The 72089-nt window shown below is 34.9% G+C and overlaps 1 protein-coding gene across 1 annotated transcript; it reads left to right on the top strand.

The window, feature by feature from the left end:
* Positions 1 to 13764: 13764 nt before the first annotated feature.
* LOC111505759 (core-binding factor subunit big brother) lies at positions 13765 to 63426 on the top strand. Its single transcript, XM_023160623.2, has 3 exons — positions 13765 to 14036; positions 22752 to 22940; positions 62586 to 63426. The coding sequence occupies exons 1-3, from the start codon at positions 13860 to 13862 to the stop codon at positions 62856 to 62858; spliced, it is 639 nt and encodes a 212-aa protein (XP_023016391.2). The 5' UTR covers positions 13765 to 13859; the 3' UTR covers positions 62859 to 63426.
* The last annotated feature ends 8663 nt before the right edge of the window (positions 63427 to 72089 follow it).

Raw genomic sequence — 72089 nt, 5'->3', positions numbered from 1 at the left:
TTAAAAAGTTGACTAGGATAATCGTAATGAGTTTGGAATAATATTAAACTGATAGTTGTCATTTCCCGTGTACCATATTAACTATTAACTTTAACTATTTGCTATTAACCATTAACCATTATTAACTATTTGCTAATTTAAGAATGGGTATAAGACAGCTGTTCCAAGTTTGTTAGAACAGAAACTGGGTGGAAAGATATACATTTCAACTTGATCATAATTTGGGGGTACAACATTTTCCAATCCGGGAATTGACGACTCCAGTGAAAATTCCTAATATTTACAAACGATTGGAAAGTATTGGTTGGACATAATATATGACGAGGAATACCCTTTAGAAACTGAAGCTATTTCTTAAAAATAACCCCAGAAATAACTGTTCAGGACATAATAATATACTTTAATTCCTCTGAATTTTATTGTTATGTGGTTAAGTGTCGCTTAGTGGGCCAAAATCTGCCCCCGTCTTCATAATATGAAATGCAAAATTATTACAAATCTGCAAAAAAAGAAAACATGCATCTCGTCGAAACTGCAAAAAAAAAACATTCTATAGTACTTTAATAGAGAAATCTGGAAATAAAAATAAAACCTCTTGGGAAATCATCAACAAGCTAAGAAATAAAACAAGTAACTCTTCTAACTTGAAAATTCTGCATGATAATAGTGAAATTACCAACCAACCAATTACCAAAATTATAGCTGACACATTTAACAATTTTTTTACTGAAGCTCCTAGGAGCGTAGCAAAATCCATCAATAAAATAGGTAAATTTTGCTTTGATGCCATTTACTGAAGATGAAATGTTACATAAAATGTCTACAGGTCCAGATGAAATTCTCTCTGCTTTAATAAAGGAATTTGGTAAAGATATAGTCGGTATTCTAACCAATTTAGTAAACCATTCGTTTGCATCGGACTTTTTCCAAACTGTCCAAACTGTCTTAAATCAGCAAAGGTAACTCCAGTGCATAAAAAAATGAGAAAAACCAACATTAACAATTACAGACCAGTATCAGGTCTCTCTTCGTTTGCAAAGGTGAACGGATATTGTATGCTAGACAGACTAACTCCCTTCATCAATAAGTACAGACTCATACCAGACCAGCATCACGGTTTTCGGAAAGGAAAATCCACAATAACTGCAACAGCTGACTTTTATAATAATGTATTGTCTGAGATCGACAAAAGAAACTCCTCTGTTGAAATTTTTTGCGACTTAAGTAGGGCTTTTGACTGATGTATTCCTCATAAGGCACTGCTACAAAAACTTTGGCTTTGCAGCCAAATGGTTCGAATCATATCTTTCCGATAGAAGTCAGTTTGTCCAAATTTGTTTCAAAGAAGTTGACGGATCTATTAGTAAGCACTACTCAGATGCCTCGCAATTGGAGCTGGGAGAGCCACGGGGTAGTGTTTTGGCCTCAATATTATTTTCTTCATTCATTGCTGACATAGTGGAATTTTTACCTGAGTATAACATCACGCTGTATGCTGATGACTCATCTTTTCTTGTCTCAGGAATGCAGTGAAATGAGTGAACAAGCTTGTAACCATCTTCTTGGTAAACTAGGATTATGGTTTTCAGCTAATCAACTATATTTCAATATAGAAAAAACTGAGTATCTAATCTTTCACACCAGACAAAGAATAATAAACAATCCACTCTCAATCAAACTGAATAATTAAATTATCTTAAAATCAACAACAAAATTCTTGGGAATGACCCTAGAGGACGATCTCAGCTGGAATGAGCATATTACAGCAACTATAAATAAATTAAATACAAAAATATATTAAATTCGATGTATGCGGAATGTGGTCGATATCGGCAGTCTGAGAATTTTCTACTTTGCTGAAATCAAGTCTATTCTACTGTATGGCATTTTACTATGGGGAAACTCTCCGGTTGCACAGCATCTATTTCTTATTCAGAAAAAAGCAGTATGAACTATAAAAAATGTATCACCCAGGAATTCCTGCAAACCATTGTTTGCCGAATTGAATATTCTTCCTCTGGCCTGTCTTTATATTATGGACGTTGCCTGCTACATTCATAAAATAAAAAACACTCTTTCCAGGCATTCGGACATGCATGTCTACCAAACCAGAAACAATCAGCTAATCTATCCAAATCATACCAATCTCGAAATAACATCAAATGGACCACTCTCAACAGGTGTAAGAATTTATAATAAATTATCCACTGGCATTAAAGTTTTGCTTTTAAGCAACTAATTTATATTGCTGTTCTTTTTTGTTATTTTGTAGTTACGTAGGTAGTCTTTACTATATTTATATACATGTACCTACTAAGACATTATATCCTGACATGTTTTACACCCTAATGGGTCCTTTGAATGAATAAACTGATTTGATTTGATTTGATAAAAAAAACACGTTTCTCCACTCAAATTTGTGAATGTTTCTATCAACTATCCTTTGATCTAGAATTGTTTCACAATAAAGACTCATTTCACTGCCCAGGACAGCACAGACTTCGACAGATCTTATCAAAATCATCTAGGAAAAAATGTATGCTATTCTGATTTTACTTGTGCGTTCAGCAGTAAAATTCCACTGCAAGATCTGTCTCAACAGAAGTAAATGGACGTCAATGGGACCGTGATCTCTTTTTATAGGGTCGTTCTTAAGCGCTTTCTATCTTTGAATTTAAATAAAAGAAAGTGTGAGTGGGATATCATAAAAATTTTTTATTCGTTTGAAAGACCTATTGATGCTATTGTGTGTGGTATATAACATCGTTCAAATTTCCGCCACAGCTTCTCTGGGTGGAGTGCATCTGAAACGTCCAATTTTCCATGGCTCTGGCGCATAAATCAGGCTGAATTTGACCGATGACATGGGTTATCATGGCTTTGAGGACCAGTGTGGTTTGTGGCTTATTAGCATACACCTGCGACTTAAGAAAACCCCACAAGAAAAACTCTAACGGAGCCAAATCACACGATCTCGGTGGCCAGTTTACACCATGACCATGCCCTCATATCGCTCGTGCAGAATATCCAATGTAAGATGAGCTGTGTAATACGTAGCGCAGTCCTGTTGAAAAAACATGTCGTTAGTTTAGATCAGTGGTTCTTAACTTTATAGTCATGCCGGACCATTCGACAAAATTTCTGTTAGACCATGAACCACCAAGTTGGTTAATCAGTTTGTAATTAATATAAAGTACCTTTACCTGGTTGTTCTAATTCATCTATAAATGAAATACACATAAAATGATTTAATGTCCTTTAATCATTAGGTAAAATCTGTAACTGTAACAAAAATTGCATTATAAATTAATGCGATTTTTGTGGTTGCATACTCTTCACTGAATTCTGAATCCTTGGTTCAGTGTTACTTAAACTTGAACGCATATCAGCAGTGGCATCCAACCGATTTCGGTGCTTGTTTTTAATAATCAGAAGCGCCGAAAACATAGATATGTCGAAGAAAATAAAGTTAGGTAACGATTAGCAATGTCTCGAAGTTTTAGTAAAGAAATTGTCTTTTGGCTCCAAAATTCTTCAAGATTAATTTCTGATTCGAATGTATCTTTTAAGTTGCTGTCGTGTAGCATATCAATTACTTCTTCTTGAACGTCATCAGGCACCTCAGGAACGTTTACAATAAATGAATTGCAGATCAGTTTTTGAATACCTTTATCCTCGCGGTCGGGAAAACAGCGATTGAATTCAATTTTTAAATTTTTTAAATGTAATATGTTCTTTTGAATTTCTTCTTTAATTTCAGCATTCTGTCCATCAATAATTTGATTAAGCTTATCAAAAAAAGAAAAGTTATTCCTTTCGACCTTGTTGATCCATAGCTCGATTTTAGTGATGAACGCACTGATTTTATCTTCATTAGTAAAAATATTGCTCATGCCTCGCAACTTCAAAATTCCCGACCCTTACTTATGAGAAGTAGAAGATTTAACTTGTTCAGTTGCGCAAAAAAATCGACCAAATAAGCAAAATGTATTTAAAATTTGGACTAGCAAAACTGATCAAACAACTCTTTGTTTTCCTTGTTAGTTAAAATATTTTTACTTCCTCTCTTAGTTCGTACAAACTCATCAACATGTTTCCTTTGGAAAGTCAAAGCACTTCCATGTGAAAAAGCAAAGTTTCATGTTCAGAGTTCATATCAGGACACAATTGTTTGAAGAGACGAGTATTGAGTGCATTCTTTTTTAATGAAATTTACTTATTTTATAGCTATTTTCATCGTCAAAGCAAAGCATTCTGGAAGCGTCTTGGCAGCTAGTGCTTGACGATGATCAACGCAGTGCGTCGTAATTGCAACCGCAAACGGATTTTTGGTTTTTATCAAAGCTGCACTGCATAGCAGGAGCACCGTCCGTACAAAACCCCGCAAGCCGTTCCCACATAAGTCCATGTTTCTCCATATATTGACTTATTGCATCCATAACATCTGCATCTTGCGACGTCGTTTCAAGTTCTTGAGAAAATAGTAACTCTCCTTCAAATATTTTAGCGGCGGGTCGCATTGTGTTGTGTCGACTCATCTAACATATTGATAAGGATGGCTCCGCGGACCGCTTGGGATGCTTCCAGTGGTCCGTGGACCACCGGTTGAGAATCACTGGTTTAGATCATCCAATTCAGGCCAGAAGAAGTTGCTAATTTTCGATCTATAGTGCTTGTCGTTGACAGTGATGGCCTGGACAACGTCGTTCTCAAAGAAATATGGCTCCATTACGCCGCCAGCCCAAAATCCACACCGAAGAGTGACTTTTTCGGGATGTATTGGACGCTCTTGGATCTCATATGGATTGGTATCGTTCCAAATTCAACAATTTTGTTTGTTCACGCACCTATTCATCCAGAAATGGGCCTCATCGCTGAAGATGAATTTTCAATGGAAAAGGTCAGTTGCCAATTGCTTCAGGGCCCATTCAGTGAACACACGTCGTTTTCTATGGTCGTTTATCTTCAGTTCCTGGGTCAGTTGAATTTTGTGCGGGTGCAGGCCCAAGTCACGACGCAAAATTCGCCAAGTCATGGTCTGAGAAAGGCCGAGTTATTGTGAGCGACGCGGACTTGACTGCTTCGGATTCTCCTGCACACTCTCACAGGCAGCGACGATGTTTTTGGTAGATCTTGCGTTTCGTAGACGTACGGGTGTTGGTCGACCGGTCACTTAGTAAATGGACTCAAATTTATCCGCCGCATTGAGAATAGTCCTCTCAGTATGACGATTTTGGCGACCGTAAAATGGGCGAAGCGCGCGATACGTTGCCCGAACACAACACCCATTTTGATAAAACAATTTTGTTATTTGCACCTGGTGTTGAATGCTATTTCCTGTTGGAAGATCCTAAAGAAACGGCAACAACTTTGAAAGAATAGAATCAAGTATTTAAGATCTAGGTACCTTTAAGTGTGTTTTGCCAAATAACGTCATTTTTATGACTCATCTCCTACCCTTTTGAAACTCCAAGTTTGCTTTAAATATGTGAGTAAATAATTGATTTAAACTACTGACAGTCAACATGGCTTCCTTGGGTCCTGATATTGTATCCCGTTTATTATTATGCAAATGCGCTCGATAACAGTCTCTTTTATTATGACATGAATATAATGATACGTCAGTGATACTGACAAGAGTTCTATAGAGAATTCGTGATTCCCCTCTTGAAAATCCGCCACGCTATTGGTCGCCAAAATTCATTGTATCCGTTAGATTACGCCAATGGTTGTAAGCCTGATATTTGATTATAAGGGAGGCTGCATAATAATACATTTCACATGTTTTTTATTTGAGGAAGGACGCTTTTCAATGTACTTACATCATCTGCTTCTAAACGACTGATTAATATACAGGGTGAGTCAAAATGCTTTCTTGTATTCGGCTGTCCTCTAGAAAAGTGAAAACATTTTCTGCATTTTCGCAGATATAATAATTCATTTCCAGAACTCGCAAAATAACTCAAACCCATTTCTATGTCAATATCATCGTCGTGTGGTTCGTGTAAAAAGTGGGTATAAGTCGAGTCAAATACGCTTATTGAATGAGTTTGATGTCCCTGCTTCAGGTGAGGGCCTCTTCATAGACGGGTTTAGTATTTAATACTTACTCTGGTTCCGTCAGTTAGTTTACTACCTAGTCGCCAGCGGAAAATCTTTCAGAATGACAAGAATATGCTTCAGGCTGTCCTGGCCGAAGGGAACGGGAGTTTCTTCCTCGGAATTCTTCTGGAGGTCGGGTATTGTTATCGGCGGTGGTAAGAGCCTTAATGGCAGAGGGGTGTTGTTCTGCACTTGGCAGTAGTTGAAAAGAACCCGCTGAATACGTAAATACCACTGGAGAAATTATACTACTATGGTTTCAGAGGGATATATTTGTCTCTCATTAAGACATATTTATTTAATCATTATATATCAAGCAGTAAACTGTAATAATTCAATATCTCAATATAAACTTTTAAAGCATGGGGTGCCCCAACGAACAGTTCTGGGGCTCCTGCTATTCATTTTATATTATCTTCTCAGGGTGTGACAACGATGAACTCTCAAGTTCATTCACAATGAATAATCTTAAATTGAATACAGATAAACCCCAAAATTTGCATTTTTCTGCGCGTATTGTAAATGATGACGTGAAAGAGTTAAAATTATTAGGAATAACTTTGGACAGTATCCTGACTTGGAACTATAATACTAATCAATAAATTATGTTCAACAATAGGGGAAAGTGCGGGAATCACCGACGCGGGGTGATCGTGGACGTGTATGTTTCACTATGTTAGAAAAAAATAAAGATATTCCGAGGGATGCAATCGTGAGTTCATCCCAGACGCAGTGCCGCGCAATAAGTGGCGAAGTGACGACGCGCTCGTTTTACAAGGTATTCATATATATTTTTTACTAAAATAGAACAGGTGTACATAGAAATATCACATTATTTTTTCTTATTAATGTATCATTTAACAATGTTTTTAGGGAGTAACCGCGTACACCACGCTATTCTAACCTCAAATAAAAATATTGGTTTGTGTTATTGTGTGTGTCGGCTAATGGCGGATGATTTTAGGGGGTTAATCCCGGCTATCTGCAATTACCACTACACACCGTATAGTTCATATAGTTTATTTTATATCCTTTTTTTATTATATATCCTTGTTTTCTGCCCTGTATCTATATCAAATTGTAAATAATGTATTTTAAAATATACTTATATTTAACTGACTGACACGAAATTATCAAAGAAAGACTGAGACTAAATACAAATTAGAAGACAGAAAAGGCTATTCAGGATATTGAAAGTAAAACATTTCATTTGGAAAAGCAGCTGCTATTTATTCTATTCCGAAAAGTAGTATACACTACTATCTCAAGAAAGAAGTTATACAGGTGCCAAAAACTGGCAGAAAGAGAGTTAGAGGACTATATTATGAAATGCGATAAATTATTTTATGGTTTAATTATAGAAATGGTACGAAAAATAGCATTCAAATTTGCAGAAGTGAATAATTCGAAGCACAATTTTGACAAAACATCTCAAATGGCAGGATTTGAGAAAAGGCACCCCAATATTTCACTACGTAAACCTGAGTCCACTTCTATCAATGGAATTACGGCTATTAATGAACCAGTGAAAGTGAAAATGTTCTTCAATAATTTAGAAATTTTACAAACCAAACATCACTTTGATCTTAATCGAATATATAATGTGGACGAGACAGGTATATCCAATGTCCACAGAAATTCAAGGATTTTAGCACCAAAAGGCCAGAAACAAGTCGGTATGGCAACAAGTGATGATAGTGGTACTATACTACGTAAGTTGTCTACGCTTGTAATGCTTCAGGAAAGTATGAATGCTCAGTTGTTACGTGGGGGCAATCCTGATATGATAGCAGCCGTAAGTGATTCAGGTTGGATCAACGAGAACTTATTTGTAGATTGGTTACACCACTTCATATCTTTTGCTAATCCAACAGTTGCAAATGGAGGCGATGGAAAGAAAAACGAGTATTATTGCCTAATTTTTGATGAAAGTATGAAGATCCACCTAATGAAGACTCTGAATAAAATGTTACAAATGTAATTTATGGGCCCACGAAAACTGTACGAGTGGTGGAAGTACATCAAGAGGCTTTGTTTGTGATTTCTGTTCTGATTAGACTATGCTCGTAATCACCCCACATACCATCCACAATTACTCCACGTGTTGTGGGGTAATGTTTTGTTTTTGTATTAATATTTTATTTTATATGGAATATTTATCTACGTTGATTATGAGAACCTAAGATTGATTTGTTATAGTTAACTTTTAGTAATAAATAGCATTCATAACCTTAACTGGTTTTGTTTAATTTCAGTTCTTCCTTAGATGTTCGCAATAACCTCACTCTCCCCTATTTATTTTGCGTCAATTAAGAGATGTAACTAGTCCCCATATTCTAAAAACAACTTATTTTTCTCTTTTTCACTCTTCCATTAGCAATGGTGTACTTCCATGGGAGCTGCGAATAATTTTATGATTCAAAAAAGAGCTATACCAATCATCAGTCACTCTTATTATAGAGAACATTGCCAAGATCTTTTCATAAAATTTTAGATAATGTCATTATCTACATTATACATATTTGCAGTTTTATTTGAAATTCACAGTCAAGTTCCTTGCTATGTGCCTACTTACATAACTATAAGACACGGAATGCCAATTCAGTTCGAACAAAACGATTTCGTTTAACAAAATCTCTCAAAAAAAAGCCTTCTCGAAACAACTACTTTTATAAAATCATTGAATTACGAGAAAGAAAGAATACCTGCTTTCGAAACAACTATAGTCCGTTCATAATTTGTTGATAGCTCACTGCAAGTTTGACCCTCATTAGAGAACTGAAATACAGAGAGGACAGCTAATATGATATAATAACAAAAACCAAACTAAAACTGGCAGTTTAAGATGTTTTCGACTAACCCACCTTGTATCTGAAGAAATACAATACAGCTATAAAACTTTTAATCCGATTATGTAGGTATTTTGAGTGGAAATGAGTGACCAGTGTCGTAGAGTATATGATTAAAACATTAGTTACTTTAAATAAATAAATATATTAATATTCTTAAACTGTAGGTACTGTAAACTGTATTTTTATTTTAAAAAAATTTCTTTATTTTATTCAAAAATAATAAGTTACTTGCAATTTGTAAAAGATACATTTATTTAATTAATACCTATTTTTAAATGATATAAACTACGATTACTTACAAAACTATTCAAATTCAAAATAAACAGGATCATCTTCGGAATCCGAGTCGTCTTGCAGGTTAATAATTAGCGGTTGTGTCTCTACAGTCGCATCAATTATATTGTCAAGATCCCACATTTTTTGTTCTTCTTCTATTGCATGTCTTACTGCATCTCGCCAATTTTGTTCTGTAATATGTTGTAAAGACTCATATAACAATTCACGTACAGCTTGTATTTTATATGACGTATTTTTTCTAGCCACATAGCTTTTCATTTGTGCCCAAATGAGTTCAATTGGATTTAATTCGCAGTGGTAGGGTGGAAGTCTAAGGAATGTGATGTTTCGTCTTTCCGCCATTTTGTCAACTACGTATTTCTTGAACTTAGATTTATGTTGCCGGGCAATTTTTAAAAGTTCTGCTTTAACCATTCCATCTTCGTAAGGCAGGGACTTATTCCGCAGCCAGTCAATGATATCCTGTTTCTTCCACGCAGTCGTTGGAAGTCTTTCAACTAGTCGTGAATGATAAGGTGCATTATCTAATACTATAATTGAGTTTGGTGGTATATGTTCAATCATCTGCTCAAAATACTCTTCGAAAACATCAGCTGTCATCTCCTCGTGATAGTCTTTTGTGCTTTTGGATTCAAATTCCAACAAACCATGCTTAGCAAATCCTTTTTCACTGCCAATGTGAGAAACTATTAATCTACTGCCTTTACCAGAGGGTGTGGAAATACCAGTAGACCAACCTTCCATAAAGGCTTGCCTGGAGCTTGATATATTTTCATCTGTCCAAATTTTTGTGAGAGTATGACTTGCGTTTACACACGTTTCGTCCTGATAGTAAATTGGCCTTCCTTCAGCCCGAAATTTTCGTATAGATCTTAGATACTTTCTTCTCTGACATATTATCTCTTCCCGGTCAATCAAAAGTGATTTTCGGTCTGATTTCTCCCACCGGAAATTTAATTCTTTTAAAACTTGCCACAATTTGGTTCGTCCGACATGAGGCAAATCCGGGTCGTCTCTAACTTCTTGTAAAATTTTGTTTAAGTTGGGTATTTCTTTTTTGTAAAAAAATTCGTGAATTTTCCTTCGAATACCATTTTTGGCAAATTCATCAATTTCAATAGGTTTTCTCCCCCTCTTTAAGTATTCGTTTGTATTTGGGTTAGCTATATCTTTTTTTTTTCTTTCTGATAGGAACCTATATATTGTTGACTCCCCTACGCCCGTCATGTTGGCACAACTCTTGATTATGTTCTGAACAGTGTTTGTGGGATTCTGAGAAACCAGAGCATCGTGAACGTTCAAAACAATAGTCTTCTCTCTTGGTGAATAGACAGACTTACTGACTGTACGCAACAGTACCGGTGTAAAACTTGATGATGTTGATGATGATGACGAAGCCATCGCAAGCAATCAAACAAAACAAGCAGGAACGAAAGGTAGGTACGTATATGTTTGTAGGAATATGAAAAAAAGTTACTCACGCACTGCACAAAATTCGAAAAATAAATATTAGAGACGTTAATTACTGCCGTAGACGCCGAAACACCAACGAGCTGTAAATTAAATGCGATTAAAAAATGTACTAAACCAAAAATTATTTTCGTTCGTAACAACTTCACCCTTTCAAGGCAAGTTTCGAATATAAACTGAAGCTTTATATTTAATGAATAAACACCTCAGGAACCTCCGCCTATGATTTTACGAGTTTTACGACCGTTTTATGACTTGGGCCCTCATTTTGTGCTATCGACAAATTATGAACGGACTATAGGTAGGTACTTTTATATGAACTTTGAATTAAACAAAAACACTCTTTTCTATTCAGTTTGTAAACTCCAAATATTTGTTATGTATAATTGAATCATATATCGTTCACAGGATTGATACATAATATCATATATTGAAGAGGTCCTAATATTTCACATAATAGAACACTCTCAACTTCAATGGCAGATATCGATGTTTCGGAAAAAAGACACTTATCTTAGTGCCTCTTCAGGACCAATCTGGGTAACATAACAAGATAAATGACTCAATCCATTTATAAAATTACGAACTGTCACGAATTAGTTAAATCTACTCATGTCATCGATTACAGTACGTAATGACATTCATTCGCTTATTTGATTCCATCCCAGCCATAGAAGTTTTGTTTGAATTCAAAGGAACGAAAAGTTATAGTTTCAAAATTGTAACTTGTTATTTCACTAAAACTGCCAGAAATAATACCTTTTTTGAAAGCCGCCTAACATTGGAAAGGCTTAATATTCATTGCATATATTTTGTTTCACGGAAAAAACGGTTTTGGCTTTCTATTTCTTTACATCCCAGAATGAAAGAATTGAACATGGGCTCAGAAGCTGTGATTGCCTGGAACAAACATCGCAGTAAAATATTTATTTTTCATTGAAGTGATGTGTATTACATTCAATATAATTTCAGATTCGTTCGAAATGACATGAGAAATCTTTTCCAAATTGGGTGGAATAGGCAAAATAGTTGAATTCGATGAAAGTAAATTTGGAAAAAGAAAATATAATAAAGGACGAATGGCAGAGCGTATGGTGGTATGGAGCGATATACCAAAAGAGTTTTCATGGTCCCAGTTCCTGACAGGACTACAAAAACACTCATAGAAATTATCTATAAAGGAAAATATCTAGCTTACATAGGTATACATTTTGTTGATCTTCCTACTGCTAGCTGATGTGCAATATATTTTCTTAATACCTATTTATAATGAATAAATATATATTTTAGGTGCCAACACATACTTCGCAAAGTTTTTAAGACCAAACCGGCAAATATTGAGGATTTAAAAGAACGAATAAGACAGGAGTGTAGGCTAATTTCCGGCGAAGTAGTCAGAAATGTTCAAAACGAGTTTCAGTTACCTTCACATGATGTGAAGGTATGATATTTGTCAAACCAAAAAAACTCTATTAATGTTTAACTTTTTTCGTCGATTTATATGTTCAATTAATTGTTTTTTACTCATTTTTACTGCCCTGAAGAAGCTTCCCACTAGAAGCGAAAGCTTGGCAAAGTAAAGCAGAGTTTTTTTTTTTTGATTGATGCAATTAATTTTCCTTCATTTTGAGTATTTCAATAATAAATTCTTCAAAAAGGATTTGAAGCTTTATATCTTCTATTAATTATCTGCGAGTGCTTTCGACAGTTGGTAGTACTGTCATCATCTGGCACTCCTCAATGGAGGAGTGCCAGATGATGATGATGATAGTTGACTGACATGACATATGTCAGTCAACTATCTGTCAATCCTTCCAAATTAATGTTTTGTGAAATTTCGACATGTGACATTATTCTTCCTTCAAAATAATTTAAAACTGTAACGTTTTTCACAAATATTTTATCCAATATTAGACATCCCTTAACCAGTTTTATAAATGTATTGTATCAATGTTCATCCATCATGTTGTGTCCAATATTTTACATAACCATCGTATGAAACATCCTCAAAAAGTTCATCCCTGATGATGGAAACAATTTATTAAATTTCCGAAAGCTTGGACAAACTTTAAAGAGTACTCTTTCATTTGCTGCTTAGCCCCATTATTTGTTGGTTCCATTCCTAACTAGTATATATATATATATATATATATATATATATATATATATATATATATATATATATTCCATTCCAAACAAGAATTGAAAAGTTCGAAAAATTTTTTCTTCAAATGAATATAATTCAGAAATGTGTTAATTTGATTTGTTATTCTACACGGTTGTCAAAAAAATAGTGTCCAAAAACAGGCTCCTACGGCTCCTCCATGAAGTTTGTCTACTCGTTCAAAAAACAGGATTTTCCAGACTTGTTACGTAATATAGGTACTATTTTCGGAATGTGCTTGTCAAAAAATGGTCAAAAAATTGAATAAGCGTGAAAACTTGCAAACCTATTGAAATTTTAATTTTATCTGCAGTTTATATTCTTGGGTAATACCTACACAAATATAAATCTACATTCAATTGCATCAACAAATCCATGAATACTTAAAAAATGAAGACCAACATTTTATCAAAGAACTCAAAATTGTATTACTACGTAAGGTACCCACCTACGCAGTCCATTTCTGAGAATTTTTGATTATGACTCTTTCATTTTTGTACTAAATTTATCATACATTTTCAACATATCTGCTTCAAAACTTGTATTTCTTTCAGTAGCTTTTTGAAATAAATAAATAAACGACTATAATAAATAAAGAGGTCGTGTTTAGATGTATGATAATGATAAAAAAATCTCTTTGAAGTGGAGGCCCACATGGACGCACTTTACTTCCAAAGAGATTACAAGATTATTTCAATATAACTCACTACTTAACTTTCATAGGCCCCAGCCCCTATTTGCTACTACTCTGGGGCCCACGATAATTCTATTACGAAATGGGGTGATATCCGGCAGCCTTATTGGCCTTCCGCCGGTTAAGCCACGCCCAGTTGGTTCCACCTCTACGTGACAGACTGCCACCCATTCATTCCAGCCAGATATGAATCAGTTCTAAATTGATAGTGAGTGAGGGAGTTGGTCGTAGTCCTATCGTCTGCTTTTACGTATTGGCGAACGAGTTTTTAGTGAATGAAATGCATTCCATGAACGAACACGCATCTGTTTTATCCGGGATGATGTCTTTCGAATCTATCAGTTTGTACGAGCAACCCAAACCTAGGTTTATCTTCAAAATGCCACGTGTTGTGCCAGATCAGAAGGCAAAATTCGAATCTGATGAGTTGTTCAGGAGGCTCAGCAGGGAGAGTGAGGTGAGAGAATAATATTTTTTTTTATTCAAGAAACACTATTGTGAGATTTTCACTACATAGTTTTACAAAAACGTAACACGTGTTTCGCTAAACAATAGGTTCTTCAGGTGTGTCATTACTAACTAAAATCTACAAATTCACTGCTTTATATATGTTTAACAACTTGAAGTACGTAAATTTCAGGGACCTGTGTTTCACCCAGCCAATAAATGTTAAATGTGTATCTGAATTTCGTAATGTTCTGAATTAAATGATATGATGGGCTCATGTATCTGTTTCAAACTTTTCTCTTCAAGTTTAACACTTCATATTCAGTATTGAATATTGAACGCACATCCCTGCAAATGTGTAATTGGCTCTTCCAATAAAAAAACTACTTCTGTCCTCTTTAATTCTTTTGGAGAAAGTTGTACATGTTTGGCCAATATAAAGTTATGGAAAAGAGCCACAAGTCAACTCATATACCTACTCCTAACCTGAAGTTTTGTCTTTATTTCTTTTAATAAACTTACCTAAACTGTTATTCATTCTCTAAGCCTTTTTCAAAAAACGAGCGATATTATTGATGGGTTCACCAAAAAGGACAATGTGATTTCATTGGTGGGTTCACCAAAAATGGCAGTGTTCCAAAGCGAACGTTTCTTGAAATTCCCAAAGAATTGGCTGTGTTTTCCAACATTGATATAGGTAAGATTTGTAACCTTCTACTGAGGAATCAATAACACGTCTAACTAACCAATGAACTAGAACACCGAATATGTGAATTATGCTTCTCGAAACGAATTGTTCAGTCCGCTCAGTTTGACCAATGTAGTTTTGTTGCAGTACCTCCTCACCGAAGTGAAAATTCGCTAGGATGAATATATATGCTATGATTCAATTATAAAGAAATAGTTTCAGTATTTTCCTGATGTTGCTAACAATTCGATTAACGAAACGCGCGTCAAGCAGTGACGGCTCGTGCATTGGAGAACAGGGCTAAACTCAAAGACTATATACACACAGAAAAACCCGCAGCCGCCGGAGCAGAGGCGCGAAAATTTTTATGTTGTTGCACGCTTTGCTCAATACTAAAGTGAGGGCATGGGCATGGCAATGCGTAAAAAGTGCATGAGGAACTATGGACTTTATTTTAGTTTGTAAACCATTTAAATGGTCGGCCATGACCGAAGCCCCATCATAGGTTTGCGCAATTAACTTTTGCCTAAAATTATATGTGTCACACGTAAGAATTAAAAAATTAAACGAATCTTCAGCTGATGTGCGCTCAGATGAAACATCTTGAAAACCCATAAAACGTTCTACCACATTACCATCCTTGACCATCTAAAAACGATTGGAAGTTGTGATGTAGGTACAGGTAATATCGGTAGTTTCATCAATTTCCCATGCAAAAAAAGAAACACTTTCAATCTCCTTGCATAATATATGCCACACTGTCAAGCTCATTTTGGGTGGTTTTTGAGGTGCCTGAAAAAAGCGCTACCGTTTAAAAAGTGCCAAATTGTGAATCATATTTGCCCCATAACATTAAAAGTTCCTTGTAATTGCCGCGATTAATTGAATCTTCGGTTTCATCGTCTCCGCGAAAAGCTAATTCTTGGGTACCCAAATAAATCGTAATATCCATAAGTCTTTTTAAATTTGACCGATTTTCCCTAACCTGATTATTGAAAGAAATTATGGCCTCTTTTTGAGCTGTATCTAAAGCAGTTGCTATATTTTGTTTGCTAAACAATTTTAATTTACAAAACGAAAATATATGCTCCTTAGATTATAGAATATATGCTCCTTAGATTATACGTTTGGTATACGGTTTGTACGGAAAATAAAATACAAAGCCAACAAAAAAGTTTTTCTCGTTTAATGGAGCCGGTTAACCAATCGCATTTATCGTATTAACTAATATTAAATCATCGATTTAGTCGATTATCTGACGCTTTAATTGAAATCAAATTTGGTTGAGGCCTTCCCAGAGTTTTAATAATGTAAAATTTATTATCAAAAGATAAAGACTTAAAATTATTTGTTAGCAACCAATCGACTATATCGTCAAATTTTTTAATTTAGTCCAACTTATCCATAATAAATGAAAAAAAACTTGCCGAAAAGTGAAAACCTGAAAACACCTTGAAATTGAAAGAAAACACTTCAAAAACACATTAAAAATATTACAATATTACCAAAAAGCACTGCTATAATACAATACTGCCTGTTTTATACACAAATATTATCAAGAAACACTAAAACGATTTACCGAAATATTTTTCAGTCCCGGTCCGTCGCGGCATCCCGTCCGAATAATTAAATAAAAAACAAACACAGTCGTACACTAACGGAAACCAACTGGAGGCTAGCCTTCTCTAACGCTATAATTTCTGCAACTGAAATTACAAATCGGGACGTATGTCGCTGGTTGGATCGGTCTCGTGAATCCTGTGTTTTTAAAAGCGGTCGGAGGCTTGGCTCCCTTGCAACGTATGGCATTTATTATTTCGGATTGATGGTTTATTCGTTATTCGTTCATGGGCGTTGCGTTTGAGTTTTGTTGATGCAGGATACAGCGTGGTACGTATACTACGTAGTGAGTGATATTGTTTTTTCGGGCATATTATGTATTTATATTGAAAATTAATGGTAAAGTAATGATACCCAAGCATTTTTAGAAAAAAATAATCATAATTATTTGTCAATATCTTTTAATTTATTGCGATGAATAGCCTCAAATTTTATGGGGAGGCTGAGCCTCCCTTGCCTCCTCTGGCGAGCCGCCGCTGGCGGTATGAACATATACCTACAACTTACCTAATTCTAAAACATCCTGTATAGTTTTCTTTCGTCCGAATTTGTGTCACAGAGTGCACTACTTCAAATTCGCCTTTTGAAATTTTGTGGAACTGTTGTTGAACCTGTTATATCAAGTTGTTCGTAACGTTTGATGAAATCAAATTTCACGGAAATCAAAAACCAGGCTAATAAGTGAATGACTAATACGGACATACTTGGAATGTTTTAAGACTTCTTCATCCGTTTGTCTGACATATGCGGCGTAGTTCGTTTATGAGACGTTGTATGATGGTGATTAATACTAAAAATACAAGATGAGTATACGGGGGCTGTTCAAAAAGTGATGTACCTAATGATAACAGTGAAAATGGAAGTCGTTTCTTCATAGCTTGCAATATCTTACGCTGTTCAACATAATATTTATGTCTTGGCGGTTGCATCTATATTTGCAATTAATTAGGTACTTTGAAGAGAAAAGTAGTGCTTTTTTATTGTGAAAATTAATTTTGAAAGTATCTTTCCAGGACTATGTCTCCCAATCGTGAATTTATCATTCATTTTCACTCCCTCGTGTTATTCTTCAAACGAGGGAGTAGAAAGAAGATACGAAATCGAATAAAAACGTTGACAAACTTCACTATAACTTTTCCACCAACTCAAATGCCTGAACTTATGGACAGCACATAACCTCTGTTTTGGCGTAAAAGAGCAAAGTGAGTAAAAATCACAACATACTGATGGAGCTGAAAACTCGAAGGAAACATTTCTGGTAGACTTTTTATGGTTATACAGTGCATCTCTTTAATGTCCCCCCCATTTTATTTTTTGAACGGGTCAACTCAAAAAATTGAAGTTTGGGATGATGAAATAAATTTTCTGATTAATTCGGGCGTTACTTGATGAAGATCCATAGTACCTATTTTCAAAAAGTACACCTTACGATTTGATCTCCACAAAGTTTATTTGAAAAACATATCACATGTTTCGCTAGCACAGTATAGCTTTATCAAGTGATTTGAATCATAATATAATAATTTCCTGAAGACAAACACATTAATATCGATATTTCTAAAAACATTCCTTTTTATCTGCCATATGGCAATTCCAACAACCCGATAAGGTTTCTTAAGTCATTTTTTGTTTATAAAAACGACAAAAAATGTCAGTACGATAATGAACATCATTGTTCAGTTAGAATATTTTCATTTAGTTTTCGATTTTACTAGTAGAATGGTACCACGTTTATATTTATTTACTCCCTGAAACTTGAAAATGGCGGTCCTGATCAAATCTAGTCCTATCATTATTTTTCGTATAAAACTACTTTAGATTTATGTATCGAAAAAAGAATCTGGTTCTCACCCACGGCATACGTTTTTAATTCTCAATATAGTATCTACCTATTTACTCAATTTCATAACAACGTGATTTTGCACGAATTTAATTTTTTTATGCCAAAACCGTACGTCAAATCAAAATTGAATATTTCAAAAATGATACCTAATTAATACAGTTTATCGTATGATTTTCACTATAAATGGTTTTACAAAAACCGCGACACGTGTTTCGCTACACAATAGCTCTCTCAAGCGTAAACTAAAAGAAGTAAACACATGTCGCGGTTTTGTAAAACCCTATATAGTGGAAGGCATACAATGAACTGTATTAATTAGTTTTAATATGGATTTTCATAAGTATCGGCCAGTTCTATTCAATTAAAAATGATACCGACTAGAGCACCCCGCGTGGCTCAAAAGTTGAAACCTTTAGGGTATATGTTCTTTGGAAGATTTTTTCAAATGGACCCCAAAAAGTCTCCTTTAAATATTGGCGTAGTATTAAAAACACCCTGTGTATAACAAGTAGAACATTGCATTTACATTGTAATACAACTTCGCAATCTACCAGTTTCTCGACAAAAAAATACAAGGGATTCCGTGTGTTTCCACAGAAAACACAGATTATCCACGAGGCTGAAATCTGGTGATTTCACTTGTCACTCCTTTTGATGATGTAAACTACGAAGACGCCCTCGGAGTCTTTGTAGTTCTATTCATACATTTTTGTACTTTGAATACATTTTTCAACTCTAAAATAATTATTTCAAATCAATATATAGATTCATGATATACCTTTTGATTATCCAAAACGGAAATGAAATTGTATTTAGCGTTTATAGAAGGTTCGTAATGGTTATCATAGTTTCAGTTACTTGGGCTAGTTTTGAGATACGCTGTAGAGAGATATACATTGGCAAGAACAAAGAATATGAAACTCAAATTCATGACAAATTTTCGCAGAACAATTGTTTATATTAAGTTCGTTATGGAATTACCCAGATGCATAACGCGTATATAACGTGTATTAATAAATTTAATAATTTCAGGAATCAAACTCGCAAAGCTATCGCTTATCCTGTTTTATTCAGTGTAGATTATCCAAGACATTAAACTACAGTAAATATCACGTTATTAAGACATTTATAGACAGAGTTATTATCACGAATATTATCATTTAGGAAACCACGTTTTTGTTTTTCCTACACCGTTACTAAATATAAAAGAATGATGTGGTTTTCAATATTTTACACTTCCGGTTAAGCAATAGGTTTCTAGATATTCTGTAAATTTGATAGCTTCATTATATCCTTTCCAAAATCTTACTTTCTGAAGTAACTCGGTATGATAACAAATATTCATCTTCAAAGAGTGTCACATTGAGAATGTTACAATGAAAATGAATTCACACACTTGTAATATTCTTTAATATTTGAAAGATGAGTTTTTATGTGACGGAATCGGCTGATACTTGATGAAACGTATCTGTTAAACAATCTGTTATAATCTATTTTTCCGTTTACCATTATACAGTGCATTTTTTAATGTGTTAATAATTGCCTGAATACATTGACATTTAACTAGGTACATAATATGAAATAATAAGCTTGAAATGGTCCTACAATATGGTTTCCCAATATTCCTGCCCAAACGTTAATTTTTTCTGGATATTGGGTATGTGTTTCCTGGAAAACGTGAGGGTTGGTGTCACTCCAATAACGGCAATTTTGTCTGTGAACATTGACGTTTAAAAAAAATGTACGTTCGTCAGTAAAACAAATATTATGTAGATAGGAAGGATGCCTTGCAATGGTTTCCGTCATGATTTCGCAGAATTATGTTCTTCGATCAAAGTCATCTTCAGTTTATTGGTGTACCTACCATTTTAATTTTGTATGGATGATACATATTCCTCTACAAAAGTCTCCACACAGTAGATGGAGACAACTCACAAACATTTGCGACGGAATAAGTAGACTGTTCAGGATTTACTACCATCTCACTAATCATTGGCACTTACTGTTCTTCCGGAATGGACGGATAACCTGGGGGCTTTTTGTTATGTATATTACCGGTAGTTGTGAATTTGGATACAAGACCTTCACGAGACTTTTCGGTCTCGTGAAAGTTACGCGTCGCACCGTAAATAAAAATCGCTTCAATTTTTTCTTCCAATGGACGGGAATTGACCATTTTAGAGATTGATCTCGTTATAGTAAAATCGAAAACTAAATGAGAATATTCTAACTGAACAAAGATGTTCATTGTCGTACTGACATTTTTTGACGTTTTTATAAACAAAAAAGGTAAATTTTCGTTATGTGGACACCCGGCGATTTAAAAAAAAAATTGGACTGTACTTACGTATTTTGATGCGTAGATTACGAATCCGGAAGAAGAAAGCGGCGCTCTCCATTATTTACAAAGTTACGGCCCTTCAAAGTTCTGAAAAGGGCAACTTTTCAGCCTTCTTTTTCACAAAATAAACTATTTAAAAACACAAGCATTTATTCACTAGGTCACCTTTACACCTTATTTCTCCTTCTTTAACACTTTTCACTTCAATAATCAACATTTTTCTTATAAAAATGTTAAAAAATGTACGGAGCTGCTTTTTGGTTACATATCACTGTATTTTACGTTTTTAAGATTAATGATATGGTTGGTACGACTGATGCAGTCCATATTCCTGAAGTAATTCAAATGTTTTTTACCTTCATTCTTTAGATCGTGAATTGGTTTATGGTGGTGTATTACGAATTTGAAATAGTAGGCGACGGCAAATACCAACCGCTTTTTTCTGAAATGTCACTAGTAACTAACCTAAAAATAGAATACTGTCACCAGGAGAAGCATTCGTTTTTAAATTAAGTTTTTTATAAGAAAAATGTTGATTATTGAAGTGAAAAGTGTTAAAGTAGGAGGAATAAGGTGTAAAGGTGACCTAGTGAATAAAAGCTTGTGTTTTTAAATAGTTTATTTAGTGAAAAAGAAGGCTGAAAAGTTGTCCTTTTCTGAACTTTGAAGGGCCGTAACTTTCTAAATAAGGGAGAGCGCCGCTTTTTTCTTTCGGATTCGTAATCAACGCATCAAAATACGTAAGTACAGTCAAAATTTTTTTCAAAATCGCCGGGTGTCCACATAACGAAAATTTACCAAGTTTCATCTGTCAATTTCACTTCAAAATAAAGTATTCATGCATTAATTTCATTATCCCAATTTGAGTTGACCCGTTTAATATATAAAAGGGGGGGGGAGACATTATAGAAATGCACTGTATATCCAAGTTTTACAAAAGCGCAACACGTGTTTCGCTATACAATAGCTTCTTCAGGCGTGTCTATACACGTCTATACACGTCTGAAGAAGCTGTTGTACAGCGAAACACGTGTCTGAACACACGTATAGACACGCCTGAAGAAGCTATTGTATAGCGAAACACGTGTTGCGTTTCTATGAAACTGTTTATTGAAAATCTCACAATGAAGTGTTCCTTGAATAAGATGAATAATGTGTTTCTCTTCAATTTATTTTAAATCTGAATGAAGTGAAGTAAATCTCTGACACAACATTATCATTTTAGTTTCCATGAAATAATCCAAATTTTTGAAGATTTGCGTTTTCATTCAAAATAAAAAACCGTATATTTGGAATTGAACTAAATGAAAATGTTGTTAAATTTTACATTAAATAAAAAGCAAAATAATGGTATAATACTGTGAGCTACAAAGTTAACTTGCGATTACCTTAAAATTACGATTGCCTGTTGAAGCATAAACTGTTGCTGAAGTTGAAAACTACATTAGGGAATATTATGAAATTGAACATTTTTTTTATCCTATCCAATCCATGTTCCTCCACCCAATTTCTTGAAGCTTATATGTCAGCGACCAATACATGGGTTTTGAAATTGTTGAATCTTATTTTTGTGTTGAGTGGTTAAATATGCGTAGTTGAAAACTGAAAGCACCAAAGATTCACTTACAGAATTTTTCACATAAGACATATGTCACATATATCGATTACCATAAATGATTTTCAGTGCAGAGTTATATAGGCACGTTGTGATGTTTATTTATACATTTTTCAAATCTCAGATCTACATCTATCAAAACACCAAGATTTTTTGCTTCACCAACAATATCTAGTGGTTCATTTCGAATACAGATATTCGCAGAGTTAATCACTACGGAACGGTGAAATATAGGACAAAAGATTATTACATTCGATTTACTAGGGTCCATTGCCAGTTCAATAAATCTATTTATATCTGACAATGTCACAAGCATTATCTGCCATTTTTGCCGGAAAGCTGAGATATATTTGAGTATCATCAGCGTAAAAATGCACCTGACAAGTGTGAAGAGCCTGTAGTAAGTCGGTAGTATAGATAGGCCGACTATGGATCCTGATTTAAGATATAAGATATCTGAGCAGTATTCCTCTATACTAACCAGTTACTGTCTATCTTTTAAATAGATACATGTGCTCCCAACGAAATCCTTATCCGATATGGTTTGTTTTATCCCTAGCTTCACACATTGTTCGTAGAGAAAAGAGTCTGTGGTAATTCAAATGTTATTTGTTCCAGGTCCGCTACACGGGTTATAGAGATCGACCTCAGGAGGAACGATCAATTCGTTTTCAGAACGGATGTCGAGAAGGGCACACAGAAATTGCTTTCGCCGCCACTGGAACCAACCTTCAATTAGTTTTCGCACCACCAACGACAGGATATATGGCCGATAAGGAGTGTGACTTTGATAAGGAACCGGGAAAGGTAGGAACTCTTCAAAACTTTGTTTCATTTTCTGAACTCTATAAAATCACACTGAATATTATGTTTCGTTTGTGTATAGGTTCTTAAATATTAAGTGAATGCTTGATGAAAGTTAACAGCTTTATTCAATAATTCGAATAACAACCGAACATTTCAACTACAATTTATAATAATCGCACTTATTACACTTGTTGACTCGTCGCCTTTTGTGGAACTAATATTCGAACTTATCGTCCAACAAAATCTGTCCGATTTCTGAAACGGCAGTAACATACTAAAACGGAGGATCTCGGGTCTCTAAAACTTCGAGGTGAAGAAATACAAGTGTCGGGGGAGGTTAAATATCTGGGAGTAATTCTAGATTCCAAAGTGACCTGGAACCAACACTTGGACAGGTTAAATAGGAAAGCGGAGTTAGCACTGATGCTCGCCAGACGCACCTATGGAAAAACATGGGGGCTAAAACCTGACATGGTATGTTGACTATACACGATGGTGGTTAAACCCATGATAACATACGCATCTCTGGTCTGGTGGCTAAAGATGAAGCAGGCGACCGCCATCAACAAACTAGGCAAGGTGCAAAGGTTTGCATGTTTTGGAATGACGGGAGCAATGAGAACTACTCCAACAACTGCATTGGAATCCTGAATCTACCTCCTGAATATACCTCCTTTACACTTTGTGATAATGGGGTAGGCCAGGATGGGCCAATTCAGACTGGAAAACTCACCGAACTACAAAAGATCGGACCGAAAAATTTCGGAACAAGTGGAGGAGCACATATTGAATATGTGCAAGGACCACATGACACCGAAGTACACCTTTAACACAAACTTCACGGCCAATATCATAAGCGGTGAAGAGTGGAAGACCATTAGTCATCACGACAACATGTTTGGAAAAAACACCTGCTATACAGATGGATAGAAATTTCAACTACTGCTATCCGTTAGGACTATACACATCCGTCTTTCAGGCGGAAGTGAATGCTATCAGTATGCAAGGCTTATAAATTGAGACCTCAAAGAAACGAACGGATCAATATTTTAACAGACAGCAAGAGCGCACTAGGGGCTCTGACAAACCCGAAGGTGACATCAAAACTGGTCTGGGAATGCCATGAAGAACTGAATGAACTATCTAACAGGAACAAATTAACTTTGTTCTGGGTGCCAGGGCATTCAGGAATCACAGGTAATGATAAAGCTGGTGAATGCGCTAGACGCGGATCTTCAACTTCATATATAGGTCCTGAACCAGCTCTGGGGTTGGTATCCCCAGAGCTGGTTCATTGATACGAAATCAGATTAGGACATGGACCAATAAGAAGCACACAGAGTACTGGGCAATAGTACCTGGCAACAAACACAGTAGAACCTTCATTAGGGAACCGTTTGAGAAAAGAACCGAAGAACTACTTCAATATAGTAGGGATCGGCTCAGAATAATTACAGGGTTACTAACCGGTCATTGTCCACTTAGAGGACACCTAAATAAAATGGGGCTGTACAACGGAGATCTCAGCTGCAGATTATGCAACGAAGGGATGGAAGCAGCTGAATCACAGGAGGCATGCAATACATGGACGTATATGAACGAGACTGATAGAATGGGTGTCATGAGAAGATGGGAGAATAAACGCAATAAGCCCAAGGGGCTGCAGTGTTTTCTGGAGACTTGGACTAAATGGACAAGTCAGACAGCTCCCAAGGTGTACCAAAAACAGAAAACATACATCATATGCGAACGCTTTTACAAGTTCTCTGAATTCTTCTCGTTTATTGAGAGTCTTGATCAGTGTTGACATGGTGAGTCGGATCACCATTATTGCAGACGGTACACTGGAAAACAGAGATGTAACAATTATTTGACAGAAGGGAAAACAAACGATAAAATGTATGATTCTTCCTATACACTACAAAAACGAGTCCAAAAAAGTCTACCAAGGAACTTTAGTGATATCCAATGTTTCTATCTTTATTAATGTTTGAAGACCATCGTAGTTTGGAACTGCATCCTAACGATTCGTCATTGGTGAATCATCACTCGTTCTGGCGAAACGTTAGGATGCAGTTCCAAACCACGACGGCTTTCAAACCCGAATGAAGATTGTAACACTGAAAATCCCGGCCTCGAAAGCCTTAAACAAGTTATCAGACGCCTCTACAGGGAGGAAACACTGAAACAATACATTCTTCTGGACAAAGGTAGAAAAAGAAAGGCACACTTGAAACATTGTCGTTCTTATGCTGCTGTCGGGACACAGATATCATACCAGCTTTTCTAGAGTCGATATAATGGCTTTTTCGTGGTCATCAAGGTTTTTTGGAGACCGTTTTTTGTAATTAATCACCAAGGGTTCTCTTCAGCTGGTGTTCCACAAGAAACCATATTATCTCCAACTCCTTTTATTCTACATCACGATCTATGGGAAAACCAAAAACCAACTTTGGCACAATAGGTTTTTATTCTTTCCATTAGGATCTTAGACCCGAAAATTAGCTGGCAAGATATAGAAAACAAGTAAGATTTTATGTAAATGTGGCGAAATTGGGAATCATAATTTCAAGGAACCATACAATTCTTCTAGCTACGAGGATTAGTTTGTTGGGTGTCAAATTGGATACCAATATATCTTAGCATAGTCACCTTACTGTGATAGCAGAACAGCTTTTCAAAAACTTGGAACACTATTTTGAACAAGTGTGAGTTTTTTCAGAACTCGTGAACTAGTTGAGCTCTCCAAAAAAATTGAGATTTTCAGAAATGAGACAAGATATCGAGAGAAAAGTTCAGATTTCAAGAAGTGGTCTGACCACGTTATTGCATAGATTGTGTTTCGCTGATATTGTCTCACGAGAATCCAATCCAAATCCTCTCTCTCTCAATGTGTGCCATTACCAGTTTTGATGTGCATCTTGCTTTTGATGAGGTAATAAACTGTGTGCAGGATAAAAACAGAGCTGATCAAACTCGCTAAGAGTATTTGAAAAGCAATTAAACTGCGGTTATGGGTGTGTGGGTGTTCGAATACTTTTGCGAAGGCTGTAGGTATCAACGAGTTGGGGGAGAGTTTTGCTATGGCGTCCCGACGATCAATAAACGAGCTCCGCTCCCATTGGTCGTCCTGGGCTGGCGTCGATATTCGCCATGTTCAAGAGTTCGCAATCGTCGGGGTCAAGGATGTGCAAATACTGAAATTAGAAAAGGATAGCTTCTATTGAGTTCACTTCCTTTCCTCGCTTGTTTTTGGTAATTCATTTCCTGAACAGAATGTTACAAAAATGTATTTCAGGACGCTTATTGCAAAAGGACGTTTAATGAACATTATAGTTCAAATAATACCAATATGGAAATATTAGATTTATAATTTATTTGTCAATATTCATTCACTGAATCATTGATTTGACTTTCAAGTATGTACAGAATATTAGTACATCAATGAAAAAACATTGAAAAAATGATACAATAATGATAATAATATGTTCATTCATCACAAATAGATAGAATAGAAAACAATTAGAAATGAATACAATGACAGATGAACTTGGAAAATAACAAAGAAATTAATACGTGAGTGGTGTAGATTTCGTATTATCTACCTATATGTAACTCATGGCTATTCATCGACAAAGTGCTTTCTTTTGTGAATTAAACATATAAACTATATATTATATTTATAGAAAACTCAAAACTACGGAAATTATTATATAATATGACTAGACTATAACATATTCTAGTTGGAGATGAAATTTGCAAGTGAATATTTAGGAGCCAATTTTTTAGTTGATTAGTTTGAGTTCCATCGGCAGTTTACTGAATTTTTTGGGCCGAGGAATATAATATTTTCGTCCTATAGTTTACACTGTATTATAGTTTTGGTTCTTTGCTTAGTGTAATATATGTGTCTTCAACATATTGTAAAAATATTTCATTTTTGTATAGACAAATGCTATTTGCATACAACTGAGACATATTATTCATTGTAGCGGTCACTTAAGAATGTATTTTTGAAGATCTTGAAGCTCTTTCATAATTTGTTTCCGTAGGAGAGGTGTTTTTCAATCAGAGCGTAATATAATACTCTCAGATACCCTTGATGAGTAAAAATCACTACGTTTTGGAAGTCCATCTCAATTATTTTCCAGGGTTTCGCAATCAGAATCTTTGTAGAAGATGGCAGTATCGTCTTCAAAACTTTCAATCTCCTCACACGCAGTCTTTGCTCAAAAAGGTCATTCAACATATAAATTTGAACAATCGGCCCCAAAACAGTTCCTTGGGAACACCGCATCTTATTGTTTTCCATATTTGAAATAGCCATGAATCAATTGGTTCATTGTTCCACTAATGCTAATATTTTTAAGCACACTCAATTGTTTTTCGTGGTCAGCGATATCGAATGCTTTTGCCAAATTGATGAAAAACACAGATGTATGGAAGTTTTTTTGTCTACGTTAATATGCAGTCTGAAAATAGCACATAAGAGAACATATAATATAAAACAAACACCTTTATTTATGGTTTGAAAAACGTTTCTATATTATAAAAAGCAACTAACTATTGAATATGTCCTTGAATATTTAGAGTTCGAGAGGATTACTTCATATTCCACATTTATAGAAAACTGTAGGTATATGCAGACAAAAGTTAAAATATTGAAGTCTTTGAATATCCCTACTTCTGCAAGAGATCGTTTTTGAAAACAAAAGTAACAATTTTTCTTTCGATTATGGCTTAAAGTAGAATTTTTTGAACACCTTTTCGGGAGCAATTTTACGGGAAATATCTAAAGCACACCGAGGTATTAGAGTAGGCACTTCATTTTGTGTGATCCATGTTTTTGGATATTGATTATTTTTTGAATATACTATTTTCATTATCCACTGAGTTCATTTAATATGAACCCATCATATGTCTGCTCTAGAGCAGACCCTAGTGGAATACTATGTTTATATGAGTTCCATTGGAATATTGTCATTAAATTTCGTGATCTGAAATCCATTGTCAAGATAAGACACAGGACATATTATTACTTCATTTACTAATCTTCTGGATTTGGCATTAAAAAAACTTTTTTATTTTGCTTTTACTAAAATGTAATCCAGTGGATATTGTATATGTATAAATAAACTTAAGTGTACTGTCAATGGTGAAAATATGTATCAAACATTACTTGATGAATAAAACTTCAAAGACAATTGAAGACTCATGTTTCTCAAGATTTAAAAATATTGGCTATATGTATACTAATTTCTTTACGATAAAAGTTATGATTCAATTTTTGGAGAACAAATACGAAGAATGTTTTGGGAACACATTTGATTTTTACACTTCCAGTATGTATAGTAATAATATTTTATTCAACGCTGATGAATTTGATAAAACTGCCAGAAATGGATTGAATTTTGCAATAATTGTTTTAGGCAAATATAAAAGCATGAAGAGTAAAGAAATCGAAAACAAACTCCAGAGTTCCTTTATTTGATTTATTATATATCTAGTGGTAGATGTTTCAAAAGTGTAGAGATTTGAAACCTGAAAGTAGATAAAATATATATTTGAAATATTCAATTCATGTATAGTAAAAAATAAATACAATGGAACAATATAAATAAATAACGAACAAAAGGCTGTAATTCGAAAGCATATAGTAAAAAGTGGTGTTTACCCACTTCAAATTTATCGTTCGTGTGATTTTACAACACCCCGTATATACCTACAGTTCAAGAAACAGGTCTATAAAAGGCGATTGCCTCGGTTCGTCGGGTCGACAATAACAATTTAATGGCCACCCTTCAAAGTAACATTTTACAGTCACTTTATGAGTTTGAAGTTAAAATTGGGCATAAACCATTTAACGGACAGATATTGTTGTTTAGTGTCACGATTATTAACCGGGCGCATCCCTTTAACAATGCCAACGTTTAGGTTAATTACCCTCAATTTCTCGTAAATATGGGCTGTGAAGATGGAAATGCATATTTAAAAATTAGGGAAAGGTACCTATATACCTGACATCAGAGTATTCGGGGTGAAATTTCAACTAGAATAGACTGCCTTCTTTTGAGGCAGTTCTCTGACTGTAATATAAATAACATTTCCAGGAACAGTATTTTGGACTAATTTTTCTCAGTTGTCAAAATTTTTTGTTAAACTTCTTTAAACTTCTTTAAAAACATGGTTGCCGAGAGCACATCCCTCTTTTCTTTAAAGACAAAACACCGCTCTAAGAGCGGTGCCTGTGCGAAAGTTAAAACGTTCCCAGGAAGTTTATTCCACATAAATGCAGTTCTCCAAATGAAATTTTTTTTTAAACAGTGAAGTTGAACCTCAAAACGATGAGCAGCCACAGTCCGTCACGTATTTCTGACATGTGCCGCCCTTCGTGGACTTAAATGTGCCAAGACACTTGAATACTTTCCGTGAAAGTATCTATAGAAGAAGGAGAAATCTCCAACCTTTTTTCGATGTTCCAGACTATCAAGGTTGCAAGTGATGTTCGCGTCTCCAGTCAGGCGGATGGCTCTTTTCTGGATGGAATCCAGCAGCGTCAGGGTGTGTTTGGGGGCGGAGCTCCATACATGGTAACAATACTCCAAAGAAGGCTTGATCTAAGCTTTATAAAGCATCAAAAGTTGCTGAGGTGTGTACAGTTTTCTGCTTTTGAGAAACTTTTGAGAAGCAGCCTTTGCAATTCCAGCCAAAACATATTGGTGTCCATTTTAACCCCCCAACAAACGTATCGAAGCTGAATGCGCAATTGTCTGACCTGACATTATTATATCCGGTTCGGAGACATTTATCTTCTTGAAGAAAACCGATGCCTGGGTTTTGATAGTATTGAATTCAACCTGGTTACTTTCATCCCAATTCGTAATCACTTCTAGATCCTCATTAAGATATGCAACCTCCTGCTGACGGTGAAGATGTGCATCACTAGCCGATGTCCTAGAATCCAAATGGAATAACGTTACAAGTTTGCAGTCTTTAGCAAAGCAATATATTGGATAATTGGTATTTTCCAATAAGTCGTTGGGTCCCTTGGGAACACCAGCATTGATGGGGGTGTAATCACTTTTATAGGAAGCAATCTGATCTTTGAGTAGTCTTGCTTCCCATAAAAGTAATAATAGATTACACGCAAAACTTTGACAAAAGAAAAAATTCATTCTAAAAGATTGTTTCTAGAAATGCCCCTTCGCCGAAATATATGCCTTTTTGCTGGTTGTTGATAAAAATATATATAATTTTCAAAGTAGGAACATTTCTGAAATTTTTCCGGAATAACTTGGTAATTGTTACTTCTCTCATATATATATAGTTAGTAAATTTGTCTTTCAGTAAATAGTACAGTACATTCCTAATCTGAATTACTGAAATATTCATTCTTAATATAGTATTTCTTTAACAAAAAATTAAATTTCTCTTCACATAAAAAAGTATTGTGAAGTTTCCAACAAATGAAATTTAAAGTTTTTCTGGTGCTTTTTGATAAATTTGGCATTGGTATGCATACTTCAACAATCGATATCTCTCATCACACTTGCACCAAAACTGATGTTTCAATATGTCAGTCCATGACTAACATATTTAAAACTGAATTCCGTAACAGATGTCTTTGTCATGTTTCTTGTTTCTCTTTCTTCTTGGTACGAGCACATGGTCTTATACCAGTAAATTATATTTTAAACACATTTGGATGTTTTATTAATAATTTTCATGTAATTATAAATTGCACATCTTTTTTGACACGGCTAACCTCAACAACAGTAAGTTGTTATATTATATTATTATTATTATTATTATAATTTATTCCAATATTTCGATAAAATGTATTATCTTCAGGGAAAAGCTACAAAAGGTTTCGATGATAGTAATACAATTTGAAATTTACAAGACAATGGTAAAAACTTACTGTTGTCGAGGTTGACCGTGTCAAAAAAGATGTGAAATTTGTAAAGGTATCCAATACATGTTCAATAAGTCATTGAGTTAAATAACTAGATTCCATGAAAATCAAAAGATGAATAGATACCAGATACCATTCTGACCATTCCCGCATATTGATTTCAATTTAAGAGCCACCTGTGGGCAGCTGTTTTAGCCTATTGGGCATCGTCAGTACCGAGCAGGCGGTCCTCGATTGAAGACAAAATGTGAATAACCAAGAAAAATACTTGATAAAAATTACTGCCTAAACGCAAACGACATAAGTGGAACCACCTACCGGTGGCTCTTAAATTGAAATCAATATGGGAATGATCAGGAACGTACTCATCTATTTATCTTTTGATTTTCATGGAATTGTTCTCCAGCAGCTTGACTGCATTGACCTTTTTCTATTTCATGTCGTTTCTAGAAACATGTGGATTCATTTTCCGATGACATTCCAGGATAGCTTCCCGAATTTCTGCTACCGCAGTTGTCAGTTGATTGGTCAAACCACCAATACTGGTGGTTTGACCAGCTGAAGTAAAACCATCAGACACCTGTGCGACGTCTTCGATTTGGACGATTCGTCGCAAGTTTTTTTTATTCACGATATTACTGGGAAAATTGTTCAGGATGAGAAATCATGACTCTACAAAATTTCAGAAAGATTTCAGTGTAATAAATTTTATAACTTTGATTTTAATTATGTGCAAGTGATTTTATCTATCCAGTTTCCATGCAAAACGAAAAACTGGAGCGAAAGCAACAATGAAAATACATGAAAAACAAATAATCTTGAGGCCTGAACGTTGCTAAAGTTGTAAAACATTATAAGAAACACTTCCATTGTGGATTTCTCATTGTGATGCGCCGGGCGTTGATAAATAATTTTGCATACAATAAAGCTTGTTGATGAAAGAAGTTGAAGAAAATAATGACTCGGCAGATACAGTGGACGAACAAAAGTATTCCGGAATGCCCATTGTCATTGTGAATTCATTTGGTAACGTAATCATCAGTCCATTATTTTCATAAAAATATCTGATTCATAACGAGTTTGTTTTTCTACTGAACTGACAATTTCAGTGATAATAAACCGGATTTTTTTTCAAGTATGACTCGACTGAAATATTTAAATATTCTACATCACAATGAATTGAAGAACAAAGTACAAGTGTCATGCTAAAATATTAGCATTTCATATATTACACCTTACGATTTGATCTCGACAAACTTTATTTTTGAAAATATTATTTCAATAAGCTGAATTCACTGAAAATGTTTTCAGTTTCTTTGTTTCAGTTTCTGAACAAAATTATTCTTTAGATTTGATCCAACGGCTACTCATTAAGAAAGCTTTATCCTTTTCGACCCTAACAGGACGTGACATTCGCAATTAATCGAACAAAAGAACAAAACACCTATTATGCAATTACTTAAAACAAAGGACGAGCTTTTCTGTTTTGTTTTTCCACCCACCCAGCGCGTGCGAAGTTAGCGCTGCGCCGTCGGACAGATCTTTTTTCACGTCAATTATCGTCGTAATCCTACTGAAAAGGGCCTTTCTTTCTTTCCTTTCTAACGGATGTACCATCAGACGACACGCGACGAACTGTTGTTTTGGAGTTTTTTTGTTTACTATAAAGGTTACCTAGCGTGAGATTTCTGCAAACTGCTAACATACGGTCAGTTGATGAAGTTCGAACAGCAATATTTTTTCTTGTTCCAACTTTAAATCAAATTATAGAAAATCACATATCAAGGACTGAAAAGTGAGTAGTCGACATTCTAGTAAAAATATTGATTACCCAATTTCTCACCTTTCTCATTATCTCTAAGTTAAAAAAATAAATGTTTATTTATTTCTAGTGGAATACAAAACGGGACAAACCCAAACAGAGTATTTACAAATGATGAGGTGAAAATAACAGTAAATGATTTGATTGTATAACATAATATGAACAGTTGTTATTTAAGTGCAGTGCAAATTACAATAGTTAGAATTAGAAAAAAGGAGGAGGAGGATTATCAATATCGTTTTGTATGAGGAGTGAATCGTTGGTACATGTCACAAGTCGTCAGCGTACATTAAAAAATTACAGTAGGAGAAACAACTAACTATATCGTTAATATAAATGTTGAAGATGAAAGGCCTCAAATGGGAGCCCTGAGGAATTCCGGAAGTAATATTGATGAATCAAGAACTTTCCCAGAGTTACTGCCTATTTGTAATATATGGCTGAACCATCTTAGCCGATCACCGTATATAACGATTTCTACCAGTTTGTCGAGAGAGTTGCATGATCAAAGATATACAAAATTACTCTGTGAAACTATCATTAATGTCTCGAGAAATTTTACTCAAGCTACTCCATGTAAGTAATCAAGTTAAGATAAGTAATCAAGTTGAAACAGAAAAGTTCCAGAAGAGACAGTTGATGGAAAAGATCATGTTCACATTTTGATGGAAATCCCCAGGAATGGCCGCTATTTCATAAGCAACTTACTAATTTAGGAATATATACTGCGGTAATTCAAACGAAGACATCATTTTGAAACTACAGCGACATCTCAAAGATGAAGCAAAGTCTTTGGTTGCTGAAATATTACTGACTGCTGATAATGTAGACTCAGTAATCCATACTCCACAAAGAATATTTGGCAGACCAGAATTTATTATTCAAGAAAAAAATGTATCTATGCCTTTTATCAGAGATAACAATTTGGGAAAGTTAATACTATTTTCAGCAGAAGTGAATAATATGGTATCCATTATGAAAACCCTAGAATCCAAAAGACATCTAGAGAAGCCTTAATTAATCAAAGAACTACTCACTGAACTTCCTGAACAACTGCAAGATAGTGACCATCATCGATATTCCATAATTGAAAATCGAAATTCTCTCAGAGTATTTCATTCCTCGTCTTAAGTTGGAGCGGACATCAAAAATGTCACTCCATCTAGTGGACGAGGTACTAACCAACTGCATATCCGAAATTTGCCCGATTCCTCTGAATAAGGAAGAACAAATGTTTTCATTAGTCAGTGGGTTATGTTATCTTGCACTGACGAGTGCAAGTGGCTGCAAGTGTACCCGTTCCAAAATTGAAGGTCAACTCTTTCAGTTGTATTGCCAATTGCATATGCAGGAAATTTTCTGTGAAGATTCCTGCACTGACGCCTGTCGGATATAATCCAACGCCGTTCGTGGTATTAGCCAGTGGAGTAGTTGTTTTCTGATAGGCGTCAGTTCATTCAACCTACTGTGTAAATATATCCGAGACGGGCTTGAACATTTAAAGTTCATTTCTTTAGATTTGTTTACTGCCCGTCTTCAAGCATAGCCCACTGAAAGGGTATATTTGTACATGTCCTAAAACTGCAACTTCAACTCCGTCATTTCTGACAGGACGGGATATCTACTTCATGTTTGTGACAAGAACCAGAAGTTTGAAACTTGTCCATAAACTGTTTAACTTATTGATAAATTCTTGCAGCAGCTTCAGCACATTCATTATTTCGATAATAGCTTGTAACAATTTTTATTCTTTCTTCAGTAGAATAAACCATGTTGGAACACAGTAAACAAGAATGACTGAATAATAATTCATGAAGAAGTGACAGTGGCCAACTATCTACTTTTTGTTCTACGACAGCTAGAATCAACAAAAACAACCAGTGCAGAAAAAACTAACCGTGTCGTCCATCTTAAAACGTTAACTATATACTAATCAAATAAATTCTACAAATCTGAAAGACCTGCGACAGAGAACTGTTCGGGAAAGCCGATTTTTGACCCCGGACATCTTCAATAATCAAAGGAACGTTTTCGAAAGTAAACTATATTATTGTATGGAACTAGATGGAGATCATTTTGAACACTTCATCCATTTACTGTGGTGCCATTGATATTACTTTTGTTAATTTCGTCAATAAAATGAGCGACAGCGATTTTTCTGTTTTTTTCTTAAATAAAACGTTCAATATTTAATTTCGCAATAACGAATGAACCAATTTCGAAAAAAATACAGTAATAGAGGGACAAAAGACCTTTCAAATTATGTATTACTCGACCCCCTTGCCAATTGAAAAAATTAGGGGGTTAGTTGCTGACCGCAGGGGTAAAGTTTCGTGTATGATTTCCATATCAGAATTAGTCCCCCTAAAAATAAAAACTGTCGTCTTTTTTGAAATTTTCGGTAACACTTCCGTTTCTGACTTCAGAGGGGGTCAAGTTTTCGTTGGAAACCCCTGTATAGCGTGTACTCAGTATTTTCACGTACATCTAAGATCCATAAAGCTAACATACTTGAACACCGTGCCAAAAATATTTTGCAATTAGATTATTCTAACAACCATCAAATTCTGCGTAAAAAATCGATGAATTTTAAAGCGAAACAACTTCATTAGTTTCAACTGAGACTGGAATGAGACTCAAAAATATTACTTTTCAAAAAAGAAAACGAAAACATGTGAAACGCGGTGTCAAAAACAAGTGGTCATGATGAAATATCGAAATAATATTTCCCTGGTACAAAAAAATATCTATTTTTAATGATGTTATATTGAAATCTGTTAAACCCAACCCTTTATGTTTTCGATTAGTAACAGAAAGGCATCACCTGGTAGGGCCATTAACGACACAGGGATGCTAGTATCATATCTGGCCAATTTGTCACAGCATGTAAGGGATGTGCAGTTAACACTCTCTTTCAGACCATGTCCTAAATTAACTCCCCCTTTTCAATATGAAAGATAGTCGATGTTCTTGAATGTAACTGGAATTATTAAGTTAATAATACAGGATCATTCAAGTATTACTTGGGCAAAATTTTAGTCATTTCAACCTCTGAAAGCAAGCAATAGAACCTAATAATTTTTTCAAGAAATCAGGAGTGATTAATAAATTTTGTTGACGTAAACACCATTTAGACCACTGGCTGCCGTATTATCAAAAATAAGCGAAGCAACGACCCCCCAACCCTCGTTTGGAGTTTATATTTTTTGGAATTATTTGGGTTGAAGTCTATTTGTTCACTGTTTTATCCAAATCATATGCAGCTAAAACCTTATTGATATTGACAAACATTGATGAACTCATGACATTGACAAACTCATGACAAACAAAATATAAAACATACGTCACATCAACCTTCTTACCACCATACCAATTCAAACCCTATCTTTATAGAACAGAGGTTACTTTTCGTCCAGATATACCTACCCACGGAATCGCTGCCAGCAGCTTCATCGGACCAGAACCTGTCAATGTCATCGCTTTAGGCTTTGCCAAACAAAGATGGAACTCCTAGATGGCAAGAAGATTTATGGACTTCTGACAGAATCTTCCAGGATTGGCTCACTCCAAGGCGTTTATTTACCCTTCGAAGCTTGATACGAAACAGTTGTTGGATTACAGTAGGGATAAAATACGATGTCTAACAGGCCTACTTACAGGTCACTGTCATTGGAATCATCGTATGCAGAGACTCGGAGTGTCGGAAGACAGTATGTGTCGCCTCTGTTTGGAAAATGATGAAACAGCAGAGCGCATACTTTGTGCCTGCCCCGCTAGGGACCGAATCTTAACATCTGACCTGAAAGACCACTCACCATACAAACTAATCGGATTCGTTAAGAAGCTGGGGTTATTTGGTCGAGTGTGAATAGGTGTGAGCCACAATAAACCCTTGCGGTGGTGGGTCGAATAGACCCACTCACTTTGGACCTAACCTACCCACGGAATCGATATCTACGTAGGTGAATTAGTTATATTCTCTAATTCTTGCGGCCAAAAGCTATCGCGTTCGAATATATTTTGTAATTACTGCTGGTAAATCTGCAAGTCGTGGAATAAAACTATATTTCAGCTGTAAATTGCACCCGTGCCAAGTCATGGCATAAAAATTTGTGCAAGAATATAATTTTGGTGTTATTCTTTGAATATTTTGAAAAAAAAATCGTTATTTACTGTTGAGTATATTCGCTTTATCGAAAAACTTGGATCACTTCAATAAAATCCAACATTCTAATCGATATCATATCTGAGGTTTTCCTCATAGGGCTTCAGACGTTTTCGTGCCGATGAAGGGGGTAAATGATGTAGCCGAAGGATCTTAAAGCCGAATCGGTAACAAAAACAGTTACATATGGGCGATGGTTGAACGGATGGTCCACACAATAAAGAGCGGCACCTCAAAAGCAAAATGTGTATCGTAAACGCATGTTTATTGTATCTGTGCCATACCATGTCTTTACAAATAACTGTAAAATGAGTTTATGGTGCATCAGGCGCCTATTTAGCCGCGTTAGAGACGCGATCAAGCAGTTTCGATTCCGTCTAAAATAATCCGTGGTTAGTCTTAACAATTTTGTTTGTTTTATACTTTCTCATGAACGAGTCGACTTCTTCGATTAACGTTTCATAATGTCGGGTATTTTGTTTACAGGAATCTTCTTGTTCGGTTTTGAGAAACATCTGATTCACAAGGGAGTAGAGGGGTTAGTGTTCGATTATATGGGGAACAAAAGATATTTGGTGCATCTCTAAAACCTGATTTCAAGTATATTTATTATGGCGAACCCAAAACAGAGGTTATTTTTTAGTGCCGGTGCCGCAGATTCATATAAAACATGTCCCTTTGTTTTACTATCTCCAGCTAAGGCTTGCGTAATAGGTCTTATTTTATTCAGGTGTTGATGTCGTTTGAATGGACAGAGTCCTGTACCGATCCTTGGTTTGTTGAAGTAAATCTTTGGTGCTTTTGTCAGGCGGTTTATTTATACAAGTTTTTCGTGTGTGTTTACGGATGTATTTTTTCAAAACTCTTCTGTTTCTTATCAAGCTATTTCCTAATCGGGTTCCATACCATAGACTTTGGTAGCCCGATAACCGGTTCATCGCCTTATTTGGAGTTGACTTCCTTGACTAGCCCTTTTGCTGTCTGTGATTACCGGATCTACTCCGGCTCGCCAATTTCTACAGTTCTTCACCGAATCTCAGTCATTTCGAAACTCATTTGAACTCTTAGGATTCGACAACTTATTAGTTTGATATTTTTTCCACTGCGAAACTCTAAAGGTGCATATCCAAATGAACCAATTGCCTGCGATGTAACGTCGTACACGTTCAGCTGTTGTTAGATGACACGATTCGCTTCAAGAAGTATTTTGAGTTTTCACCGTATCAATAATTCCAGACGTAATCAACAAGGTACGAAATAATGCCGTATGCAATGATGTATGTATGACTTGTGGGCGCGTATGAACCAATGGGTCCGTAGCCCGCAATGTAAATCTTAAAATAAGTATTTTAAGATTTGGTCGCATCAATCATTTCAACCGAACGCGATGCATATTCCTCCCAATTTGTTGCAGAGCGTAACCAACAATCCTCTGTTGCGATGGCTAAAAAAGACGAATGGTGTTTCGGCCCGTACGGTTACGCGTGTCAAAATGGTACGGATAAAAGTACTCCGTGCTTTACGTATAGCTGGATACGACATAACGTAACGTAACTCGTAACGTAACTAGGTTGGACGTCACTTAGCAACAGCGAAACAGTGTACCAGAGTAACATTGTCGCTTTTCCAGCTTCGCAGCAACAGTGTTACTAATGTGTGAGGAATCCTTCACATGGTGAGAATTCAATACTCATAATGTGAGACTTTCGTGGAGAATCTATGTCTAATGCATGAAGAAGATATGAAAAAACTGTCCATTTTGCCAGATTGGAATGATAATGAAACTGTTTCGTGACTACGTGATGTTTCGTAATGTTACGTTTTTTCCCGTGGGTTCACCAATAATTGACTACACTGAATAATCAAACTTAACTTTATTTCACTTTGAATACTATCTTCTACTGTATATCGCCTTACTAGATCACTTTGCGTACCGCACTGTAACGTCCACGATATCCTCGTGGCTATCCTTTGAATATCGTAATCGAATGTTGTAGAAATTTCGCCAAAGTTCGGCCGAAATCGACAGCATTATTCTCGCTGCTTCTAGGGTGGTGGGAAATCATCTTACACTCGAGCGCTCTTAGCCACGTCACGCATGGTTTATGACTACCAGCGGCGGCCGGCGTTATTTTTTTTCGGGCATGATTTACAACAGTATTAACGTTACGCGATGAGACTGATACGCGTCGGCATTACACAAAATATTTTACAAGAAAAGTGTGCTTTAGCTTCATCTATATGTATGTATATTGTATATTGTTTACCAAGAGTCAGTCGCGAAATTAACATTAAAATCTCCTGCTAAAATTAGTATGATAATTTTCTTCTGATTCTTCAGAGCCTACTCGCACGTCTCTGTCTCTCTTGCTCTCACAGTAATATACGTAACGTAACTATCTATCTGTTTCTGTCTTCACTAACTTATATCTTCCTATCAATTTCTGTTCGCCTGGACCGATCACACTTTTCGTAACGCTCTCGTAACGCATTCACCAGTTTACTCCCCAAGTCAAGCACGCGTAAAAAAGTTTCACTTCAAAAACATCCAGCACGGAATAGGAACCATGAGTTTTTGACAATGTTCGAGTGATTATTGCAAATATAAAAATTAACTCGAGGAGTTAGTGAACGTTAACATGGTAAAATGAAGCTAGTTTGGTTGAAATGTTGGTCTAACAACTTGTTGAGATGACATGACATTAAACAAAGTAACATAGAATGTAGATTACATAAACTTGACCTCTCAAAGTACTACCGGGTGATTGGTTCTATTGTAATGTAGACTGTGATTATGACATGATGTTCCGTTGAATGTTAACTTGATCGCGTGAGAAATAAATTGCAAATGGATAAACCTGAACCTTATTTGTCCATATTAGTATACTTCACCCAATTGATCGTTTCAAGTGGTATAACTGAACAAAAATAAATTCTTCTGCAGTCCTTCTTTATCAAAATTATTCAAAAACTTTTCATTCAAAATGTGATTTGTCAGGTCTTATGATGGTAGTGTGAATGATGTAGTGATTTCCATTAGACGTTTCACATCTGGAAGAAATATTAGAATTGTGCTAGAAATCCTTACATCGGAGACGAAGTGGCTAACAGCTGTTAAATCACAAGAGCACGAGTCACAAGTTTGTCAAGTTCAGGAAGGCCAGAACAATTCTCAAATGTCAGGGAGGAGCAAGCACACGTGTTTTTTGAAGACTTCGAAAGTGACAAATTATCTTGCCCTTGAAGGATCACTTTTTCAGGCAGGCGTATGAAAAATAAATAACCAAATATAGGTCAGACATGTTTATTTTTCAACAATACTTGGTATTTTCAAAGGATCAACATCTGGTCTTTATAGGTCTATGAGGGTACTTAATCCCTTGTAATCCTATTTGGTAATTTTTCGCCAAATTTGAAGATGTAAACAGATACCTCACACAACGAACTAGAGGTTTATGACGAAATATTTATTAATGTATTCAGTTGAACAATACCTTTTGAATTTAGTGAGAGATTGAAGGGCATGAATAGGTTATGTTTCTGAGAACTACAGTTAAATGGATAGTCATCCTATTCACCGTTATGAATCCCTCTGTTCGCGTAGTAAATATAAACATTTTCGTTTTGAGGGATATTCAAAATATTCAGAGTTATAAAATATTACTGATTGAGAAATGTTCGATAATTATTATGATGGACATTATCCAAAACGATTGTCTATGTTCTCGGTATTCATTGTTCAATATCATGTTCAATGACAGTGAGCAACAAACAAAAGAAACCAGTATTTTCCATTCACTCAATAACCGAAACAGTGGATATCTCGAACACCAGGTACTTCGATAAACGCTCACGGAAAGAGTTTTTTCAAGATCGCGTGTTTCGAAACATGCAGAGCGCCATATGGGTGAGATCCGCTCATTGAAACAGTTTAATTTTCTTCTTTTTAGCCCTAGCACGCGTCTTTGTGTATCCCCTTAATGAGCCCTTCATTATGTTCTTTCTTCCGTGAAAAATGCCTTGAATTTTTAATTTCACGACAGACAATAGGCGAACACTCCAACAGATTCTTACGAATGATCTCAGCCAACAATTAACTTCGAAGGACGCATGAAAACTAATTATCATGTAAATCAAAAATTGAAAACTTCAAAGCAATATTCGAACATATTCATGATACATATTTTGATTGAATTGAATTTAAATTATTGTTGCATTTTATATGAAATCGAATTGAATACTTTTAGATTATGTTTCGGAGAAAAGTTGGGGAATATTGTGTTTTAATTTTTTTTAAATTTGTAGTTTCACATTCTACAGAACTGTAAATAGGTGAAAAGCAGACTTCTAATTTCCCCGATAATTTATCGTACTTATTTATAATTTCTAGTAAAAATGTAAGCAGAAAAATCGAATAACTATGATGGCTGTATTCAGGAAAGTACTAAGAAAATAAAACTATCTGAGGGAGGTAAATTTTCGAATCTCAATTTTTCTGTTGAATAATTATTTGAGAGAACAAAATTGTCGTTATTTTTGTAGTTAAAAATCCATGAAAAAGGTCAGTTTGGATTATCTCTGATGTACATAATTTTTGTGAAAATACTGTGTTTCCTTAAAATAGTTCAATGCAATTAATTTCCTAAAAGTAAGTATTTGAAAAACATTTGTCACCAAATAGAATAATGTAATTTTTTCAGCGTTCGATTCACTAGTGATCATTTTTGTTTCATTTTCATTCAATATGGTGGGCGAACTCGGATTTCAAAATGTGTAATGATACTTTTTATGCTACTAATTGTATATTCATGGTTTCCTTTATCGCGCACTTTCAATAATTTTGAAATGTCAGTGTATTTTTTGCATGCACATGCATCAGTAACAAATTGCGCAATAAAATACATCCTTTTGTTGTTAAAGTGAAAAAGGAAAACAAAACAATTAACGTTTGCCTTTAATCGAAGAGAGCTCTTATATTTGGATGAAGCTTGCAGTCAGAACATCAAAGAGATAGTTGTTGATTGCAAATTTAATACAATTTTTTATGCCATACAAATTAGTTTCACAACTAATATACTATGAGCACAGTAGTTGTGATTATCTTAACCTGAAAATAGGGAGTTGAAAAGCTGAATATAAAATATGTTTTTTTCAAAATAATTTCATTAAAGTGCTGAATAATTTATTGAAACTGGTTAGAATGTTCGGAGCAAAAATTAGGTACATCGATTCGTTTTCATTATTCTGTACCAGTTTGTGGACTTATATCGGATGAACAAATTGATGATGTGTATTCATTGTCTCAACTGTTTGAGTTAGTTGTGAAAGGTGTGGATGTTTGTTATTGGTGTGGATGGTTGTTATTGAGATAGTTGGTGGATCTGGAAAGGCATTTTTGCAAAATCGACTCATCGGCGAATTTTCTTTATAATTTTTTGTTTTTATAAAATTACAAACCGTTATCGCTCCGTTATATTGAAAATTTATTGCATCATTTGCATGATGAAGGTATATATTAGAGTTTAGTTCTTTATAACTTGATTTTTACATTACATTAAAAAAAAAAAGATTTTTCTGGTCAATTTCCATTGTGTAAATGTAATTACTAGACCCTGGTCATTTGAAAGTTTTAGTTTTTACTGCAAATAGCAAGAAAATCACAGTATTTCGATAAAAATGTTTTCAGCTGAAAGGATTACGAGTATTGATATCTAAATGTTATTACATACTCAACAGAATCAAATACGAGCAATCAATTAATTAAAATTATATCATTATATTTTTGAATGTTCTACTTGGCGCAGTCTGTAGGATTTTAAAAATAAATTTCAGTTGTCAAATTAAGGGTACAAAACTAGATGTAAATTTCAAACGAAAGAAGAAAAAACTACTTATATAAACGACTTGTAGAACAGACTGAAGAAACGCTAACAATCCCACATAAATCTTCAGAATGCAAAAAATGAACCAGTTCCTGTATGCAGAAACATGTGTCTCATTGTCCACGCATAAAATTAGACCTTTTCCTATTGTCCCATCTCGTGTTAATGCCTAGATTAAAATATTATAGGGCAGGATACCCTCATTAACAAGGGTCAACTTTTGACGTGGTATTTTCTAGAAATATTAATGACCCAGATTCAATTCTATTATCCAACTGTCTGTCCATTAGTCATGCATTGTTTTCAAAAACGGACGAGCCCTTGCTATTGTTATAATATTTGTTTTATTAATTCAATGCAAAGGGAGCATGTCGTGTTACAGTTACAATTTTTCCTATTCAAAAGCTGCAAATGAACGAACGGTCGTCTGTTGCAAAGTCTCTTGTGTTTTTGTGACAAATAAAGAGTGGATTTCCACAAGAGTTGAATACTCTTCCAAATATTTTTTAATGTTGCTTTCGTTCTCGTACAGTTTGATCTTTTTTTTTTGTGAGCAGTCAATGAAAGCTACAGTTTTCATTAATTTTCTAAATTAAAAAAAATTAAAATCAATATGTTCAACAAAAATACAGATTTCTGGAAAATAATTAGTAATAACAATATCAGATACTTAGACAACTTCATTTTAGGTTACTGTGTTTGTGTTATTGATGAATTCTGTAGGTAAATACCATTAGGCTAATTAAGAGTAATAGCTGTCGACTAAACGTTTTGATAGTGATTATTTTTGATTAATTAAACAAACCCCGCAGGTGTGAATTGAAATTGACATTTAAATTCTAGTAGTGAGCAAACCATGAGCCAGTATTGAATACTTACTATGTTAACACATATTTCTAAACGGGTAAACTGTCTTTAGCAATGTATTGCCATAATAAATTCAAATATTTGTAGAAAATAATATATGTCTATTTATATACATGTGTATATTATATATGTGGAGCTAAAGAAGTTTTACTTCAGTCGTGTGGTCTAAAACACAGCCGCTTTTTTTTCTACTACTCCGTAGTCATGTTAGAAGGTAAACTCCTCCGGCAGAAGATAGTTTGCAGGGTTTCCTTTTCAAAAGATCACTTTCATGCTCTTTCATTCTATAGGAAAATGTTCTCCCTGTTTGACCAATATCAAGAACCACAAGTTAACTCATCTATCAGGTTCTAAAACTTTCTCTTCTCAATTCTAATTGAATTTGGTATAGTTATTATTCGCAATTTGTATTTGTTGATTCACGTAAAGTCAGTTTTCAACATATTTTTCACAAAAAATATTCCGTTGTTTTGAATTTTTCTTATGTAGAAATGATTCCAAGGTTGTAATATCATTTGAAACGACGTAACCTGAAACACTGAGTCCAGAGAGAAAAGAATAAATCAAAGACACCTCTTTGGAAACCCTTCAGCATCCTTTTATATTAATATTAATACAGTCTCTATTAGTCCTGACAGATCAATAATAACAAACATACAAAGGTGCTAAATACCTCCCGTGAGGATAGCGACCCTTTCGCTTCGATCCAGATGTTCGCTAAAAAACTTGTCAATGACATAATTTTCGCACGCCTTTTCTATATAGAAAAGTTACATTGTGAAAAGAAGGGTTCATACAGGCGAGTCAATTCGAAAAATTGCCCCATGCCGTTAAATACATGCCCGGTGGAACAATTCCTTTTTGTTCTAATGGTCCCCTGGACAGCGAGAATTTAGTCACATGTGGAGGGGGCGAGACTTTTTCGGCTTAATTGAATTATTAGCACATAGATATGAAATGTACTTTTACACCAGAAAATGTATCGCAATTTATAGTAATTTTTGGTTATCTTGAATGATTGTTCAACCTGAATAACCATGAAGGTATCTAATGAAAATATTTGGAAGCAAGATTATTCCTATTGGATATTTGTTTATTCAGTTATATGATACTGAAGTTGACACAATCAACTCAAAAATAAATACGTTAGTACTTACACACTGTATTCATATAGTGAGAAATATCTTCAACGATTATTTTGAGGCAAAAAGAGATCATTCTTATTTGGGCATCAGTCGATGTACGAGGGTTGTTCCAGAAGTACCCGGTCTGACCTAGAGATGGCGGTAGAAGACGCTGCGTTGTTTAGTATTTACTGGGCAACCATCAATAGCGAACGTTTTATGTGAATTTGTGGAAATGGAAAAAATTGGTTATCGTTATGTAGTACAATACTTTTATTTGAAAGGCCTCAGCCCAACCGATATAAAAGCTGAACTAGATTCGACTCTGTGTTCAACGATCGTTGACTGAAAGTGCGCGAGCTTGCAGACTTACTAGGCATTTCAAAAACTGCGGTTCATCTTATATTATTTGAAAATTTTGACACGAGAAAGCTATGTGCAAGATGGGTGCCGCGTTTGCTCACACTCGATCAAAAACACTGTCGTGAAGATGTTTCAATTGAGTTTTTAGCGAGGTTTTACAGCAACAAAACAGAATTCTTGCGTCGTTTTATAACCATGGATGAAACATGGATCCATAACTTTATACCCGAGACAAAGAAACAATCAAGACAGAGGACTCAAAAGGGAGAACCGGTTCCAAAGAAGGCGAAAACCGTTTCATCTGCAGGCAAGGTCATGGCATCGGTTTTGTGGGATGCGCCTGGGATCATTCTCATTGACTATCTTAAAAAATATAAAACTATCAACGGCGAGTATTATGCGAACTTATTGCAAAGTTTGAGTGAAGAAATCAAGCAATTTGGCTAAGAAAAAAGTGTTGTTTCATCAAGACAATGCACCAGCTCACAAATTCATTATCGCAGTGACCAAAATTACCGAATTAAAGTTTGAATTGCTACCTCATGCATGTTATTCGCCAGATTTAGCCCCCTCGGATTATTTTCTATTCCCAAACTTGAAAAAATGGCTCAGTAGTCAAAGATTTTCCAACGATGAAGAAATGATGTCGGCGATTAATGGCTATTTTGAGGAGCAAGACGCTCCTTATTATGATAATGGTATCGAAACTTATTGAACGGCGCTGGGAAACGTGTATAGAGCTGCAAGGAGAAAAATTAATAAATTTTTTTCAAAATTTTTGTGTTTGTTGGGCTGGGTACTTCGTGGATCGCTCTCGTGTTACCATTACCTAAAATATCTAATCTATCTATTTTCAACGATTTATGGCTCATTTATGTCCCCATATTTGTAAAAGAAATCGTTGCGTTGTCATTATTAGAATATTTGGATGAAAATGAAGTGTTGCCAAACATTTCGTTCTCTAATAAGGCAGACATCATCAGTAGTATATATACGTTGACTGCGAAGTCTCAGCAGCGACTCGGTTACTCAGTCGTTGAGTGGTACCAAAAACTAAAGACATTATCTGTTTAGTTTCATGTCCTAATACATGATTCACATTCACACATTGATTGGTATACATTATTTCTTTCCTGACTATCCACAATGGAGATAAATTACTGAAAACTCAGAATACTTGCTGAAGGCTTGCAATATTTCTTGTAGTATATAACACCATGTTATGAGGGACCATAGTTCTGAAAGTAAATTAAATATCTATTAATTTTGATCAAATTAGGTAATTGTATTCAAACTTCCAACCTTTTTCCTATGGACTCATAGGAATTCCGAAAATTCATATATGAGATATGCAAGACAGACAAGAGGCCCCTAACCAGTAACTTCAGTCCATAAGACTATATCTCAAAAGCCTGTAGTATTTTTTGGTCTATATAATTTACTCCCGACCATTCCGTGAAATCGAATGAAATATTTTAACAAAATCTTGGAGGTTGAGCCTATACATATCTATGAAACAACTGCATTATCTTTTGAAATTAACTAAGGCTGTGACATGAAAACTGGAAGGTAAAACGGAAGGCATGCTCTATAACTCAACTCATAATTCATGTCCCAAGGCAGAGCTTTTGTCGCCAGTTGTAAAGCGGGCGAGAGACCAATTTATTTTAAAAGCCGCCGTAAATCTTCTCTCGAATTGTTCTACAATAGAATGTGCTCCTTTTCACCTTTCCAAATCGTGTCAAAGCTGATATCTTGAAGATTACAGCTTTATAGGTCCTGACATTGCTTTCTGTCATCAAAGACTTTGCTTCGTGAAATACTTTTTGATTTTGGTTGTTACAATCCAAACTAATTGCAGCTGTATACGGGGGTTGTTGAAAAACTTGTTGAAAGGGTTGTTGACAATGACATATATTACGAATTGAAACAAGTAAACTCCAGGAAAGGTATTTTTTTAAGTATCAGGAAGAGTCAAATACTTCAGAAATTCAACAAATGAGCATCAAATTCGGAATGGAAATTTTCCCTAGACACGTTACTTTGATTAATCTGGAACAGTGAATATGATGTACTGTTTGGAACCTTTTGTGTAGTAATGAATATTACTGGAGTTTTTTTCCAACACCAAATCGTTATTTTTACCACCTCGACACGTGTTTCGATCACTAAGTGATCATCTTCAAGAGGAAGATAAAACTGTTTCATCTCTCTTTAGGAGTTAAATTTTAGGGTACTATACGACAAACCTCTATCATAAAATGAATCTAGATGTAATGAGCAAGATACATGAAAGTACAATTTTTTTTCATTGGGAACACTGTTCACAGATGAAATAAGTATTGCCACACAGTACCTAGCAGTAGCTTCTAAAATATCAGAACTCTTAGCGTGGAAACAAGATAGGTCAATGATTGACTATGTGTAATCTGTTGCGGACTATTAAACATTATAGTTTCAAATTGTTTCGGTGTTCGACAAGACTAACAAAAACGAACTGCAACTTCTCGAAGGATGCATCATTTTCAGAGATCTGATAATTTTTTTAACAAGATCTGCAATCTGCATTCAAAACTTTATTAGATGTTTAAAACGAATTCTTTACTGATGTTTGTTAAAAATTTAATATACATCATCTGAAAACGGAACTTTTATCTTTATTGCCAAAGATGCGTCAAACTAACTGACTATTATAAGAAAATAAGTATAGCTGAGGCACCAGTCAATCTTATAATAACACAGGTGATCTTCAAACATGACTCAACCTCTGACGGAAGCACCAAACTCTTACGTAGGTTCGAAATAGAGCAGACCACTATTATAATCTTCATGCAGTCATTGTTCACTGTGGTTCTGAGGTTGAATCTGGCCTGGTTTAAGTTTGAAGAACTGGTTTTAAGTTTGACGAAGTGGTTAAGTTTGACGATAGTCGTGTCACTAAGTGTTCTGGCGATGTTATGAATTTATTGGAGCCTCTGGAGGCACTCTACATTTTGTTTTATGAAAGAGAGGACATTGGCAGATCAAGATCTTCAGATGATTTGGTGCTGCAGGTTTTTCCGGGTTTTCCTGCAGCTGAAAAAGCAAATACGCCCCGGAGCGCCAGTTGATGTGTCATTCATCATCAGAAAAAGATACTATACGAGTATTTGCTGGCAATAAAATATTTTATACTTCTAAATTAAATTTGAATTCGTTATCTTTATTTTGATAATAATCTTGCTATCTGAGTGAAACATTATAATAGTTAACTATATCAATTAGGAATTCTAATATATAGAACCATAATAATAATGAGTAAAATAATATGGTAAAAGTGATGAACATAACAATATGAATGGTGGGATGTAGAGTTGTGAATGGTTACATAAAAAAGTAAATCAACATAAATTTAACCAGTGTTTGTAACCTTTATGAGGTTTGATTTGAATAATTGTAGAGCTAACTACTCTTTGTTTGATAAGATAGGTCATTATAAAGGACTAGAGCCCTATGAAATGAACAATTCATAAATTTTTCGGTGAATACTAGTAAGAGAGCAATCTCATAAGAAATGAAAATGTACCAACTTTTACATAGCTTATAAAATTGAAAGCCTTTTTTGAAAATATTCTATCAAATATTTTAATATTTTGTTTGGAAAATTTGATTGCTAAAAAAACTATTATGAACTTTGGTAAGCAAATATTAACAAACCTCTCAATTTTTTTCAACCTAAGTTGATCTTCGATCCAATTGTATGTAAAGTGTTCTAAGTACATTTTCAGTGGAACTAAAACCTCTTGTTTTTTATACGCTGGCTCATATAACGAGTTGGGAATCAACTGTTTTTTTTAAATGTGTAATAAGAACACATTCGTAAGACGAATCCTTACATTAACATCTCGTTTGTGCCCGTTGAAGTATTATTACCTGTCGATGGTGATAGATACCCATACTCTCGACCTGAAAGGAGATACTTTGAGAAACACCACCCCTGGTATAACGTTGCATATCAAGCAATACACTCTGTTTAGTCGAGAGGAAGATATCTTTATTGACATGCCGTTGCACCCGATAGGGACCACCCCGTAGAACCCTTGTTACAGTGTGTACAACATGTGAGTTAAGCGAATTATCTTTTCAAACTTCATTGGAATGCATCGGCATATGAAATTAGCATTGTAGCTAGTTTTCCTCATTGCAGAAACTTTTATTGGATTTGTCTGAATGTTATTCGGGGAGGTACACGAGTTTCTCCTGGCATTTATGGATTATCATTCCACTAAAAAAAACCTTTTGAAATAGATGAAATATGAAGAATCGAATCCATTTGGGCATTCATCCAACTTGCCAGTAACACTTTTTACTATATATTTGGCCTGTATACTTGAAAAAACACAAATAAAATTTGGACAATGAAATAATACACGCTCGTCATCAATTTCTGCATCCGATATTAGTCGACAAAGTAATGAAAACAAAAGATGTGGCTACTGTTCCGAACAATCAAACTATTTGATAAACAATTGATTTCTTTTTGAAATTCACTAATAATAAAAGCCCTAAGCTACTATTTCGGGTAAATTTCATATGTAATATCATCAACATAACTATACCAATAAACGGGTTGCTGTGTACTTTTCGATCTACATCATCCATGAAAATTTCTGTCAGCAGAGGACTGAGTGAATTTTCCATTATGTTTTAAAGGAACAAGTAGACAGTTGTATAATTTCTTGGCGTTCATCAATTCTCTGCTCCTTTCCATTACATTCAAGATGATACCAATCTAATAGAATATTTACTTTCAAACAATTTACAGACAAGCCATTAAGGAAATTCACACAGTTCCAAGAAAGGAGTGAAAAAATTATAGAACGTTACCTAATATATTTGAGCCAACCTAGTTTGAAAATTCACAATTTTAAAAAAATGTAGATTCAAATACAACAATAAATAGCAAAGAGAAGATTTTGGTGTCAGATAAATCAAGAGTCTATAAATTGTATGAAACTTTACCTTCTGGAATGGAAATCAATAAATACAAAAATTTCCAATATCTAATCTACGACCAAATTGAGTTGAATATTTCTCCGTTACTTGAAATGTTCTCGCCAGAAAATCAAGATTGTCGCCCTAGAATAATCAATATGTGATTTTCAATAATTTATTGACTTGTTTTTCCATTAATTTTTACTATTGAAAGAGTATTTTTGAATGTACTTACTTGCTTTAACTAGTAAATGAAATGATCGTATCCGCTATTTTCAGGTAGTTGAAACTAGATAAGAATGAATTATTTGATCAGACCGTGGAATATAAAATGTTTTAAAGTAATTCATCAGATTCTGCTTGAGGAAGCAAATGGGGAATGTTCCTCCTGACGAAAATCCAGTAGTTTTCATAAAAGAGCTCTAAAACAACGCATTTTAAACTTATCATTTCAACCCTTTTCTTTAAAAAATTATTTAAATATTAAAAAAAAAACGAATCAAATAATGCATTCAACATTTAAAGGGATTCGTTTCTATTTCACCATTTGGCAATATCGGTTATAGCTAATAAAGGACAATGAATCTGCTTCCTGTATGAGACAAACAAATATGACATATTTCAGAGGCATGCTGTTCTGTTTACTTATGTTCCGAGTTCCGAAACATTCTGTGACATATGACATTTTGTGCACCTAACCTATCTTCCTCTATATAAATAAATAACAAAACAACTGTTGTTTATGTGGCTTGTGGAGGTGGTATTGAACTATAATTTTCCTTTTTTAAAGTAGAATATCTAGGTACGTATAAATTGTTTCAACTTGATATAGGCGCTGTTGCCAATATGCGAATTAGAAACAAATATCTTTAAAAATTAAAACCCAACATTTGAAACATCAATTTGAATACTTGTCGAAGTAAATTTGAAAAACTCATGAATTAAACTCAACTTTATTTTGTTCAAACTTGCATTTGCTGTAATAACCCAAATTGGGGAACATTCCCCATTGTATAACGAAACCTTTTTATAGTGAAAAACAAAATAAATCATATTAGTGAGTTATGATATGGATTTTCATGAAGTATAGGCCAGTATCACCCACGAATTTTTAATGAAATCATAATTTCCTTTTCTACTATTTCTGAAAATGATGTCTATTGACACAAACAAAACCGGCAAGCGAGAAACGAAAATTGAGAAAGACCTGGTGTTTATAATTTTTCATGTATTTGTGGTCAAACATATATTGGCGAGACTACAAGACTTTTCAGAATAAGAAAATCTGAACACCTCAATATTGTAAAAAACCCAGATGTAGGAAAATCCAAATCAGCAGGGCTCATTGTAATAAAAGCTGGTGCATATATGTTGAATTGGGAATGAGCCAAAATTCTGATAAGGGAACGGATAAGAAACGCCTTGTATAATGTTGAATGGAAATGGAATATGTTGTTCAAACATGGCTACATCTATAAGGAAGCCGAACTGAGGAAATTCAGTGTCATCCAGTGTAGGGCATATTTGTACGAGTATGCAAAAAAAGTCAATCAACTTTGAATATTTTTTTCGAATTTATACAGTTGAATACAACATTCATGAGTTTTCCATATAGAGTTGAAAAAGGGAACAATTCTAGTTTCTGAACGTCACCCAAAAGAAGCATAATTTTGTTTGAAATTCAAATTGTTTTGTGTTTTGGAGTATACAGACAAAATTCACAGTAATTAAAGTTACTGACAAGTTTGATAGATGATTTTATTGAATCAATTGTTTTTTAACTTCGACACTGTTGGTTTGCGGAATGTGTACACCTGGCCGTTAATTTTTTATCGATAGGGAATATGATATGAAAGTTATATCAATTATAAACATGAAAACACAAACGGGAAACGGGAAACTAGTAACCACTGAAAACGGATATTTCCATATCCAGGTCCAACCACAAATTTGATATTCGATATCGCACACGGTCACGAAGAATCGTGTGGAACTATCAACATCGTTCTGAATGATCACAGAGTTGTTATCACCAGGAATGAATGAGAGATAACATACAGCACATTGAGCTTCAATTAGAAGTTTGAGATGAAGTAATTTTTCGATTAAAAGTTCAAGATACCAATGCATTGGACTTCCCTGGAAATATTCTTCGATATACAGAATAACCAGTAAAAGCGTGGCGCATCGAAGTTGTTCTGTTTGATGATGCTTTCTACATCTGAAAACAGAATATTGTATGGGAAAGAAGCAAGCAGTTGAGGAGTTGCCAAAAATAACATCAAAAGGTTGACCTATTTAACTATGCCTATTTTTAATAAAAACTCATTTGAACAGTCTGTTTTGTTATGAAGATTATTTTTTTTCATTGTCTAATAATAATTTGACCATTATCTCCTTTTAACTAGGAGAATCGAAACTCGAAATCAATCAGTTCGTAATTTTTTCTAATGGACCACTGAATATTTCATATTATTCTCGAAAAGCCCATGGATGCATACCATTCGGTTCGAAAGATATAAAAACATTTTGATCGATATTTTTATGTTTTTTTTTTACCTTCCATTATCTGAATAATATTAAATACCGGAAATCTACTTATATATTGCATCATTTGAAGTCGGGCTTACTAGTAAATGTTAGTGAAAAATGCAAGTCTAATTTATCGAATAGAGATTGAAAAACTATGGATTTGTACTTTCTACGTCAAAATTTTATAATGTTTATACTGACATTTATCTGTATTATCAACAATTAGTTCAAGGAAAACACAAAGACCAGTCGTAAGACTCTTTTCCGGTATTTTTCCCCCAACAATTTAACCCCTAAATGAGGGTTTAGCTAAGATATCATTTCAAAACTCTTGAAGTTCTCTTAGGAATGACATTTGAATTTTAATTTTGTGATTGATGGTTTTGTAAGAAATGACATTTGTAAATTTGGACTTGTCAAGTTTCTTCATGCAAATCTCATAAAGATGTTATAAATTATACTTTTTAGGTAAATATACCGAAAGAAATGAAAGACATACTGTAGTGTAAATTTCAAGTTCTGTGGAAAAACATCTTTACTTGCATGGTGGTGACAGTGGTGGGTCAAAAAGATCAGAGAAAAGTATTCCCCATCGATTAAAAATGATAGTATCCTTAGTTTTTTTCTAAAACGTGGACTAACGACTCTGTTTTGTTTTCGTCTGCCACCCTGTATACACAAGGATGAAGGTCCTTAGGAAAAATATATCATACATAAACGAAAACACCATTATTTTTCAAATTACAAGTAGTTCTGTAAATACATAATTATTCCATATCAAATCCAGTTTCCATCTCCAAGGTATTCAACTTGAAAATCGAATCTACACTATTGACAAATGTTCCATGCTCATCTAGATTTGTCTATCCAGTTCTGAAAAATGTTCCGCCTAATCGTTGTAGTGAATGTGTCGCCATTGGACACCTACACAAACACATTGACATCCCTATCAGCCCGAAATAATCTTTTGAATAGTCGCATTGCCACGCTTACTTCGACCGTGACATAAAAACAACAATGCGAGTGTATTTATTGTGCAAAATTAGTTAAATGACGAACAAATGGTCAAATGGTCACTTCCGGTCTAACAAAAGACAGGGCGTGCATACAGGCTGTGGACAACCTCGTATAATTGCTATTTTCTGCAAATTACCTTCCGACATGGGACCTCTCGATTTCAGAAAAGAATTAATAGGATGAACCGTTTCGAAAACAGATCGTTAGTATGCAGGGTGTCCCAGAATTCAGTTAACAGACAATATCTATTTGTTGAGCTAGAAAAATGATACAGAGGTGGCATTGAAAAATAATGGAGTGGCCTTTTTGAGATTACCTTTGAAATCGTTATAAACATTGCAGATTGCAAGAAACCATACCTAACTTTTTTATTATCAAATGGCACCTCAGAAAATTTCCACTTTGTGTGTGCATGTTATTGCAAATACTGTCACATATCATTTCTATACAGGGTGTTCCAGTGATTAACACTTGATATTTTCGTATGCGAAGAGTGGCAGAAATCAAGCAAAAAGTCTGCTTGGAGAGACGTTGGAATGTCTGCCTGGGCTAACTATACATATTTCAAAAAACTATCCCCTGATTCAGTTTTTTAAATGACTTCTTGAAAAAATGTATAATTGATTTGAGGCTTTCTGTTCCAGTTTATATTACATCAGTATATTTTGTTGGGTTTGAGGGCCGGTATTAATGTGAATATTTTTCAAAACGTCTCGCTAACTCGAGTGGCCAGCTTCTTTGGAGGTACTTTCATCGAAAATATTCATTTCCAATCATCATCCCAGTCAAGAACAGGACTTATTAAGATGCTTGCAGAATGTGCCTGCAGGTTTAAAAACCAGAATAGCTGGATGAAGAACTGAGTCAACTCAAATAGGCCTTTCAATTGAATGGCTATAAGATATCTGAGAATGATATGGCCTTGAGACCAAGAGCTTCCTTATGCCGGAACTTGGATAAAAAAACAACGACTGGAAGAGCCTACTTCTCTTTCATTTCCAAAATAACATACCAAACAAGAAATATTCTGGGTGAACACAACATAAAAACAATTTTCAAACCAACAAGGAAGATGAGAGATTCTCTGTGATCGGTCACTCTCCCCTGCAGAGGTATATCGCATACTATAATCCTGAGGTGAAGTATACAGAGAAACCACAAAGAGGTCCATGGGTACTAATTTCAGATTGGGACAAACAGATAGGTCAGCACTAGTGGAATATGTGCTTAGTAGAGTTAGCACCAGCTAAGGGATATCATAATCGATCAAATTGGTTAGTGCGTAGATAAAAAAATCCATAAACACACGGATAGTTCCAATAGGAAAGAAGAAACACTAACGTAAACACCATCCTCGCCAGAAATAAGCACCACAACGCCACGCATACATTCCCCTACCACCGTTACAAACTACTTTTACTTCTGATACATGGTCTAAGCTTTACTGTGCTGTACAAAATACTGTTACTGTACAAACTACTGTTACTTCCAATACATTTTCTGAGCTTCACTGTATTGATTGTGCTTACCGTGTCATTATCACTATCAGAATAATTACATAATTGAGTTACAAGTAATTAACATTACTTTTTCACAAAGGCATGTTTCATAAAATTAACTTAATTCAATGCTATTTCATTATTTTCTATATTTTATATTTTTGTAGCTTGTCGTTTTGATTAAAAATATTGTACTAACCTGGAGGCACCATTGTCATTATTTGTATGAATTTTATGATGTTTGACTTAATGTGACGTATTGTAAAAAGTATAATGACAAGTTATTGTGTTGCAGACTTCTGACGATGAATTCAGCTAAAACCAAAATATAGATTTGAAGTAATTGACTCAATTATTAATGATGGCTTCTCCAACAAAATCTGCACGAGTTGTCAGCTAATGATTTCTTCATAGATGTTTTTGTATTGTTGTTGAATGTGTCTTTAATTTGCCAGTGATTTCCTGATTGGTTGATTATTTTGCCAAAGTAGTTTCTTCATTTGAATCCATCATTTTAAGATAGTTTTTCCAGAGCTTCGTATGTGATTTTTGTTATTAGATAATCCACGCCCTTATAGAAATTTCCGAGTAACTCGGAAAACACACTTTATACGATGTTTGATGACCTCCCTAAAAAACTATTATATTCAAGGCCACTCAAATCGAAACATAACCCAATTAAAATATCATTAGAGATACCATCTGCCGCACAGACTTTGTTTTAAATTAATTTTGTCCTCTAAATCAAAAAGAACAAATGGACCGTGGCATGACTTGAATTCAACCCTATATTCACTTTTTCAACCCTTTTAATTTTTTCTCTCATAAACTAGCTTTCTAGACGATAAAAACTGCCCCTTTGTACAAAAGGGACCTCAATGAATTGCGTTCAAAGGACACAAGGGCTAGCCGTTGGCTATCAGGTCCTGATGGGCAGGCCAGATTCGTAGTGTAAGGCCTTTCACCTTTATTATGCAAAATTATTTTTAGGTATGAATTGAGTGAGGCGGAGATATATAAATACTGGCATGTAATCCGGATCTGACCAATAGGCTACTTGTCAAAACTGAATAAAGGGTGAGATATAGGACGCTAGTATACAAAAATTAAATAATGGTTAGCTAAAAAGAGTTCGCAGTGTTTGGTCAAAAAGTAGATAAAAAACTCAAATAGACAAATTATTTATTCGAACAACTCTTGACTCAAATAGGTTTATCGAACAATGTGAAAACACGCTGAAAATTAGTTTATTTGAAGACGAAGATGTAGACATTTGGAATACTTGGTCCACCAACTTGCTTCATTTTATTGGAATTTATAATAATTTGAAAAAACTTTTTAGTTTTGTACTTCTCGAAGCCGAAAAACTTTACCAAGAACTGATATCTCCTAAAAATATTCCCAATTCATTACTACCATAACCAAATGGGATGATATGTATTTTGAGTGTTCATAGGAAGTATATTCATAGGAAGTATATTCATAGGAAGTTGTGCGAAAAGAGAAGTTTTGAAGAAGACAATCTTCTAAAAGGAATACAACGTATTGTATAATCACTAGATATTGAAGCGGTATAGCGGTTTGCTCCTGGATCAAGTAAACAAAAAATCGTGAAAAATATGAATTTTCTAAATATTTTCCTTTGGAAAATTTTTCGTAACCTGTTATTATACGCCTACCATATCCAACGTGCCGAGGCTATACTTCCTTGCGAAATTCTTTGCGGATGAACTTTCGCTAATTAGGGTTATATTGGTGATTATTTAATAGGGCCCTATTGTCTACACGAGAGCTCGAATAGGTAACTATATTATACAGGAGGATATTAGGGTCAGAAAATAATCCTTTAGTTGAATTTCGAATCCAACAATTTACCATGAAGGACAATTTAAACACTGAAACACTCAACACCGAAAAACATAAAACTGAAGTGAGAGTAGAAATGGAATTTATTTATTGAAAAAATATCAAAATTGAGGATAAAGTAAAAACATTTAGGATCAAAGTTTGTTGGCAATTCAAGATGGCCGTCTTTTATGCACTTGAGTGTTTGTTGAAGGAAAAGTATGAAGGCAAAAAGTTTTTTTTTGATAAACTGGATCAATAATGATCACATGGAAAAATTTGAACTTTTACTATTCTAAATGTATAAATAAAATGATTCATTCTTCTTTTGATATTTGAGTGAATCCTTAGTTCCACTTAGCATTCAGTGCAGGTACATATCTGCGAAGATCTAACAACTTCCTTCGCTAACAATTTTCCCAACGTGCGTTTTTCCAGCGAACGAATGACGCCACCACTTTGTTAACCGGTCTTTATTTGAAATAATCACAGTTTTTCCGAGTAATCCGAAAATACCTGGGAATTCCTTCGACTCGATTACTATTCATAGAACAAACTATCTTGACATTGAAAAGTTCCTTCTCTGGGTCACCTTCGCCGGCGCTTGATCAACGTGTTCGAAAACCCATTAATGATTATGCCGATGCGCGATTTCGTCTGACGATGAATCATACACTTGGGTAATTGTTTTCCTGAGACGCAAACAAACTGGTTGAGACGCATCAAAACTATTTGAAATTACGATCAGTTTGGTACGAGAGAAGTCCCATATGTACCCGACTTTAATAAAATGGATAAAAATATCAATGATAATAATAAATTATTTATTGTCTGTCATGAAGAAATAAAAAAGAGTCCATTTTCCTGATAATAGTTACATAGTGGCAAACGAAAGACGTGACGTACACTACCTCAATAAAAGTACAACGTAAGATCAAACTAAATATATCTCATGGATAGATATATATTCAACTACATACTTATATCATAGTAAAAATCAACCAGTAAGTCCACTCCTACTACTTTCATTCATAAATTCACAAAGTTCTCGGTGACCTCGAAACGAAGTGCGGATTCAATTTCGTTCTTTTACCATAGGCGTGCGCTCATATAAAAAAGAAATTTAAGGATATTATAGAAGATTTTGTGGTAAGCTACTTATAACCAACTACAAAAAGTAAAAACAACAATAACAACTCCGAATAAACTAAACACATTTCCGGCCGTATATTATAACTAATCCGATCCCCGTGGTACCGTCGAATCCTTCGATACTACAGCACTGATCGCGTTAGATGAGAATCTCATTCCAATAGCGGTTGAAGGTTCCCGGCAACTGGTTGTATTATTTTACTGTACTTGTATCAACTTAATATTTGTATCATATTTGAATATCCTTCATTAGGTGTAACTACAAATAACCTAGATAATAAAAACATAAAATAAAGGTTTAAATGTAAAGTACTAATTTCGAAATGAATAAGAAAACATAATTATTAAACATTCAACAATAAAAATTAGTCTGAAACTGATGGAGTAATAGATCCTGCTTTGTGAAATTTTTTTATATCCACAACTGGTCGCGATTTGATAAGTGAAACTTGAATTAAAAATAATTTTTTGTGCATTGGAACATTCATTGCATTTTTCCTTTTAATATTCAGATTGTGAATGTCGGTTCTGAATGTTACCTTTCTGTGTAGATATTTCGGGAATATTGCATAGTGCACGATTTTTCCCAGACAAGGCTACTTGTACAGAGTCGCACTAAGGAACGACCGATTTTTTTTTAAATATGCGGCTGGGTATTGAAACATTTTTTTGGTGGAGTGTAGGGACACACATTAGCAGTTTCTTCAGTCGTATCAGTACTTGACATTTCGAAAATTTTAACAACAATATTGAATTTATTAAAATATTCCATTGAAAAAGTATACTTGCATTGTTGTTGAAAACATTGAGTATTTGAACGACAACATCTTATACCTACTGGGACTTTTTTTGATGGTACCAATTTCGTAATATTTGCAGCGCTAAATCTCAATGAAAGTCCTAGATTATCAAGTAGTCAATTCTCTACAAATCCATAATTATAACTTGTGCTTCAGCATAATATAGCGAAGCAACGGCTTAGATTAGAACATACATTATAATTGTGAACTTGTAAGGAAATACATATTTGATAATTCAGGGCAAACTTTATTCAGTTTTTTTGAAGAAGAAAACAAATAATATTTTCTACAGAAATCATTATCGTTAATAATGTTGTAGAAGAAACTAAACCAGATTTACTCTGATTTATGGTAAACTTCAAAAATATTCGAGTCACTGCTACCTGTCCGAGATCCTTACAAAAGAAAAGGTTCAAAGTCTAGCAAAAAAGGCCAATTGACCGATTTTTCATTGTCATTGTCGACACAATTCAAGAGAAACTGTTCTGCAACAAATAAAGTTGTTTACAATATTCTGGGAAGGAGGAACGTGAAATATACGTGTCAAAATGTCTTTGAATTGTTGTCGGCAGTCAACAAGTTATATTATATTCACTTTGTACGCATCGCTAGTCAGAAAACAATGGTTTATAAAAAAGAAATGAGATTTTACTGACGCGGAACATCAAGATAATATTGGAAACGAAACGAAATCGATTTGGTTTTTGTTCTTCATTCATGTTGAAAATTACAAAATTAGTATAATGGATTTCTTTGATATTTAGCAAGAACGAATTCGATGTATTTCATGCAGATGCAGTAACAGACTTTCTTATTTCAATTTCCTGTCTAATGTTCTACTTTGTAAGATTTATTTGAAATATTGATTAGTATCTACCAAAAAACGTGTCTGATAGTTGTTACTTCCCATAAATTTTCTAAGTTTCACATCAGTTTTCAGTTTATACAGTCTGTTCCAAACTGGCCAAGTCATACATCTCAATTATGTATGTATACAGACTTTAAAAATTTACGAGGACACACAAATTTATCAAATCTCTTTTGTCTTGTAAACGTTTTGCACACATAATTAGTTTACTTTACATTACTTTTTGTTACCGAAAAATCGAATTTCTTAAATTAACGCGTAACAGTCAAGAGAATTTGATTTTTTGATTAGATATTCTTGAATTGTTGATTAATTGGTTGGTTTTGTCAAAAAATTTTTTTTTGAATCAAGATGGTCCCTAAATATACGTGAATAAATATTTTTTTGGTTCTGTGTTTGATTCACAGAGGAGGAGTTTCTGACAATCAATATTGGTCATTTTATTCCAAAGTAAATTAAATCTCTTGTTCTAATTAAAAGGGTTCAGAGTAAGTGTTTTGTACCAACTTTGCAAAAATTGGCTAAAAAAAGTATTTTATCGTTCTGCTATTATTGCAAGTATTTTCATGATGTAACACTCTGTTTTGCTAAGAAAAATCATTTTTTATCTTCTTTAGTCGTAGATAAAACGAGGCAACATTATTGTGCTCTAGTAAAATAATATTACGAACGTTGAATCTGAAAAATGACGGAGTCGGATATGGAAAGTAATTCCAGATATGACCTTGAGATAGATTAAAGGGGCGGGGATATACATCTTGGGAAAGATTGATTTGTTAGATGTAGGAATCGGTACCGAGTTCTATTACTCAACATTTATTTAACAAATAGCCGACACACAACAGTAGCGGGGTAAATACACGGGGGGACAATAGGAACAAAAAGGTTCGTTACATATGGGATACCGTAACATTCGAAATACCAGTGGCTATATTTACATACAGTCCAAATGTACTCGTATTAACAAACTCCATAACGATTCAAAAGTTTCTCTAAGAAAATGTCTCCTACACAGTTGGATTCGCAATAAGACTGGCAGAAAGCAACTGCTTTCTTGGATAATATCACAACATCCTACATACATATACTCCATACATACTTACAGAAGCCACTTATTGTCTTTATTAGAATTTAGAATTGTGAACTGCAAGGAGAATCTTTTGAACTAGTCTATTTTATGGTTTCTACATTTTGTATGTTTCGCATGTATAAATCACAGGTGTTCACTATGTAGTTCGGTAAAAAAAAGTTCAGTATCAAAATCAAGTATTGAAGCCCAAAAATAGTATCTTATTCGGTTTTTCATTTGGTACAGTTCTGGGCATCGAACAAACATTCTTTATTCACAGATTTCAAGATTCGCAGATATTTCAGTTTCACTAAGATACAGGAAATTCAGTCGGATGAAATTAAAATGGGAGAAAAGGTCTGTAGGTCATTGGATTCAAAAATTGTTTGTATTTTTATCTGTTGGCTGGTTTTCTACAACCAAAAAGATTCTACCGCATACGGGCCAGTCTTGACACGGAAAAAATTTTGATGGATGAATGTAGAAAGCTGTATAACCGGTGCTAGTGCGTCTTCTAGATGTCAAGGACCTGGTCAGCAGATACACTTTGTGTGATATCAGTGTTTTATATTGTAGAATATCAGTAGTATCTTCCATTATGCATTTCGTTGTATAGTGGATGATTATACAGATTATAGTGCACAGACAACAAAGTTGTTATGTTTGTCATAAAAAGTGGGGAGATAACATAAATTTGTAAGAAATAGGGATATCAGAAGGATCTCAAGAAAAAATTTGAAAGAAACAAAAGATACTGTTAATTTATCATGAATATACTGTGAATTCCTTTGCTGATATTTCGTGAACTGAAATTCTCTTGGAACAATCTTATTCTAATTAAGTGTAAACAGATATATGTCATTGATACCGTTGGTCATATCACATCAACTCCACGTGGGGTGATCAATCGCTCGTGCAGAATATCAAATGTGGCCAACGTCGTTCTCAAAGAAATATAGATTGATTACGCTGCTAGCCCAAAATCCACATCAAAGAGTGACTTTTTCGGGATGTATTGGACTCTCTTGGATCTCATGTGGATTGATATCGTCCCAAATTCGACAATTTTGTTTGTTCACGTGTACGTTTTCATCCAGAAATGGACTTCATCGCTGATTATGATTTTTGGATGAAAATTAGGGTAACTTGCTAATTACACGTCGTTGTCTATGGTCGTTTACCTTCAGTTCCTTGACCAGACTGAATAAATGACAACTAATTTGACAGATTTAGGTTCAACAAGATGGCCGTTATCAATTGTTGAAGTTCGGAAGTCTCTCTTGAAAGACCCTATACATCTAATAAACTATATATATTTCGCATTTCATAGTAAATTAGTTTTATATAATAATTATAAATTTTAACCTCAAAATGAGAATGGATCTGTCAATGATCCGCATCTGGTATATTGGAACCACCACATATGGGAGGTAATATAATGTACTTACAGAATAATTACTAAATTGCTGACAAATTTTATGAAACCATGACCAAAAATTATGATAGATTCAACTTTTTAGTTCCAAAAATAAAAGTAATTATTTAATAAAAGGTTAGGTGTAGTTTGGTTTTCACTGCTTTGGCCATTTATTTCATGTGTACAAATTGATCCTACATAAAGATCCTGCTGTATAATATTATTTGGCTCATGAACGATGAAATTTCAAGATTGTTTTCTATGCCTGGCGCCTATTTTACTACCCCTCAACACCGACACGTGGACGTACTATAATTACTACTCCTTGTTGCAGGTCCACATCAAATCCAATTTCATAATGAACGGCGTCTGCGTCCGATGGCGCGGTTGGATAGACGTCGAGCGTCTCGACGGCGTCGGTTGCCTGGAGTTTAGCGAAGAGAGAGCGGCTCAGGAAGACGCCCTGTTGAGAGAACAAATAGAGAGATACAACCAAAGGCTCAGAGAATACGAGGATAAGCAGAGGGGGTACAGACAGGAGAGGCCCGAACAAGATCTAGAGGTACGTGGGGGGATGCACCAGAGGCAGTTCATGAAGTTGTTTTAGTTGTTTTTGTTGTTCGTTATTGAAGTTTGTGTAGGAGAACTGACTGACGCGGATTGAAAGTAATTGAAAATGTGTGGAATGGATTTATAATCAGGCAGAGAAAAATTATTCAGTTTACTTGAACGATTTCGTTCTAATCATTTTAAAAATTGTGTGTTTGTGTCTGATTTTCTATTAGATCCTACACAATTGTTTTGAAGTTATTCCAATCTAAAATATATTCCCGTTCACATATACTCGTATACAGTGTGTGTTACATCGAACTTCCAGTAAATATTAAGTTGAAGGAGTAATGGAGTTTTAGAGATCAATGCATTTAGATTTTTTGAATTATCTACCAATATGCACATTGATTTTTTTTAATCCATCTACATGAGGTAGAAATTATTATTCAACCTGGTAATAAAAAAAAGAGTTCGACAAATTATCATCCGATAATGAAAATTGTATATTTTCAAAATATTTTTGACAAATACTCTCCAACTAACTTTGCACTAAGACTGAATAAATCAATTCAATGTTTATTTTTGACACAACTATTGATCTATGCAATCCTATATATATATATATATATATATATATATATATATATATATATATATATATATATATATATATATATATATATATCACCACATCTTTCTAATGGAAGATTGATGTTATACATTCTGTATGTAGCTCAGTTTTATAACGTTTCCGTTAATACTTGCTTCAACCATTTCATTTAGTGAAATTATTTCGAAATATATGTGAATTATAGAAAAGGTAGAAAATAGTCGGAAGACGTCTTAATTGATATATTTTTGAAATAACCAAAATTAGAATTGTCATTGATCATCCAGACACGTAAAAGTTGAATGTTGTGTTGGCATAAATTAAAAAATAACTTCATCCATAACAACTTGAAAACATCATTCGCGTAATTTGTTTTTGTATATTATGAGTTTGAATTGTATATAATTTGTACGTTTTTTACGTTTATTTTTTATTATGTAAATAATGTACCCAATTGCAATATGTAAATATATAAATGTAATAAATTTATGTGACTTCAGTTTGTTTTTTTTATTTATTATGCTGTTTTAATTTTATTTTCATCGAAAGTAATGATATCACAAGACCTCAAGATTTTATTGAAAAATTTCCGTTTTTTAAATATGTTCAGCAATATCAGCATGAAGAAACGACGAGTCCCTGCAAGACGAGTGATTTTATCCATTGCTGGTTGCTCAGTTGGTATTGCTTAAAAATAATAAAGTTTGAAAAATGGGACATTTATCTGAACAAAAATTTACACCGGGTAGTAGTATTTTCTGAAATATTTTAAGCTGAATGAATTTATATAAGAATCAAATTAAATTGAACTTAATTGACAATCTAGATGTTTATTTCATGACTGACAGTTTCAACCCTCTCAATTTTATCGCTGTTCAGAAGAAATGTTTTATTGCTGTAAAACTCTGGTTTAGCGGCTTAGCCTTCAATCATTTCATCGCTTGATAGGAAAAAATCCATAAATAATCAGCAACGTAGTAGTAACGAACTAAATGTTCCAGTCAAGTTTTGCAAATATTGAAAGGCGAGTTTTGAATTGATAAGTAGAATTGGAATTTACCAAGTTAACATCATCAGGCGTCACAAGATGGTTATAAATAAGTTCGTCGAATTCAGTTTCCAAGGGACACATTTTTTTTCGTGAAAATCAATCCTTTGTAAAACGAAATAATACTCAAGTGACACCTGTTTAAAAATCTGTTTAATCTCTGTTTTTTCGTTAATCAGCTGGTCAGCCCCATACGAACGACAACTCTCAGAAGTTGAGAAATTTGTGCGAGCTAAGGACTATCGAGGTCTTACCTTTTAACGTGTGATTCCTAACACGAAAGATCTTTCAATTGTGTATCCTAACCCCGCATAACACGTATTTTATCAGTTCGGACTTCCATTGTCTAATTTAATATAAATTGATTCGAAATCCCTGAAAAAAATTAAAAAAGATTAACCGAAAATAACAATTTTATTAAACAAAAAATTGTAATCACAAAGAAATGAAAAATATTGATAAAAGCTGAAAATTAAAAAACTATTATTAAAAAAATGTAAAATAAAAAAATCAGAAGATTCCAAACCAAGTTATGTCACGACGTTTCGATTGTTAGTATCCACAATCGTCTTCGGGTGATAACTGGACTTATTTTTCCGAGATCCGACTATTTATAGGTCATTCGAGTGCTTTCACCTATCCCCTCTTCCCTCTTTCCGCTTCATTGGTTTTAGCGGGAGATGACCGTTTGGTGGGAGTTGGTCGTTTTTCGCTTGATTAGAGGTTTCCATATGTTACGCATCTCTACGCTAGCTTGACTAAATGCGTTGTTGGACAACATATACGCGACTTCTTTGAATTTTCTTCTAAACCAGTGTTAATCTTTGTGGATTATTTCAGCTTGAGCCCACTTGATATTATGTTGATGAGTCCAAACATGTTATGCTATTCCGGATTTACTGGTTTCTCCTCGCTGTGTTTCTTGTGCTCAGCAATGCGAACTTCCAATAGCCTCTTAGTTTCATCGATGTATGATTCTCCGCACTCGCAGGGTATCAGGTAAATGCAATTCTTGAAATCGCAGTCCGTGTTTGGTGGCCTGGTTTTCGTGAGGCTGCTACGGATATTGTTCCCAATTCTTCTTATCTTTTCCGATAATCCTCTGATGTAGAGAAGTACAAGTACTGGTTGTGGCGGCTTCTCTTCCTTGTGGAGCTCTTGCTGTCTTCTAGCTAAAGCTTGTTCTACCATCACTCTGGAGTAACCATTTCGTTGAAGGTCATTTTTGATGATGCCTAGTTCCTTTTCGATACCTTCCTCTGTATTACAGAGCCCGAAAGCAGGGTCTAGTAGAGTCTTGATGATTTCTCTTAGTCGATTGATGGTGGTTGGATTTCTGGTTCAGATACTGTCCTGTGTGAGTGGGTTTTCGATATACAGATGTTTCCCATTTAGTGTCGGTCCTCTTCACCAATACGTCTAAGAATAGCAAATCGTTGTGGACTTCCTTCTCCATTGTGAAAGTGATGGAAGGATTTACGTTGTTGATGTGCTTCAGGAAAGTGTCTAGTTCTGCATTCCCATGGTTCCATATTAGGAAGGTGTCATCTACGTATCTCAACCAGACTCGGGGCTTCTTCAATGGCCAGAGTTTCAAACCACTCCATATATATTGGATATAACTGGTGAAAGTGACGATCCCATTGGCAGTTCTCATCTCGTCCTTCAGTTGGAAGTAGCAGCATCCTAGTAATTTCATGATTACTTGTATCGGTAAGTTTGTTCTATCTTTTAGGTCCCCATCTTCGGATAGCTTCTTCTGTATGATTTGAAGTGCTTTTTCGACAGGAACGTTGGTGTAGAGGCTTTCCACGTCGAAATTGATCAGTTGATCCTGCTCTTTGACTTCGATTTCTCCTAGTAGTTCAACGAAATGACTTGAATTTTTCACAAAAGATGATGTTTTACTCGATTTGAAAGGGATATATTTTTAGGAGTGATTAATTTTTGGGAAAGAAAGTTTTTGGCTTTCTACTACTCCATCTGATGGAGTAGTAGAAAGCCAAAAACTTTCTTTCCCAAAAATGATGTTTTACCTTGCGAATATCATAACACCTTTGACATAGATAAACAATGTCAGGAAAAAATTAAATACTTGTTTTAGTTTTCATCCAATTCCAAACTAGGAGATCAACCTGTGGACAAAACTTCACTATTTGAAGTATTCAAATTTAGCACCGTTGGATGATATTGATGAAAAACTCATGATGGGAGTGTCTTGTTTAGAATACAATGTGGTCTTAAATTTCATCATCGAAATACTGCTGCTTATGTTGAAATTATTCTAAAATAGTGAGTGACTGCCAGATTACTTTGATAATAAAAGTTTATTTTTGACCTGTTTGAATTCCAGTTATCATTTGGTTATTTATGGTTAATAAACTTCAAAAGAGAGGATTAAAATAGTGAGTTTGTACTACGAAAACCTGCAAGGCCACTGCTGTGTTTTTGACGGTAATCATCTGGGCAGAAATGCAAGACAAATGTATATTCGAATTCTCACATAAATTCGTAACACGAACTGGTAACTCGAATAACCGGCGTTATTGTTCAGGAATAGTCAATAACGAAAGCATTATCATTAGAGAAAACAAAATCTGGGTTACGGATTTTGTTTTCTCGTAATTATGACTTCGGCTGTGAAAGCCTATGCTCTTATAAAAGGTACTATTGCTGTAGCTCTAGCTCACGATGCCTTGTAGAAGAATCGCAGTCTGTATATATTTCTCAATAGGTAGAAGCTAGAATACCTGATGAACATAAAAAAAGCAAACACTATTAACGTCAAACTCGAGATTGAAAGATCTATAGTAAAGCTTATTATTCCCGTACCTAAATCGGACATATGCTGAAATGAATGAAACATCGCAACAAAAACGTGGCCAAACTTGAATCGCCTCAGGGGGCATCATAAACACAAATATGGCCCCTTTTTGATTTTTCACTTCGGCACCTTTTCAAATGTCAATAAGAATCCCCGCGGAGGACGATATTGTCGAAGCCGGCTCCGGGTGGGGGGCGCCCTCCTAGGATACCCCCCTCGGGTGTCTAATAAGGGCGTACGATTCCGTTCGTATGTGATGAGGAATTCAATTTCGTGTTCCGAGGGAGATTTGTAACATTGTTACGACAAAATTGACTCTTTATGATTGTAATTGTTGGACCAGCCTGACATGTCGTGAGAAAGTGGAAAATTGGAGTTAACTGATTTACACAACTTATTTCTCAAGTATTATAAAACCTGCAAATCATTCGAAAGCGGAAAGCGAGTTAATAACCAACAAGCATTTCGAATTTTCGTTATTTGATCAGAATTAAATGAGGAAATAACTTCATTAGTCGTATTGAGAAAGTAATTGCTGTAAATAAGTATCACTTTTTCGACGTTTCGAACACTTTTGAAAGATGGTTCAATGCGTGAGTGTGTAGGCAATATCTTGAAAATCACGGATATTTTCAAGATATTGCTTTCAAAAAAGGGTTTCCTGGTTAGGCCCGGCAATTAGTGTTACTATTTGTAGAGACAAAACAGGAAAAAATACTTTCTCGTCTTGACAAGAATACTGATTTTCTCGACGAGAGAAGGTATTCTCTTGTCTACACTTTTCTTGAGGAGAGAATGGCCTTAGTAATCCAAATTTGTAGTAACCGTTAATAAGATTGCGGTCGCTTTATTTCTCGATATTTGCCAATGTACTGCCTAAATCTGTAGGATCAATTATCTCTGCCTAGGAAAGGTATATAATCGACCATAACTGGCTGGATCTAAATCATGCTGGTAAACATAACTGCAACAACGACTCTTCAAGGCGAGGCCATTAGGTTTAGGGTCACCAGATGCTGCCCTCAAGAGGGGGTACTATCTCCCCTTCTGTGGTCATCTGCTTGATGCCTTCGACAGAAAAAAAAAAGATCTGCAAGCTTATGCAGATGACCTTGTCATCTTGACAAGGTCCACGCCAGGAAGGGTAGCTTGTAATATCCTCTAAAGCACGATGTACGTTGTTCATAGTTGGTGCCTGAGGGATCAGATGTCTGTCAACCCCAGCAAAACTGTGATAATCCCCTTCACCAGGAGGAAACAATTGGACGATCTAACGCCACTTTCCCTCAATGATGAGGTCATTCTATTTGGAAAAACTCACCTGGAACGCTCACTTGGAAAGAGTTTTACTCAAAGCCAGAATGTCCCTATAGACATGTCGAAGGATTTGTGATAAAACTTGGGGTTTGAGTCCCAAACGAATATCCATTGGATTTATGTGATGATTTTCAGACCAATGATCACTTATGGTGCAATTGCCTAGTGGCCATAGGCTTTACAGAAAACGGCCCAGGCGAAGCTCTCTGTCTTACAGAGACAGGCTTGTCTGGCCATCAGTACCACACCAGTACCATCGGACCAGAACCTGTCATTTAGCATCTCTTTAGGCTTTGCCAAACAAAGATTGAACACCTTGATGGCAAGAAGATTCTGGCAGAATCTTCCAGGATTGGCTCACTTCAAGGCGTTTATTCACCTTTCGAAGCTTGATACGAAACAGTTGTTAGATTATAGTAGGGATGAACTACGATATCTAACAAGCCTTCTTACAGGTCATTGTCATTTGAATCATCATATGCAGAAACTCGGACTGTCGGAAGACAGTGTGTGTCGCCTCTATTTGGAAAATGATGAAACCTCAGAGCACCCACTTTGTGCCTGCCCCGCTGGGGACCATACACCATACAAACTAATCGGCTCTGTTGAGAACCCGGTTCATTTGGTCGAGTGTGAATAGGTGTTAGCCACAATGAACCCTTGCGGGTTGCGTGGAGGGTCGAATAGAGCCACTCACTTTGAACCTAACCTAAGTGTCACCGTTATTTGCAATGTGTTCTCAAAGATATACCAACTTAAGATGAAATCTCAATGCATCTAATATCTTAGGATATTTATAAATGTATAATATTATTCGTGAAATATTTACCAAGAGTTCAACAGGCAAGTAAAAGTATTTTTGCTCCGTAATATAAATACTTCCATTCCGATATTCTCATAAAAATAAAATTTATTCACAACGAACACAAACTGGCCAGATTAGATGATAAAATAATCTTTGATATTTCTAGATTTTTATAGATTCAAAGAAGTAATTCAAAGGAATCGAAAAACTTTCATGTGAATGCATACAAAACGCTCGTGTTCGCTCATGTTCGCTCATGTTTGTTCGACATATTGATGTCTCGTCCACACCAGAGCGAATATCTTCAAGTTCGTAGTCGTAGTTGATCCATCTACTTTGTGCGAGCACATTTTGATGTACCGCCTTCTTCTCGATCTTTTCTGAACGCGAACAAACATACGTTCGCTCGCTCGCTAGCCCGTACTCACCAGACGATTATTGATGCAGAATGCTCGTTCACTCTTGTTTGCTCTTGTTCGCTCGTGCTCGCTTTTTTGGTGAATACGCACCTTAATATGCAACACTGTACCGTCCCACGAATCTAGCGTTTTTTAACGGCCCGTGAAAATGGAATCACACTAGTGAATAGACATCTTAGATCACAGTTTTCTTCATTTGTCCGGCTAAGATTTCTAACATTTTAAGTTTTGCTGGTATGATCCTAAGATTCTTAGGTGAGGCATTCCTATAACCAAAACAACCATATTACAAGAATGACCTGGGTAGAATTTGCGGGTCTTTATGTCCAGTTGGTACAGCTTCCACGAGTCCATTTCATTACTCCGAAGAAGTGAAGATCGGTATGGCAATCATGCACTGTGTCCGTAAAGTATGGAACAAATTCATTTTTAGCTAAACAGGTCATTTTAAGAAATAATCCTGAAACACGTCGATTTTTGATGTTAATTTACCGTATTTTAAAATAATAATCTAATATACAGGGTGAATAACGTTCGGGTAATGACGTCACCGTCATTTTTTTTAAATGGAACACCCCCATTTTGTCTCAATTTTCGGATTACTCCAGCGGAGCTGATTCCAAAAATGTATCACATGTTGATTCCAATTGGTACAGGGTGGACAAAAATACAGTAGTTGTGTGTGTGTGCTAATAAAGTAACGCGTAACATTCTTTATTAGGTAAATTAACAATATTATCAAAAATACTTATTGTCTAGCGGACAGAATATGCTGGAATACATGACTTTATATTACATTTTCGAACTGCAGCCCTTGCTGTATTTGACAGTAACCCAAACGGTGTACAAATTCTTGTTGAACCTTGTGTATGGTTTCTTACGTAATATTGTTTATTACTGTTCGAATTTTCACTTGTACATCTTCAATATTTGCTGGTTTCGTTTTATAAATAACATTCTTCAGATGGCCCACAGAAAATAATCCAAAGGATTTAAATCTGGTGACCTCGCTTGCCATTCAGTGGGTCCACGTCTACCAATCCACCTGTTCGGAAAAATTTCATCTACGTACCTTCTAACATCTACAGAATAATGTGGAGGTGCACCATCCTGTTGAAACCATAAACTTTCATCAAAACCTCCAGGATTACGTCTGCTGGGAAATAAATTACGTAAAGTAGGTACGAGATACCCCCTTAAAAACTCAAGGTACTTTGCCCCGTTTAAATTACCTTCGATAAAGTAGGGTCCAATGATTCGATTTCGTACAATTCCAGCCCATACATTTACCTTTTGAGGGTATTGTGTATGATGCTCACGCATCAAGTGGGGGTTTTCTTTTGCCCAGTATCTACAATTCTGACGGTTAACCTCACCATTTAACGTGAAAGTGGACTCATCAGAAAAAATAATGTTTTGTATCAAGAGAGTGTCTCGGTGACATTTATCCATCATTTCTTCGCAAAATTGGAGTCGTCTATCGGGATCATCTTCGTTTAATTCTTGCACAAGTTTGATTTTATAAGGATGCCATTTTTCAAGCTTCAATAGTTTGTGTACAGTTGTTTTGCCAACACCGATTTCGCGACTAACTTTACGAACAGAAGTGTGCGCATCTTCTTCAAAACTCAGTAAAACATCTAATGCTGTATCAGCATTTGCAGGGGGACGACCTGATTTGCGTACATTTGCAACCGTACCAGTTTCTCGAAATTTCGTTTCTAGCTTACTGACTGTTGAACGCGTTATAGGTCTTTCTGGATATTTATCATTGAACAAATTGCACACTTCCATCTGAGTTCGCGATCTGTCTCCATACCCAATCATCATAAGTATTTCAATTCTTTGTTTTACACTTAACTCCATTTCTACTTCCAATTAAATCTAAGCAATCATTCGAATATTCACGAATACCAAAAATATTGTAGTACTAAACTGTCACTGAACATCAATAAATTACTAAATAAATAATGATATTTCACAAAAAACTAGACGACTATGTTTTTTATAAATGTAGATAAGAAATAATTTCTTTCATATTCTGTCTGCTAGACCACAAGTACCAAACATGTTTGGAAACACCTCATTTTTATTACTCTAAACATGTAGCAAACTACGGGGTGTTATATTTAAACCAATTGCAGCTAGACAATAAGTATTTTTGATAATATTGTTAATTTACCTAATAAAGAATGTTACGCGTTACTTTATTAGCACACACACAACTACTGTATTTTTGTCCACCCTGTACCAATTGGAATCA

This window comes from Leptinotarsa decemlineata, unplaced genomic scaffold, assembly GCF_025532065.1.
Source record: "Leptinotarsa decemlineata unplaced genomic scaffold, Ldec_3_MD MMD2_tig00000008_RagTag_RagTag, whole genome shotgun sequence".
NCBI lineage: Eukaryota > Metazoa > Arthropoda > Insecta > Coleoptera > Chrysomelidae > Leptinotarsa > Leptinotarsa decemlineata.
This window is presented reverse-complemented; position numbering and strand designations above follow the sequence as displayed.

Excerpts from the sequence above, each read along its gene's own strand:
- LOC111505759 (XM_023160623.2), top strand. The coding sequence starts at position 13,860 with ATGCATTCCATGAACGAACACGCATCTGTTTTATCCGGGATGATGTCT. Across the intron at positions 14,037-22,751 it reads GGCTCAGCAGGGAGAGTGAG|GTCCGCTACACGGGTTATAG; the intron begins GTGAGAGAATAA and ends TATTTGTTCCAG. Across the intron at positions 22,941-62,585 it reads TTGATAAGGAACCGGGAAAG|GTCCACATCAAATCCAATTT; the intron begins GTAGGAACTCTT and ends TCCTTGTTGCAG.